Source organism: Jaculus jaculus, chromosome 15 (assembly GCF_020740685.1).
Source record: "Jaculus jaculus isolate mJacJac1 chromosome 15, mJacJac1.mat.Y.cur, whole genome shotgun sequence".
NCBI lineage: Eukaryota > Metazoa > Chordata > Mammalia > Rodentia > Dipodidae > Jaculus > Jaculus jaculus.
Genome location: NC_059116.1, coordinates 49567404 through 49639492, shown reverse-complemented (window position 1 = coordinate 49639492; position 72089 = coordinate 49567404). Strand labels below are relative to the sequence as shown.

Here is a 72089-nt window from a genome sequence, read left to right as displayed (position 1 = left end):
CCACGTGTGGATGCCTATGATAAAATATTTGTGATATATATATATAATTGAATGGGTAATGACCAAAAAAAAAAAAAAAAAAAGCAGCATGGAGATTTACTTATTAAAGTGAGGTTTTTCATTCTTTGAGCTAATTTTTCTCAAATTATGGAATTTTATTCTACCTTTTTTCATAGACCTGAGTTAGAGGTGATAATTGTTTTCCATTAATTTCCCATCTTTCTACTTCTTTTTTTAAAAATTTTTATTTATTTGTTTGATGTGGGCCAGAGAGAGAGAGAGAGAGAAATAGAATGGGTGCACCAGGGCCTTTGGCCACATGTGCCACCTTGTGCATCTGGCTTATGGGTCCTGGGGAATCGAACCTGGGTTCTTAGGCTTTGCAGGCAAGTGCCTTAACCGCTAAGCCATCCCTGCAGCCCTGAATATATCTAAAAGTTTTAGGAAGGTCAGCTTTTTTTTGTTTGTTTGTTTTGTTTTGTTTTGTTTTGTTTTGTTTTCGAGATAGGGTTTTACTGTAGCTCAGGCTGACCTGGAATCTTTTTTAAAAATATTTGAGAGAGAGAAAGAAGAAAAGAGACAGAGGGAGGGAGGAAGGGAATGGACATATCAGGACCTCCAGCCACTGCAAAGGAACTCCAGATGCATGCTCCCCCTTGTGCACCTGGCTTACGTGAGTCCTGGAGAATCAAACTAGGATCTTTTTTTTTTTAATTATTTATTTATTTGAGGACAAGAAAGAGAGAAAGAGGCAGAGAGAGAGAGAGAGAGAGAGAATGGGCATATCAGGGCCTCCAGCCACTGGAAACGAACTCCAGATGCGCTTGCTCTCTTGTGCATCTGGCTAACGTGGGTCCTGGGGAATCAAGCCTTGAACCAGGGTCCTTAGGCTTCACAGGCAAGCACTTAATTGCTAAGCCATCTCTAGCCCCAAAGTAGGATCTTTTGGCTTTGCAGGCAAAATGCCTTAACCACTAAACCATCTCTCCAGCCCTCTAATTTTTTTTTATAGCTATTCCTCTTTATGCTTATAAGAAGGAAGCTAGAGACTAGACTGTAACATAGCTTTTGTGTTTTGGAAAGACTGCTAAAATGAATTTAAATTTTTTTTTTTGAGATAAGTTCAAGAAACTGGCCTTTTTGTTGTTGTTTTAATGCAAGAGGCATGAGGGAGAAAATTGGTGTGCCAGGGCCTCCATCCACTGCAATCAAACTCCAGATACATGCTCCATGTTGTCTGCATTTATGACCTTGAATGCTTACATCACTTTGTGCGTCTGGCTTTCATGGGACCTAGAGAGTCAAACGTGGTCCTTTGCAGGCAAGTACCTTAACCACTAAGCCATCTCTCCAGCCTGAATTTAATTCTTAAACTCTTAGAGCTTATGTGGAGTAAGGTCATTTGCAAAGACAAAAAATAACAAAAATTTCTTTTTAAGACAGGGTCTCACTGTGTAACCCAGGCTAGTTGAGAAGTCCCTTCCAGGCTGGCTTCCAGCTCCCAGTCTTCTTGCCTCAACCTTCCAAATACCGGATTAACAGATGTGTGCTACCATGCCCAGCCAGTTTTTCAGTGAACATTTTTACCAGTAATAAAGAAATGCATGCAACTGAAGTGTTTTTTACTAGGGAAAGAAGAGGTAACCCAAGTATTCGGCGGGTTTAGTAGAATGTAATTGTGAGAATTAGATGAAATTTAAAAAAGAAAAGCAGAGAAAATGTTCTTCCCTCCTCTTTCTCTGTATGTGGTGGTGTTTGAGACAGAGTAGTTCCAGACTGACCTGGAATTTAGTCTTCCTGCTTCAACCTCTGAGTGTTGAGTCATGTCACTATGCCTGGCTTATTTTGAGTTGCTGGTGTGAATTATATAGCAAGATTATTTTGGGGACTTTTTCATCAATTTAATTAACTTTTAATTACACAATTATAAATATCAGCTAAATTGAACCTTTGCTTTTGGTTCTGAGAGCAGAAAGCAAATCCTATAATCTGTCCCTGAAAGGCTGGGGAGGGAGAGAAATCTCAGACCAGGCCTGAGTACTTGGAAGGCAGAGGTAGGAGGATTGCCTTGAGTTCAAGGCCCCCCTGAGACTACATAGTGAATTCCAGGTCAGCCTGTGCTAGAGTGAGACCCTACCTTGATAAATAAAACAAAACAACAAACAACAACAACAACAAAAACCTCACAAGTATTTGAAATGTTGTAATGTTATCCCTTAGAATGGATTTTCACTAGTGTTGCTATTATAAGGAAGGCCAAAGGAATGACACAGAATAGCTATTCACAGAAAAATTAGCAGGAGAGCCATGTTATAAACTAAGAAAAGTTAAACGGCATTAGAGCAGAACTAAATAACAGAAAAATTACATTAGGAAAAACAAAAAATGGATATGCTAAAATGCTGACTAGTTAGAAAGAAAATGAGTTACATGCTTTTTTTCTAGTGTGTGGCACCTGTGATGAATCTACAGAGTTCAATTTATGACTATTTAGCATACCCATCTATGGCCATACCACTCTGAACATGTCTGATTTTAGAATACTATTGTAGCTTTCTAGAAGAAGAAATGCAACTTTTAGGTATTTTCATTGAGGTTGTTGGTTCTTACTAATTCATTAACTCATTCATGTAATAAATACCAAATGAGCACCTATTATGTGCCAGGTACTGTGCTTAGTATTGGGGAAATAGCTGAATAGGTAATGGGTTTTGCATTCAAGTGGCCTGTAGTCCACTGTACAGGGTGGCTAAGGTAGGGGCAGGGGAGAATAGAGTTACTATTGTAGTAAACTGGATAGAGTTACTATTGTAGTAAACTGATTTTAGGAAATTTATTTTTCAACAGGAGATGTGAGACATGGATTTAAGATATAAATTCATTTGAAAAAACACTTCAGGGTAAGTTGATAGTTAGGAGCTAATAATTTCAAGGTTATCTTCTCTTTACCTTGGAGTTTTACCTTACTGCTCTTTGAGTTTCAATACTTAGATTGAGTGAATTTTGTGCTGCATGCAAATGTATTAGAAGGGCTTGTACTAAAATCCTAGTTCAGTAATTTGAGAAACACAGCATATAGTCCTAGCACTAATTTATCAGTACATTTATTTCTCATTAGGGATATCTCTAAAGACTAAATAAAGACAAAGCTCAGAAATTGAAAGGATTCTTATATAGAGTTTAATCTGTCTGAGCTTTCCCAATAATCTTGTCATGTGATCTGGAAATAAACCACAGAAGAAAGTTTGTCTCTGAGCTTCTCTTTCCAGTACTCTAACTGACAATTTTAATGTTCATTGCATCCGTACACATGTCAAAGAATCCTGATTGTCTTGTCTAAGAAAATATCTTTAGAAATATCACTTGGTATTTACTAAATTTCTACCATAGAGTGAGTATGTTAAATGTTACTTCATTTAATTTGTTTGCCATGGGACTCTGAGATGGATATGTTTTTCTTTCTTTTTTTTTTAAAAAAATGTATTATTTGCTTGTGTGAGTGTGTGCATGTGTGTGTATATGGATGGGCATAGCAGAGCCTCTTGCTACTGGACATGAACACCAGATGCTTGCACATGTTTTGCATCTGGCTAATGAGTAGCTTGGGAATTGAACCTAGGCCATCAGGCTTTGCAAGTAAGTTCCTTTAAATGCTGTGCTATCTTCCCAGTGCTGTTTTTCTTTTTTTTTTAATTATTTTTCTTTTGTTTTTTTTAATTTTTATTAACATTTTCCATGATTATAAAAAAAAAATCCCATGGTAATTCCCTCCCTACCTTCCCCCCCCCCCCCGACACTTTCCCCTTTGAAATTCCATTCTCCATCATATTACCTCCCCATCTCAATCATTGTACTTACCAGTGCAGTTTTTTTTAAAGGAATAAAGCTTGGGTTTTTACAAATAAGTACACAAACCTTGCCTGGGTCAAAAAACAAATAAGAATTAAAACTGAAATGTGAACTTCAACATTTGGCCTGGTAAGCACTCACTTGTGTTTTAATGTGCCAGTCATGTTAGGGGTTCCTAAGACCACTCCCAGATTTAGTGGTTGGCTAGAAGTACTTACATGTTTCAGTACATAGTCATACTAGATTTATTATAGCAAAGGGATACAAAGCAAGGTTTCAAAGGGAAAAAGGTTCATGGGTATATAATAGAGCATGGCCCTGGTTGAATGCTTACTTAGCAAGTACAAGGCCCTAGGTTCAGTCCCCAGTACCAGAAGAAAACAATATGTATGGGATAAAATCTGGAGGAAACTAGGAGCAAGCTTCCAAGTCCTGTCCCTATTGAATAGTACAGGATATGCTTGATTCCTCTAGCAGTAAGTTGTGACAACACATGTGAAATGTTGTCTACCAAAGAAACTCAATAGATATCAGTACCCAAAGTATTACTGAGGCTGATTTTGTAGGTACAGATTCTCAGAAGGAAAAGCAGATGTTTAGCATAAACCATATTACTTACTCAAACAATTAAGGCACAGTGAGCCACCCTTTCACTTTAGGGAAAACATTCTATCACTGCTAGAACTATCTATTATGTTTCTCAATTTAATTTATTTATCTTCTGGCAAGATATATGAGTTATAGCAAACCATATAGTTTTTTATTTATGAGAGAGAGAGAATTGGCATGCCAGGGCTTTAGCTACTGCAAATGAATTCCAGATGTGTGTACCACCTTGTGCATATGTGCCACTTTGTGCATCTGGCTTACATGGGTTCTGGGGAATTGAACATGGGTCCTTATGCTGTGCAGGCAAGTGAGTACCTTAACTGTGCCATCTCTCCAGCCCACAAACAGTATGTATATATGTATGTATTATATTTATTTGAGAGAAAGAGCCAGGACCTTCAGCTGCTGCAGATGAACTCCAGATGCATGCACCCCCTTATGCGCATGTGCAACATTGTGTGCTTGCATCACTGTTCATCTGGCTTACATGGGATCTGGAGATTGAAGCATGGGTTCTTAGGCTTCACAGGCAAGCACATTAACCACTAAGTCATCTCTCCAGCCTCTGCAAACCATATTATTTATGGCACATGTTTTGAGTGGTCCCATTTGCCACTGATTCCACTGGGTAGTTCACACAACTGCCACCTAAAATCGACCTCATGACTAAGATTTGCAAAAGATAAGAGTATAAACATCAGGAAAAAGACATGGCTAGTTGTGATACTCCATTCCTATAAGTACTCAGGAGGTGGAGACAGGAGATGGTGAGTTTAAGACCAGGCTGGGGATGACCCATTGGCAGAGAGCTTATTTGGCATCTTCAAGCCCCCTAGTTTGATCCTTAGCACTTGGGAGTGAGGTAGAGCATTTAGCACACCTATAATCATAGCACTCAGGAAGCTGAGCCAGGAGGATTGCTGGTTCATGGTCAGCCTGTGGGCTACATACATTAAAAAGAAAGACAATAAAAAGTACATATAGGTATATATTTCAGACATCAGGTACAGGCTTTTAAGTCCTCCCTCTGTGAGAATCACAGGGACATGCTTTTCTCCCCAAGTAAGAATGATAAAGACAAGCACAACATTTCTCTAGCCAGAGACACACATAGTGTAGATATGAATACTATTAGTATCTATAAGTAACTGTTGGAATGTTATCACACTCATTAACTGTGGCTTTGATAGTATAACACTATAGTTAAGCTGTTAATAACAAATTGTGTGTCCCACAAAATCTAAAATCTTGCCCATCTGGCCCTGAGCCAAAATAATTTGCCAACCTTTGCTTAAATCAGTACTCTTATCTGTGTATCAGGAAACATGTTCAGGTGTGGTTATCACATACTGCTTACAATAATGGAAAGCTCTTAAATGTCCATTGAGGGTACAGTGGAAAGACTAGTTTGCTAAGCTGAGAGAATACTATCAGTGAAAGTGAATTGGCTACAATGTTAAGGAAAAAAGCAATCTCAGAAATTTCCATTTATAAACAGTTCAGAAACGGCAAATGTGAGCATGTTAAAGATATCAGTGTTGTTAAATTGTTAGAACAAGGAAGGATTGTGAGCTTTCAAATAGGATTGTCTTTGAGGGAACTTTAAAGGTCATTTTTTTTTTCTTAAATGGGCACTGGGTATATATGTATTGTGCTGTGATCAAATACTTCTATGACTGGTTTTTTACACAGTTGATAATTTGATGTACATTTGAGATTTGGTACCTTAAAATACCAAAATAATACTGTGTGCTTCATAATGTAGCTAGTAGAGGGGAAGTAAGCATATCAATAGGCCAGAACAGTCTTGAATTTACTTTAAAAAAAAAAATCTCCTTATCCCATGCATTCTGATTGTATCAAGAACCCATTTCTCAAACTCTTTAAACAGAAAAGAGGATTCTTGGGTGGTGACAGAAGCTGAGGAAGAGGGCTGGAGAGATAGCTTAGTTGTTAAGCGCTTGCCTGTGAAGCCTAAAGACCTCAGTTCGAGGCTCGATTCCCCAAAACTCAACGTTAGCCAGATGCACAAGGGGGCACACGCGTCTGGGGTTTGTTTCCATTGGCTGGAGGCCCTGGCGCACCCATTCTCTCTCTATCTGCCTATTGTTCTCTGTCTGTCGCTCTCAAATAAATTAATAAAAATATTTTTTTTTTCAAAGAGCTGAGGAAGAGTTGGGGCCTTGCTTACCATCAGGACCCTCTGCCTATGATTCTCTGTGCCTGCTTTGGCCTTATTCTTTGCAGATGGATAGTGTGGCTGATAATCTTCCAGATCTGTCACTTAAGAGGCCAGGGAGTCATTTTCTTTTTCTTTTTTTTTTTTTTTTAATTTTATTTGTTTATTTATTTGAGAGCGACAGACACAGAGAAAGACAGATAGAGGGAGAGAGAGAGAATGGGCGCGCCAGGGCTTCCAGCCTCTGCAAACGAACTCCAGACGCGTGCGCCCCCTTGTGCATCTGGCTAACGTGGGACCTGGGGAACCGAGCCTCGAACCGGGGTCCTTAGGCTTCACAGGCAAGCGCTTAACCGCTAAGCCATCTCTCCAGCCCCAGGGAGTCATTTTCTGTAGTCAGGTTAAGTCTTTTGATTATCCTGTGGCCAAAAGGCTAGGTCTCTTACTAGAAGAAACCTTTAGAAACAAATGGGGAGGGGGACAAGGCTAGAATCAGGAGTTAGGAAGCTATCCTGGTTTGTAGCTGTTGTATTTTAATTTAATTTTTTGCTGTGTATGTTTGTGTGACCATGAGTGTACCTATAGCATGAGATATGTGTAGAGGCCAGAGGACAACCCCAGGTGTCAGTCCTTGCCTTCTACCTATTCACCACTGCATTTGCCAGGTTCGCTGTTCTGTGAACTTGCCTCCCACCTTTCCATAGGTGCACTGAGATTACAGACTCTTCGTGTTTCCATGTCCAGATTTATGTGGGTTCTGGAGATCCAAACTCAAATATTCTCACTTGCCTGGCAAGGGCTGTATCCACTTAGCCATCACTCTAGCCTACATGTTTTTTCTCTAAGCACAAAACAATATGTGTTCCATTTTTGTGTAACTATGTAGCTATTGTGGCTATTTTGAAGTAAGCGTTAAGACTCACTGCTGGGCGATTGTAGTGGAAGCAGTGGCTACAAATGTCCATTGAGCATATTCTTTAATTGTTTTGTTTTCTGTCCGTGTGTGTATGGGCACACTGGAGTCTTGCTGCTGCAAAGGAATCCAGCTGGGGAATTTACCCCAGGCCAGCAGGCTTTGTAATCAAGTGCCTTTAGCTGCTGAGCTATCTTCCCTCATCCCCAGATCCTTTGTTTTTAAAAAATATATAGCATGACATGACAGTTCCTCATGCTACCACTGTATAATCACACTTATCTCGTTCTACCCCCCCCCAACAAAAACCATGCTTAAGATAGTAAAGCATTTGAGTCAAAATAGATACCATAAACTTGCTTTGAAGTATACCACATTTATTCAGAATGACTGAAAGGATACTTAATCTACTGATAATAGGTTTTTTGTTTTTTTTTTCCCCAAGGTAGGGTCTAGCTCTAGTCCAGGCTGACCTGGAATTCACTATGTACTCTCAGGTTGTTCTCGAATTCAGCAGTCCTCCTACCTTGACCTCCTGAGTGCTGGGATTAAAGGCATGTACCACTGTGCCCAGCTGATAATAGAATTTAAGTGGGATGTGAATTTATAGATAGCTTCATATCTTTACTTTTACTTTTATGTGTTTGTGAAGTTTGTTACAGTGTACATGTATTACTTTATAAGTAGAAAACTATCAAATTTATATTAAGATATTGCTGGAAGTTAGATCAGTCTATTACATCAGAAACTGATATACCACCAGGAGCGATAACTCACTCTTCTAATTCCAGCACTCAGAAGGCTGAGGTAGAAGGATGGCTGTGAGTTGGAGGTCAGTTTGAGCTAGAGTGAGACTCTGCCTCTTAAACAAAACAATAACAGAACCTGGCATACCATTCAAGATATCAAAACAATGCAGTGCATCCCCTAAATAGCAATACTTGGGTCAGTAAACTTTGTTAAGAGTCTATATCATGAATACCCCAAATTATAAGCTTGTTCTTCTGATTTCTAAACTTGGAATAGTAACCTGAGAAGACAAAGTTAGTGATAACAAATAGTTTTCTGAATTACAGGGTAATACACACAGAGAGAGATTGCATGCATACACCTAATCAGAAATCTAAAATATTCTGAAATCTGAAACTTCTGAATGCAGATGAGATGCTCAAAAGATTCAGATTTGGGATACTGGGGAGATGGGTCAGCAAGTATGAGAGCTTCTCGCCCAAACACAGGCCCCTGAGTATGATCTTCAGCACCCATGTAAAAAGCCAAGTATGGCCACACATCCCTATAACCCCAGTGCTGAGGGTGGTGGGGACAAGACTAGGGCTTGCTGGTCAGCCAGTCTGACATAAAATGGCAGTTCCAGGTTCAGTGAGAGACTCTGTCTCAAGAAAACATGTGGATGAGTGACAGAGAGGAAACCTGATGTTCTCCTCTAGCCTCCACATATGTATCTACACACACATGCACATAAATTGCACATACACACACCATACAAAGCACACATATATATGCTGAAAAAAAAGTTTTAGATTTTGGAGAATGTGGTGGCTTGGATCAGATGTCCCCCATAAACTCAGGGTTTCTGAATGTTTGATCTCCAGCTGATGGCACTTTTAGAGCTAGAGCCTTGCTGGAGGAGGTGTTTTGTTGGGTAGGCTTTAGGGGTGTTAATGTCAGGTTCCCCTTGCTAGAATTCAGCTTATACTCCCCCTGCTGTGTCATGGATGTGATGTCCAGCCTCTGCTGTACCATCTTTTCCCTGTCATCATGAAAGTTTTTTTAAAAAATTATTTATTTTATTTATTTGAGGGGGGGACATGTAGAGAAAATGAGCATGCCAGCACCTTCAGCCACTGCAAACGAACTCCAGTTGCATGTGCAACCTTGTGCATGACTTAACCTGGGTCTTGGGGAATCGAACCTGGGTCCTTTGACTTCGCAGGCAAACTCCTTAACTGTCCTGAAGCTTTGAGACTGTAAGCCATAATAAAACAAAACTTTCCTCCCTTCAAGTGAAATGTTTCAGTGCTTTGTCCTAGCAATGAGAAGAACTTCAGCAGAGCATTTTGGATTTTGGGTTTGGATACTCAGCCAGTTAAGGTTGAAAAACTCCAAAATCTAAAACAGTTCTGATCCTAAGCATTTTGGATGAAGGATGCTTAGCTTGTCCCACAGTATATTTATTCATTGGTGGCAGATACTTATAGATTTTGATAATTATGATTAAGCTACTAAAGGGATGTGTACATGGGTCTTTTGCAGACATATCTTCTCCTTAGATATCTGAGTGAAAAGGCAGATTTGTTAGTTATGTATGAAGTCAATCTAAATAAAATAGTCCATAAACTCACATTTCCAACCTGTTGCATTGGGGCTGGGCTTGTGATTGAGCTGGCAGAGTACTTGCCTGGCATGCAAGAAGCACTACATAGACTGGGCTTGGTGGTGCACACCTGCATTCCCAGAACTGTTAGTTAGAGGCAGGTGGATCAGAAGTTTAAGGTAACCCTTGTCTACATAGGAGTTCAAGGCAAGCCTGGGCTACATGAGGCCCTGTCAAAAGATAAATACTTGAATGAGTAAATGAGCAAACAAGCAAGCAAGTAAATCTACTTCATTACTAGTCAGATGCTTTATCAGGTAGCCTTTCAGGTGAAATAGCTTAAAATACAAAATTATATAGCTAGATCCTTTGGAGAGAACTTCTATGGCAGTTTGTAATTCTTTCATGTTACCATAATAACTGCTGGCTACATGTGATGCAGCATCAAGTGTCATGTTGAGTAGGCATGATAGTGAGGTAGGAATATGGCAGTAGTAGGATCCTTGTTCTTAACCTTGTACTTGGAGAACGTTGGCCCCAGAGACATGAGCAGATGTAGTAATTCTTTATACTTACAAGTATCACCTAGTATCTTTTCAGGTTGCCATTTAACGATCTTATAGAGAACTATATAAATTTTATAGATGAACTCACCTCTCCTGAATTCTTTAGGTAATTCCAGCTTTGCTGGCTAACCTTATAAAATAACCTTAAGCATTGCCTTTCAGCTTGACTCTTCAGAGCATGTGCTTATGTGGCTTTCAGCTTGGGACCCATGTGCAAAGTATGTTTCCTCTGTTTAATTAATTGGAATACATTTGTCTGTTTCTGTACTGGTCAGCAGTGACAGGCCTTTGAGCTTTCATGTAGGTATTTGGTGACCTAATTCTTTCCTTCTCTGAGGCCTCAGACTGCTTCAGAGCTCCACAAGATAAATACCTTATGTACCAGAAGTAATTCTAGTCAAAGTATCTCAGTTGATTAGTCATTTTCTCATCATTCATACATATATATATATATATATATATATATATATATATATATATATATACACACACACACACACACACACACACACACACACACACACGTATATATAATTTAGAAAATCCCAGCCAAGACTGTCCTTGGATCTTGTAATACCTTTTCATTTCTGTAATACTTTCCATGAGTGTTTTCTGAGTGGTGACTTTGCAGCTTTTTAGATGGGATTTAGTGGGGAAGAAGGACAAGAGTTAGCCTGATAAAGACTGCAAGGAGACTCTAACATGGGAAGTCAAAATAGACTGGGATCCTTGATTGCTTAAATTCTTGTTTCTATTAATAGTTTAGCTTTGCCTTAACGTTTAATATAGCAATTGAATAGAAAGGGAGTTATGACAATATGTTTGATGAGGTTGAAGTAGCATTCACTTGTTTTAATTTACATGTCTAAGTATAAGCAATTAAACATGCGTCTGTTCCTTAATTGGCCATTCAGGTTTCCCTTCTGTAAAGCGCCTGTTTACATCCTTTACCCATTTTACTCTTAGATATTGCTTTATAAGAACTATTTGAATGATGATGGAATCAATCCGTATTATTAAATTAACCTTACAATTCATTTTATAGGTTCTGAATTTTAAGACAGCCTTTTCCCATTTTTTTCTCTCTGTAGGATATGAACATGATTTCTGATGAAAGTGGATTGGAATACTTTTCATGATATTTGTATATTTATATATGTATATATATATATTTTAAAATTTTACATTTGACTTAAAGTGCCATGAGAAAATTTGCATATTGCAAGGTGGTTCTAGCCACCTCCTTGATTTGGGTACTCTTGGATATGTTCCTGCTGCTTTACTTCAGTGAATGCAACAAATGTGATGAGAAAAAGGAGAGAGGACTTCCTGCTGGGGATGGTGAGTGACATTTTATTTACAACTGTTTTTGTAAGTATACTAGTTTTAATAATTTGAATGAAATTACAGCTTCTTAAAAATAGTCCCTAGTTTTCCTGTATGTGTGGTGGTCATATTTCCGACTATTTTGTAGTTGGTTCTTCTTTAACAGTGTGTCTTAAAGTATAATTATTGAATTGTTCAATTCTGTTTCTATATTCAGTATTAAATGCAATTTTCTTTTTTTAAAATTTATAGCTTCTATAATTATAGACAATAAACCATGGCAATATCCTCCCCACTTTTCCTTTGCAACTCCACTTTCCATCATATCCTCTCCCTCTCTCAATCAGTCTCTCTTATTTTGATGTCATAATCTTTTCCTCCTATTATGATGGTCCTGTGTAGGTAGTGTCAGGCACTGCAAGGTCATGGATATTCCAGGCCATTTTGTGTCCGGAAAGTGTATTGTAAGCAGTCCTGCCCTTCCTTTGGCTCTTACATCCTTTCTACCACCTCTTCTACAATGGACCCTGAGCTTTGGAAGCTGTGATAGTGATATTTCAGTGTTGAGCACTCTTCTGTCACTTCATCTCAGCCCCATGGTGCCTTCTGAGTCATCCCAAGGTCACCACCATTTGAAAAGAGAAGCTTCTTTAGCCAAAGGTTGAGAGTAGCCTTAATACATATGTATGAACATTAGAAATGCTCTCCAGGCCATTTGGTGAGCATAGTTTATACATTTAGCCAGATATGAGCAGATGTTATACCCCTAGGGCTCATTCATGACTTCCCCCATCATAGGTGTTAAATATCAGGCATGTATTTACTCCCATGGAGCAGGCCTCCAGTCCAATGAGAGAGTGGTTGGTTTATTCCAGAATAGATATGCCACTGTTGTACCCATTGGCTTATTTGGCCTGGCTGGCCAAATTTAAGGCTTACAGTGTCCACTGTTTATCTCCAGTGGTGATTTCTCTCTCCTCCATGGAACTGCACATAGCATAGCTTTTTCTAACTGTCAGCTGGTTTACACAGAGGAGATTGTTCTCAGTTCAGCTCCAGCAGGATTTCTCAGTGACCTTGCAGCACACTTATGTGGAGTCTTTAACAATATTAAATGTAATTTTCTACAAATTTTTCTTACCAAATAATGTAGAGCATCTCATAGTTGGAACTATCACTTGTACAGATTAGTCTAATACCGTAATGTAGAGTGAAGCATTAAAAATGTTACTACTAGCAGGGATCAAATCTCCTTCTTTGCTATGGCATTCTTAGGGAAAGAGTTCCTTTTATAGATAATATTTCATCTGGAGAGGTATTTTTAAATTTGTTTTGTCTTTTATTTTGCAAAGGTAATAGTCTTCTATCTCTCCATGACCTACTTTCCCTGAGGTCTGGAATAATTAAGGTCTCAATCAGCTTTTTTTTGGGGGGGGGGGCATGGGGGTCGGCTGGTTTCAGAAAATTTCTACCCCAGCTGTAGCTCTTAAAATCTTCCTGTTCCCTCTTCTGCAATGTTTCCTGAGCCTTGGCAGGTCTATTAGTCTGATTTAGTGCCTAATTCACTATAGCCTCTGGGTTTTCTACTTTGATATGTTTTGGTTGACCACAGTGTCTATTGTTGTTTCCCTGGAGCTGGATGTCAAACCAGCAGTGGGAGCAATCCTTGTCTCACTCCTTTCTCTGTAACTTTCTCCTGGGCCCTGGTAGATGTGGTATAGGGCACATCTCCTGGAAGACAGTTGGGTATATTTACTTGTCATACTCATGGATCTTGGATCTCCCCATTAGTCTCTGCTGTCTGTAAAACAGAATCTCTGACCAAGAGTAAAAGCAGCTTTGTAAAATATTTATTTTATTTTATTTGAGAGAGGGAGAGAGGAAGAAAGAGAGAATGGACACTCCAAGGCCCCCAGCCACTGAAAACGAACTCCAGATTCATGCCCTCCTTATACATGTGGCTAATGTGTATCCTGGAAAACTGAACCAGGATCCTTTGGCTTTGCATGGCAAATGCCTAAACCGCTAAGCCATCTCCAGCTCAGCAGTTTTGATTTAGGAGGATATGCATAGTGATTTCAGAGACTTCTTGATGTGTCTTCCCATTCTGCTTATCCCAAGAGCACTAGGAACTTCTCTCTGGGCTCTATGAGTTTCATGGCCATGGTGTTCTGACTTGGTTCACATTACCAGGTATGAGTTCTGTCCCACTGAACAGGTCTCATATCTAATCAGATAGACGGTTCATTTATTTAATTTTTATTTATTTATTTATTTGGGTGTGTATGTGCCAGGGTCTTTTGCTGCTACAAATACCCATCTGATTTTAGGTGGGTGGCTAAGGAATTGAACCTGGACCAACAGACTTTGTAAGCAAGTGACTTTAACCATTGAACCATTTCCCCAGCCTCAGATCCAGAAAGTTCTTTTTGTTAATGCTATAAAAAGGTCCAGTTAGCACATTTAGGGATGGCTTAAGGTGAAGTTGTAGAGTAAAGACTGCAGTGCAATCATTGCAGTGTGATGAGAAACAAAACATGAAGGAACTAGAACTAGAGAGATGATACTGTTATTTTGTCAGGAAACATGGACAATCGAGTCTTAAAATCTTTGCATTCAAACCAACAGGTGCTTTCTTATTTAGGATCATTTTTACTCACAATGAAAATGACTACACTGCCACTCAGTAATAAAAGTCTTCTGAACTCTAAACTCTCTGTGATTAAGCAGTGAATATATAGCTACATAGCACTTTTACTGTTTTTAGGTATTTTATATAAAGTTACTCCTCCAGCATAAGTTTTCTTTATATAGCCACATTTATTTTATTTTTACATTTTTTATAATGAGAAAGGTAATTGGTTACTCCAGATATATAACCTTAAAGTTATTTATTTGAATTGATAACTGTTGACTTGACTATGATTTTTTATGAATGTGTTTATGTTACTGCTTATTTATTCTTAAGAAAATTGCTTAAAATTCGGTTTACTTGCACTGGATGTTAGGAATACCGATGGAATACATAACTTAAATTTTCCCTTCATAAGTGTTATTCAGCCTACTTAGTAATTTGCAAAATATTTGTCTTGCATTTCTGCTGCTTATAACATTACTGGACAACAAAACACTGTCCATGTCTACCTTTAAATCACAGGACAAGTATTTACCATTCATTGGTAAGAAACATGGCTATTATTTTCCTAAACAGATTCAATTATCTTTCCTCTCACCCTACTTCAATTCATTGTCATTTACAGTACAAGTCTGTGGTGCTCTATCTTAAATGCAAAAGCTTAAAAGTGAGAAGAGAATCTGTACTATATAAAGATTTACTTGGAGACTGATTTTTTAAAATCTATCTATTAGAGACAGAAGAACGGACAGAGAGAGCGAGAGAATGAGAATGAATGAATGGACATGCCAGGGCCTCTAGCCACTGAAAACTCCTATGTGGGACCTAGAGTATCAAACCTGGGTCTTTAGGCTGCACAGGCAAGCACCTTAACCCCTAAGCCATCTCTCCAGCCCTGGGGACTGATTTTTTAAAAATTATTTTTATTATGAACTTTGTAGTATGAACATATTGCATATTAGTCATATTCTCATTGGGTTATACTCATCTCTGCTCTTTTCCAGCCCTCATGCTGCTGAGGGTCCTCCTCGGTGGGGGGAGGGGGTGTTGTTGGTATTCATTGTGGGGTTGTGAATATATCAGTCAGTCTCAGTGGAGAGGGTTACAGTGCCTTAGGATACACCTTCCCATCCTGTGGCTTTGACAGTCTTCCCACCCCTCTTCTCCATTGTTTCCTGAGCCTTGGCATGTTTGTTAAGTCCTTTATTGTGGAGCTCGTTTCATCTTTTGATTTTTCTGCTTTGATAGGTTTTGAGTCTCCTCTGTGTCTACCACCATCTCCTTGGAGGAGGTTAGTCTAGTAGTGAGAGCAGTACTTGTGTTTAAATTGCCTCTTCCTCTGTACTGCCTCTTACACTCTGGCAGATGTGACAGAGATGACTTGTGGAGAGTGATTTTAAAGTTTTGTGCTGGGCAGTGTAGTAGGAGTTGGGGGTGTACAACTAAACATGAACAAAACCAGAATTTCTCCTGTCAAAAAACTTGTCTAAACTGGGTATAGTGGCACATTCCTTTAATGCCAGCATTTGGGAGACTGAGGCATGAGTGTCATGACCTTGAGGGCAGCTTAGGCTTTATAGAAAGCTCCAGGCCAGGCTGAGCTACACAAAGAAACCCTATCTCAAAACAAACTTTCAAACCTCAGCCTACTGGAAGAGAAATCAATGTATAAAACATTGGTTGAATGAATATAATGCAGATGTACACTGGAGCAGGAAGAAAAGGATGCCTAGAGAAATATGCTTGCATACATAGAGCATTGGAATGAGCAGGTGCAGTTACTATCTTGTTGCTGGCACAAAATATCTGACCAGAAGCAGCCTGTGGAAGGAAACTATTTCAGATTACAGTTTGGAAAAGTCTTTGATGGCAAAGAAAGCATGGCAGGAGCAGACAGCTAGGACCACATTATCACATGGACATGGAGGAAGTAGAACAGCTCAAATGACCAACTGGAGATGGACTATAACACCTTAAGGCCTACTTCCAGTGACTCACTTTGTTCAGCAAGTATCCATAAATAATACCACCAGTAGGAACCACTTGTTCAAACATATGAGTCTGTGGGGAACACTCTACCTCTAAATCACCACAGCGGGTGTTTGCCAGACTTGACAAGGATAAGATGACCTGCTTAGCCAAGGAAAGAAGCATGTGCAATGCAAGATAAACAAGAATTAACAAATCCCAGAGTGTAAAGCAAAAGCATGGAATAAAGGTTGAAGTGGCAGAGACCACATCATGAATCCTATTGCATGCTGAGGATTTTGGACTTCATCCTGCAAGCAGTGGCATACCCTTGATGGATTTTAAGCAGGGTATTGAATCATCTAATCAGATGTGTTTTTTAAGTTATTTATTTATTATTGACAATATAGACAATAAAGCATGGTAATGCCCCCCCCCACTTTCCCCATTGTAACTCCACTCTTTATTAAACCCCTTGCCCCTCTCAATCAGTCTTTTATTTTAATGTTATCATATTTTCCTCCTGTTATGATGGTCTTGTGTAGGTAGTGTCCAGCACTGTGAGGTCAAGGATATCTAGGCCATTTTGTGTCTGGAAGAGTGTATTGTAAGTAGTCCTACCCTTCTTTTGGCACTTATATTCTCTCTGCCACCTCTTTGCAATGGACCCTGAGCCTTGGAAGGTGTGATAGAGATATTTCAATGCCAAGCATTTCTCTGTCACTTCTTCTTAGCACTTTGGTGCCTTCTGAGTCATCCCAAGGTCACCACCATCTGAAAAGAAAAGCTTCTCTAACCAAAAGTAGAGAGTAGCATTAATATATGGGTATGAAGCCAGGCGTGGTGGTGCACGCCTTGAATCCCAGCACTTGGGAGGCAGAGGTAAGAGGATCACTGTGAGTTTGAGGCCACCCTGAGATTCCATAGTGAATTCCAGGTCAGCCTGGGCTACAGTGAGACCCTACCTCGAAAAACAAACATATGGGTATGAGCATTAAGAGAAGTGCTTACTGGACAATTTGGTGAGCATAATATATACATTTAGCCAGACACCAGCAGATGTTACACCCTTAGGGCCCATGACTTCCCCCATCATAAGTTTTCAGTAACAGGCATGTATTGAGCAGGCCCCCAGTCCAATTAGAGAGTGTTTGGTTTCCACCATAACAGACATGCCACTATTGTGCCTGTTGGCTCAATTGTCCTACCTGGCCAAATTTAAGGCTTCCAATATCCACTGTTGAGTATTCCCACTGCTGACCTCTCTGTCCTATAGAGCTGCATGCAGCATAGCTTTTTTCATCTTTCTGCCAGCTGGTCTACAAAGAGGAAGTTTTCAGCGCATCTCCAGCAGGATTTCTCAGTGTCCTTGCAGCCCAAGCATGTGGAGTCTTCAGCAATATGGTCTTACCATCTATTCCTGGTGGGAAACTAAGAGCATCAGCAGTGCCTGTAATGTTTTGGGGCATCAGGGACCTCTCTAGCCAACAACTCACTGGGAGGCATCCCATCCTTGGCACTGAATATTTTCTAATAACAATCAGTGGCTTCTGGGTGCTCCATTGTCCAAAAATACAGGTTTCTATATGACTTATTCATACCCTCTTAGGTTTTGATTAACCTTCTCCTCATTCTTCTTTACTCATTCTCTTCCCCTGACCTCACTTAGGCCTTTCCACTCCCAATAATCTGTCTTTCTACTTACATATATATCATTATATCCCCTTAAGTCCCCCCCCCCTTATATCCCTTTTCTAGCTTACTGGCCTCTGCTACTGAGTTTTATTCTACCTTATAGACAAGACCACATATTTGTAGCTCGGATCCACGTATGAGAGAGAATATGCTGTGCTTGGCTTTCTGGGCCTGTGTTACTTCGCTATATATAGTCCTTTCCAGGTCCATCCATTTCCTTGAAAATTTCATAATTTCTTTTTTATTTACTGCTGAATGGAACTCCATTGTATAAATATACCACATCACTCATTATTCATCCATCAGTAGAGGGACATCTAGGCTGTTCTGTTTCCTAGCTATTATTCATAAAAACATGAAGTATCTCTAAGGTAGTGCGACAAGTCCTTAGGATATATGTCTAGCAGTGGCTGAGTTTTTTCTGTTTTTATTTGTTTGTTTGCTTGTTTGTTTTTTGAGGTAGGGTCTCAGTCTAGCTCAGGTAACATGGAATTCACTATGTAGTCTCAGGGTAGCCTCTAACTCATAGTGAGCCTCCTACCTCTGCTTCCTGAGTGCTGGGATCATGCACTACCACACCCAGCTGAGATCTGGTTTATAAATGTGACTAGAAGAGAATGTAGTAGAGACTAGTTGGAAGTCATCTTTTGTTTGAGAAGGTACCTAGATCCTATCCTAACTGGAGATTGAGAAGAAGAGAATATATGTGGGAAGTATTTAATCATAGAATTGTTACAGTACTTGGAGGCTGAGGCAGGAGTATCACAGTGAATTCTTTGAGAGCCAGTGAATATTGATACTAAAAGGAAATTAAAAAAAGAATTTGACAGCTTCCATACTTACAGACAATAAGCCATGGTAATTCCCTCCCCTCCCCCACTTACCCCTTCAAAAATCCACACTCCATCTTATCCCCTCCCCTCTCTCTGTTAGTCTTTTATTTTGATGTCATCATCTTTTCCTCATATGAGGATCTGTAAAGGTAGTTGTAGGCACTCTGAGATCAAGGATATCAAGGCCAATTTCTGTATGGATTATTGCATTGTAAGCAGTACTACTCTGCCTTTGGCTCTTATTTTCTTTCCGCCACCTCTTCAGCAATGCCTTGGAAGGTGTAATAGAGATGTTACAGTGCTAACATACCTTTGTCACTTCTGAGCACTGTGGTGCCTTTTTGGGTCATTCCAGTGGTCACCGCCCCATTTGAAAAGTGAAGCTTCCCTAAGTTTTAAGTTGATATCGGTAAGGTTGAGTCTACAGGAAGAGCTACTTTGATGAGGCTCTGGGTCTTTGAATTCCAAAGATAAAGCTTGTGCAAACATAATGTAACTAAGATAGAGTGTCTCTGTTACCCTCTTTTCTTTCTTTGTTTGTTTTAGCTTTTCGAGGTAGAGTCTCACTCTAGCCCAGGCTGACCTAGATTTCACTATATAGTCTCAGGGTGGCCTTGCACTTATGGTGATCCTCCTACCTCTGCCTCCCAAGTGCTGGGATTAAAGGCGTGCACCACCACACCCAGCCAACCCTCTTTTCTTTCTCTTCCTTCTCTCTCTTCCCCTGGTCTAGCCCAGGCTGGACTTGTACATCTTCCTGAGCCTCCCAAGTACTGGGATTACACCATGCCTGTCAGGCAAGGGAACTCTTTCTGATGTTTGGCAATAAAGTTTCTAATTGTCAGGGTTAACAGGGATGGGAACATAGCTCCACACTGTCACCCACAGCAGCCCCAGGGCTTCCCTTAATCTTCCTGAGATTTTGAATCACGTAAAGCCAGGTCTTTGGGATCCTTGGCTTTGGTGCACAGAAAAATTTCAGGGGAAGCCACATGAAGCAGAGTTTGGATTCATTAAAAAGGCATTTTTGTTTTATTTTACTTCTGCATGTGTATTGTGTGTGATGTGCATGTATATATGTGTGTTCGCATATATGTGAGTACAACTGTGTGTGGGTGTATGGATGTCTTCCTCAGTCATTCTTCACCTTATTTTTTCCATTTTTCCCCTTCAAAAAAATAAATATATTTACATAGGTTATAGTTTATATCCCTTTACCCTCAGTCCCCATTTCCCTGAGATCCCTCCTCGGTAGGGTCATTGGTATTCACTGTGGGGTAATTTGGACCTGTGTCAGTCTCTCAGGTGGGGGTCTATGCTTCAGGATATTTCTACCCCCCCCCCCCCCCCCCTGTGGCTCATACAGTCTTCCTGCACCCTCTTCCAAAACAATTCCTGAGCTTTGGCAGAATGTTAGCTGTTTGTTTTTAATGTTGAGTTCTCTTAGCCTCTGCATTTCTGTTGTGATGTGTTTCAGTTCACCCCATTGTTTGTTGGTATTTCCCTGGAGGCAGTTGTCAGGTTATGATTGGGAACAATACTTGTGTTGCTTCCACTGCAGTTTCTTCTGGGCCCTGATAAATGTGGTAGAGGTGGCATATTTTGTGTTGAGAAGTGGGCTATCTTTTCTTATCATATTGATGGCTCTCCACAGTATTCTGTTATCTGTAAAATAGATTCTCCAGCCAAGATTGAGAGCAGCTTTGATTAAGGGAGTTCTGAATAGAAGTTTGACAGATACTTTGATGAGGATACCCACTAACTTGTCTAGAGAACAATGAGGGCTTCTCAATCAGTCTCTCTTTTATTTTGATGTCATCATGTTTTCCTAATATTATGATGGTCTTGTGTAGGTAGTGTTGGGCACTGTGAGGTCATGGATATCCAGGCCATTTTGTGTCTGGGGGGAGCACATCATAAGGAGTCCTACCCTTCCTTTGTCTCCTACATTCTTTCCACAATAGACCCTGAGCCTTAGAAAGTGTGATAGAGATACTGCAGTACTGAGCATTCCTGTCACTTCTTTCCAGCACCATGATGCCTTCTGAGTCATCCCAAGGTCACTGCCATCTGAAAAGAGAAGATTCTCTACCAAAAGTGAGAGTAGCATTAATGTAAGGGTATTCATATTAAAAGAAGTGCTTATTGGGCAGTGTGATAAACACAATATATACATTTAGCCAGACAGCAGCAGATGTTACACTCCTAGGGCTCATGACTACCCCTGTTTTTAGTTTTCAGGATCAGGGATATATTCCCTCCCATAGAGCGGGCCTCCAGTCCAATTAGAGGGCAGTTGGTGTCCACCATGACAGACATGCCACTATTGCACCCAGAATGGAGTCTAGCCCTGGCATGTAACTCTTATGCTAGGGCCAACTCACAACAGTGCAAGGCCCTGGCTGGCCAAATATAAGGCTTGCAGTGTCCACTGCTGAGTCTCTTCATTGGTGATTTCTCTTTCTCCCATTTAACTGCATACAGCATGGCTTCTTCCAGCTTTCTATCAGCTGGTGTACATGGAGGAGGTTTTCAGCTCAGTTCCAGCAGGATTTCTCAGTGGCCTTACAGCCCAAGTATGTGGAGTCTTAAGCAATAGGGTCTTACCATCTATTCCTGGTGGGAAACCAAGGGCCTTGACAATGGCCTATACTGTTTTGGGGGGCATTAGGGACCTCCCTGGCCAACAACTCACTGGAAGGTATCCCATCCCTGGCACTGGAAATTTGTAGCTGAGTTTTCTGTTGTCCAAAAAAGTAGGTTCCCATATGATTTATTTATATCCTCTTAGATTTTGATTAGACCTCCTCCACTTTTCCTTTATTCAAACTCTTACCCTGACCTCACTTTGGGCCTTTTCACTCCATCATCCATTTTTTTTATTGCCTTTCTTCTAATTCGTTGAGCCATCCTTTCATTTATAATTTGAATTCTCTTTGTCAGTTTTCTTCTGTTTCCTTCAGCCATTCTTGGTGTTCCTGTTTGATTACTCTTTGTCCTGCTTCTTTCCATTACTATCCGTTTGTTTGTAGTCTCATTAACTTTATTTAAAATGCTTGTTGAAATTTCATTTTGGGCTTCTGTGTCTTGGGTTTCCTCTAAGCTTTCATTGGAGGCTTCCATTGTGGGACTAGATAATCTTGGTGGGGATCCCTTTGCTGGGTGTCATGTATTATCTGCTTTGAATTGGGGTCTGTATATCTTGAGAAGATGCCGAAATAGCAGCTTTTGTATTGCCTGTTTTGGATGGCCTGTACAAAATTGATCTAGGTGGGTATGGGATTGAAGACTGTCCGCTAGGTTAGGGTAGATGCACTTGAGCCTGAGCAGGATCTGCTTTGTGTGTTCTACCTTCTAGCCAATCTGTGTAAGGCCTTGGGGGATTGTCTTTCTGGTGTGAAAGCTGACTGCTTCTTTTTCCCAATCTTATCCGCTGTCTGGCTTTTTGGAGTGAGATCATCTCCAAGCTTCTGGGTGCTACAGCTGGTAAATGGTTGCCCTCTGCTTCAATTCTTCACATAATTGTTTGGTGGGTGGAGCTTGCAAGGTGGTTGTAAGAAGTAGAATCCACGTTAGTGGGCTGCTCATTGCTGACCTTCAGCTGGTTTATTCCATCCCAGGCTCCATCCTGGAATGGCATCCAGCCCTGGCATGCACCTTTCCCGCTCACCCCCTACCCATGATGGCCCACAACCCTCCTTGCAACTGACCTCTTCCCTCCCAGGCAGCAGCTCTAGAATGGAGTTTGTCCCTAGTGCATAACTGTTAATGCTAGTCCTAACCCAAAATGGTGCATGTTCTTGCTGGCAGCAGCTGACCTTCAGCTAGTCTGGCCCGTCCCAGCCATAGCCCCAGAATGGAGTCTAGCCCTGGCATGTAACTCTTATGCTAGGGCCAACTCACAACAGTGCAAGGCCCTGCTGGCAGCTGACCTTCAGCTGGTCTGTCCCCTCCCAGGCAGCATCCCTGGAATAGAGTCTAACCTGACACTTAACTCTCATGCTTGGCCTGACTCGCAGTGGCATAAGGCCATGCATGCAGCTGACTTTCAGCTGGTCTGTAACCAAGCTTTCTGGTTGAATTTGAGGCCTGTTCCATGGAAGGGATTCATGCCTGGTACTGAAAGCTGAAACAAAAGCCTATGGGTATGAAAGGTCATAAACCTTAAAAGGGAATTTTACCACTATTCTTTGGCTTCATAGATACTTTGTACTCAACAGATTTTCTAAATTAATATGGTTATGCCCATTGATTAATGCTGTTCTCACTTTTGGTTAGTGAAACTTCTTTTTGCAGATGGTGGTAACAACTGGGGAGACCCACGATTAACACAGTGTTTTCTAAGTCAACCTCATTTTCTTAGATCCATCTAAAATGCATGTAGTAAAGAATACAGTTGGGAAATGTGGATCATCTAAGTCTCTCTTATATAGTATGTTTATCATGTTGTAATATTACTTTATTCATTAACATTATTGTTCATGGGGCTGGAGCGATGGCTCAGTGGTTAAGACTCTTGCCTGCAAAGCCCAAGGATCCAGGTTTGATTCTCCAGTATCCACGTAAAGCCAGATGTACAAGGTGGCACATATGTTTGGAGTTCATTTGTAGTGTCTAGAGATCCTGATGTGCCCATTCTCTTTTCTCTCTCTCCCTCTCCCTCCTTCTGTCTTAAATAAATCAATAAAATGCTAAAAAAGAATTATTGTTCATGGTGCTGCACATTACATAAACCTTATTATAATATCTACTGTTATAAACTCTAAAATTTTCATCAGAACTTAACATATCCATTCAGCATATACTTATAAGGCTCCTATAAATCACTCTATTAAACTCTATGGAACATGCATGTATGAAGGAATCAAGCCCTGAGCCAAAAAGATATTACAATGCAGTAGGGCAGAATTGCATAAAGATTTAGTAAGCAAGCATAATGAGAATGATTGATTAGAGACATACATGTCCCAGAAAAAAATGATCTGATAGTAGAGACTATCACTGCAAAGTGCACCTTTTACTTCAAAGGGCAAAAGAGTTTATTCTGAACCAAGTATTAGTGACCATGACTTGGCAATATAGAAGGCAGTCAGTATACCACCAACATGGCTTGGAAACGTGGATTTGGGTTTCCTAGAGTGACATGTTTCATCATGGAAGCAGTTATATAGTATCTTTTATGAATCGGAACAAAAGAAAATTATAAGGCAATGCATTTATTAGATACATTAGTAGTGACTGTGGATAATCAGGTGATAGCAAGGTGGAAAAAACTGAGTTAGGATTCAGATGCTATCTGATGATGCTCTTAATTTGGGGATTGATTGAAGTTAGTCATCTGCTAAGAATACACTCCAAAGATTTTACCTGGTAGTCAAAAGGATATGTCAGACACAGAAGAGGGCAAAGAACAGCTATTAAGGGAACTAAAGATAGCCCACCATAGTGTGGCTCTGGATCTGCAACATTCCAACTGACTACAATCATGAAGTTCTAATTAGCTATTCAGCCTTGTAGAAGCTTCAACATAGGTATAGCTTTTTTTCTGGGAACTTTAGTTTATAAAAGTAGTAAATGACTTACAGAAAGGAGAGAGGCCATTTGGTCGAGCCTGGAAGTCAACTGGGAGTTTCATATGGTAAAGATAGCAAGAGGAAGGAAGCAACTTTGTGAATAAAGCCAGGGAAACAAGAAAGTTGAGGTACATATAAAAGAAAGTGGTGGCCATTGGAAATGCTCTAGAGTACTGAAGAAGCACCTATACAGGTTTGGAAAGTTAAACGAAATTCCTTGATAGGACTCGAAGAAGTATTGATAGTGACAGAGGAGGCTATGCTTTAGGAAGGTTGGGCAGTAATGTCTGGGAAGGCATTGCAAAGCAATGCAGCAATTCAGATGTGTAGAACAAGTCAAGTTATCAGTGTGAAAGTAGAGGACAGCACAGCCCTTGGAAGTCCTACTCAGCTGGGGATGGGCCCAGAGTGGCTCTAGTTGTTGAGAGCATATTTTTAACTCAAATGTTATTGTACAGAAACATGAGTCAATTGCTATGTTAATGCTAAATTAATGTTAAGTTTCTTCCTTTTTAGTTCTAGAGCCAATGCAAAAGCCTCATGAGGGTCCTGGAGAAATGGGGAAACCAGTGGTCATTCCTAAAGAGGATCAAGAAAAGATGAAAGAGATGTTTAAAATCAATCAATTCAATTTGATGGCAAGTGAGATGATTGCACTCAATAGATCTTTGCCAGATGTGAGGTTAGAAGGGTAAGTATCTTGTGTGGGCCTGAACATATTTGAATGAAAAGTATGTTCTGCATACCCAGTATATTGTACTGTAGTACTTTCTATTTTTATTGTTGTGTCACTGTTAATCCAAAGCTGCATTTTAAACAGTAAGTACTAATAAAGTAATGCCTCTGGATATTATGAATATGGTGGCCATGTGTTCAAGAATTGGAAAATAATTATCTTAATTGATTTGTAGGAGATTATAAACATTAGTACCAAAATATTCATGTGTTCAACATTTTACAAAAAGATTCAAGTTGTTTGTAATTTGAGGTAGTAAATGCACATCTTAGTGAAGTTTTATAAGTTTACAGCTGTGTAACCATCATCCAAACCAAGACTGACCCCTGAAGTTTCCTGTTTTCCTTTCCAGTCATTGCTCCTACCTCCAATAGCATCTATCGTTTTGACCCCTTGAAACATTGATGGCTTTTCTTAACAATTTTTAAAAACATTTTCTTTAGTTGTGTGTGTGTGTGTGTGTGTGTGTGTGTGTGTGTGTAAGAGAGAGAGAGAGAGAGAATGGGAGCTTGTAGCATATAGCATGTGTGTAGCAGTCAGAGGACAACTTTGAGGCTATCTCTGCTCCACCTATTTTGAGACAAAAATCTCTGCACTGCAGATAGAAACCAGACTAGCTGTCTCACAAGTTTCAGATTCTCCTAGTTCTAATTCCCATTGCACATGGTGATCACAGATACTTATACCGCTCCCTACACTGGAGACTTTTGAATCGCCCAGTGCTCAGTGCCATCTGAAAAGAGGAGCCTCTCTAATCAAAAGTGTTAGTAGCATTAGTATATAGGCGTAAATATAAGTGTTTAGAGGGTAGTTTGGTGGGCATATGTTGCAGTCAGGTTCGCATTGCTGGTAGAAATCACCCAACCAAGAGCAGCAGCTTGTGGGGAAAAAGAGGGTTTATTTTGGCTTACAGACTCGAGGGGAAGCTACACAATGGTGGGGGAAAACGATGGCATGAGCAGAGGGTGGACATCACCCCCTGGCCAACATAAGGTGGACGATAGCAACAGGAGAGTGTGCCAAACATTGGCATGGGGAAACTGGCTATAATACCAGCCCCCAACAATACACTGCCTCCTGGAGGTGTTAATTCCCAAATCTCTATCAGCTGGGGATCTAGCATTCAGAATACCTAAGTTTATGGGGGACACCTGAATCAAACCACCACAGCATAATATATCTATTTAGCCAGACAACAGTAGTCATTAACTCCCCTAAGGCTTATGCCATCCCCAGCCATAAGGCTTAAGGGTCCACTGCTGTTCACCACCATTGGTGACTTCTCTCCCCCAAAGGGCTGCATACAGCATAGCTCTTTCCAGCTTTCTGACAGCTCGTCAACAGGGAGGAGATTTCTATCTCAGCTTCAGCTTGCTCTCAGTGACTTGCAGCCCAAGCATATGAATTCTTCAACAATAGGGTCTCACCATCTCATTCTAGTTGGCAACAAAGAGCCTCAGCAATGGCCTGTAATGTTGTAGAGGTATGAGGAGCCTCCTTGGCCAACGACTCATTGTAAGGTATCTCCCTGGCACTGAAATTTTTCCAGTAGCAATCTATGACTTCTGGCTGTACCATTATCTTCCCCATACAATATTTCTGTCTTTTTTTATAAAAATATGGTTCTTAGCCAGGCGTGGTGCCACACGCCTTTAATCCTAGCACTCAGGAGGCAGTGGTAGGAGGATCGCCGTGAGTTTGAGGCGACCCTGAAACTGCACAGTGAATTCCAGGTCAGCCTGAGCTAGAGTGAGACCCTACTTTGAAAAATCAAACATACATATATATATATGGTACTTGAAAGTACTTTTGTTGATGGCTAGCTTATAAATCACTTAGGTTTTTTGACAGTAAAACAAGTTCATGATATTTAGAACACTTTAAAGAGTTTTGTAAAAGTGTTTGCACACCACATTTCTGACTTGATGAGAGCTCCTCAGACTTGACAGAATACACTTTGTATAAGTTGCTAATAGGGAATCTTTCTGACCCACCATTAAGTTTTAATGGGATTCACCACTACCATGAAGTATCCTTTTTATACCTTCTTGCTCCATCTTTGTCTTTCAAAACCTTTTATTAAGGAAAATATTAAATGGATACAAAAATAAAGTATCATAATGAGTGCTTATTTAATTACCACCCATCTTTATACTCTTCAAAAAAATTTTTTTTATCAGAGAAAAAGACAGAATTGGCATTCCAGGGCCTCCAGCCACTGTAATAGAACTCCACTCACGTGTGCCATCTTGTGCACTTGCATCACATGTGCATCTGAATTACTTGGAGAGTCAGATATGAGTCCAAGGTTTTGCAAGGAAGCTAAGCCATCTCCCCAGCCCTATACTCTTTTTTATAAAGTCATTTCCTTTTACAGACTAGTCCTACCAAAATAAATCTACTTCCAGCTACTTATACCTTGGTGTACTTTCTTCCCATATTGTACTAGGATTGATCTGTTTGAGCAGTAGAACACAATGCACACAGTAGAGTGTCACCTTCAACATTAGGTTCTTAAACACACTGCAGCATCTGTTTTGGTCTTTCACTCTTGCTTGTGTCATTCACTCTGAGTTAAGCCAGCTTACTTGGTAGGAGTAGCCCTTTACAGAAAACTGCATGGCTTTTAAGCAGATTCTCCAGTGCCAGGCAATGCCATACCATTTATACATATTTCAGTTTGTCCCTTAAAGATGGGGACTAACAGAAAAAGAGGGAAAAAATGGTGCTATTTTCATATCTAAACAAAATATTACCAGTGATTAGGAAGTAGAATGAAATACTCAATATTCAAACTTCCCTGCTTATATCACACTATTTCTTTACTTAGAAAACACATACAATATAGGTGTCTGGATAGAAATGGAGTTTTTACATTGCAATTGGCACTTAATGTCTATAATTCTTATTTAACTGGAAAATCCGTGCCCAGCCTTTCCTCTGGAGTTTATTTGAAAGGTCTTGTTTGAGTGTCCATTGCCTTTCTTCATCCTGAATTTTGCTGGCTCTATCTCTTTGGTGTTCCTGTTTCCTTTCTTTCCTGTAGATTAGTAGTTGTAAATTAAGGTATTGTGGGCTAGTATCTTTAAAGGCAAGTGTGTGTGTGTGTGTGTGTGTGTGTGTGTGTGTGTGTGTGTGTGTGTCTGTCTGTCTGTCTGTCTGTATTTGTGGTTTAAAGATGTGAATTCTGGCCCATGCCATTGCCTCATCATTGGACATGCCCATTATACATCTCATTTTCTGATTTTACTTTTTTGTAATTCCTGTTAGCCAGACATCAAATGCATTGAGGAAGAAAATATTTTATCTTAACAAGGAAATACTACATGTCAAAACTTGTAGGATGCATCTGATTCCATAGTCACTGGAATGGTGTGTTTCTAACTGCATATAATTTTTCTTAAAAAGAAGATAGAAAATCAGTGAGGTTACTATTTTAGGAAACTAGGAAAAGAACAGCAAATTGAGCAAATGGAAATGTAGAAACTTAAAAGACTGAAAGCTGGGAAGATATTAAGTAGATATACAGTGTAGAAATAGCAAAGATAGCAGTTATTTCTTTGAATAAATGAATGTAGTTGAAAGTCAAGAAAATTAAGAGAGTCACAGTTTGTTTAAATGAGTGGAAAATATTGTCGCTATGCAACTAGATCTTAAAAGAGAGCAAATTACAGAGAGTAGAAATTAATAAAATAGAATACAACCATAGAGGTTCAATGAATCTGAGTTGTGTTGTGTTTTTTTTTTTTTTCTTCGAGGTAGGGCCTCACTCTAGCTCAGGCTGACCTGAAAATCACTCTGTAGTCTCAGGGTGGACTTGAACTCATGGCAATCCTCCTACCTCTGCCTCTTGAGTGCTGGGATTAAAGGCGTGCTCCACCACACCTGGCTCGGCATACGCTTTTAATCCCAGCATGTGGGGAGGCTGAACTAGGAAGATGGCCAGCATTGGCTACAGAGTGTGTTTTAGGTCAGCTAGCCTAGAGTGAGAACCTGTCTCAAAAGCAAATAAAAAAGGATTTAACAAAAAAACAAATGTCAGGAATGAAAGAGAAAATCACTGCTTATCCTACAGACATTTAAAACGATTGTAAGTGGGCAGAGCATGGTGGTGCATGCCTTTTAATCCCAGCACTTGGGAGACAGAGGTAGGAAGATTGCTGTGAGTTTGAGTCCACCCTGAAACTACATAGTGAATTCCAAGTCATCCGGGACTAGAGCAAGACCCTACCTTGGAAAAAAAATAGATAGATAGATAGATAGATAGATAGATAGATAGATAGATAGATAGATATATAGATATATAGATATATAGATATATAGATATATAGATATATAGATATAGATATAGATATATAGATAGATAGATTGTAAGTGGATTTTGAGAGGTTATGTAAACTAGTTAGACTAAACTAGAATGTTTGATATTTTCACAGTGTCCCAAATATCTTGAAATTCCCATTCATACCTTCCTATTAGCTTGCCTTTCTCTTTGTTGGACTGTATCAGATCTGCCACCTGGTCTTCTACTTTATATATTCTGTTCTCTCCTTCATGCTTTCTACTGGTGAAACTTTCTACAGACTATTTTGACTGACCTTTTCATTTCTAGTATTTCTGATATTTGATTTTTCTTCAGTCTTTCTATTTCCTTACTCATTTCTTGTATTGACCTTATTTCATTAAATTGGTTTCCTATGTCATTTCTGATTCCTTCGATTTCTTTAAATATAGTTATAATCAGTCTTTTTAAATCTTTGTCAAAATCAGTCTCACTAGAGGTCATTTCTGATGAATTTATAATTTTTAGTGGAATTATATTATCTCAAGTTTTTGTGTTTCAATCTGTGTGTGTGTGTGGGTGTGTAATTGATTTGAGAGAGAAAGGGGCAGAGAGAGAGAGAGAGAGAGAGAAAGAAAGAATGGGTGCACCAGGGCCTCCAACCACTGTAAACAAACTCCAGTTGCATGTGCCCCCTTGTGCATCTGGCTTATGTGGTCCTGGAGAATCAAACTGGCATCCTTTGACTTTGCAGGCAAAGGCTTTAACCTCTAAGCCATCTCTCCAGCCCCTGTTTTTTGTATTATAATGCAGAGATTTTTGCATCTTTGGTTAATTTGATGCTTGGGTTTTCTAATTATCTGCGGTATTAAATTTTTTTTGTTCATTTTTATTTATTTATTTAAGAGTGACAGAGAGAGAAAGAGGCAGATAGAGAGAGAGAGAATGGGCATGCCAGGGCCTCCAGCCACTGCAAACCCTTGTGCATCTGGCTAACGTGGATCCTGGGGAACCGAGCCTCGAACCGGGGTCCTTAGGCTTCACAGGCAAGCACTTAACCACTAAGCCATCTCTTCAGTCCAATCTGCGGTATTCTTGATGTGTAACTCTGATGTTATATATCTTCCGAGTAGAAGCTTAAGGTGCCAGGTGTGGCTCTTAAATGACTCTCAGAATAACAGCAAAAGTGACTTAGGTGTTGTGTTTGCCTGAGATTATTCTAGTAGGCTGGGTGGAACAAAAGACAGGCAAGTTGTAAAATTCACCTGAACAATGTACACATTCAATCAAAACCAGGATGGAGTATTTATGTAAGAGTAGGTATTAAAATAAACAGATCTAACAAAGTCAAAGTCCCTAACGTTATGTGTTGGCCCATACCCTTAATCCCTCTTGTCCATTGCTGAGATTTCTGGTCTGTAAAGTGTTCCAGGTCAACCTGTGGCAGAGTGAGACCCTGCCCCCACAAATGACAGAGGAAGAGACAAAGGCACTATAAATCAGGAAGCAACAAATGACAATCCCAAAATGTAGTTTATTTAAGAATGACAAATCTGATCATCCATCAAATTGAACACATAATTTGCCCTGACATAGAAGGTGCAATTAGCACTCCCAGTGCAGGCTTTTTTGGTAGGTTCTGACCTGGCGTAAGCCATGTTAGCTTTTGGGATAGTTTTGGTCTCAGCTATGCTGTGTGCCTGCTTGGATCTCTCTTTTTTGAGCTGTGAGCTCAGGTAAGCTGGCTGGGCCTGTGGGTCACTGCTCTGATAGTTTATGCTGGGTGCTGTGTAAGTTGAGTTCCCTTCCCCAGGTCTCCTGTGGTTGCTGATGCTGGCGGTTGTGGGAGGGGAAGCTGTGTAAGTGCCTGAATTTGTACCAGAGCCGTGTGGCTGGTCCCTGCAATTCTCTTTCTCACAGCCACTCAGCTAGTCCCTGCTGCCTTCCCCTTCAGGTTTCTTGAGTTTGTGAGGAGGCTTCTGTGAGTGGAAAATCCCTTCACCTGGTTTATCCTGCAGCTCAGGCAGAGCCTGGTGACCTTGTGAACCTGAACCACTGCTGGAGCTGCTTCTGTGGTCTCTGGAAGCTCTGGATCTCTCCTGCTTCTCTGCTGTGGTTGATAATTTCCTTATACACCTTCACTTTTTGGTAGAAGATTATATTTTGTTGTTTTTCTGCTTATTTCCCCTGTAGGTTGCTTTGGCGTGGCTCCTCTTTCACCATTTTCCAGCCCGGATATCAAAATGGCTGCTGCTATTGTTGCTTAGCCACCTGGGAGCCTTCCCAGTTTGCAGTCCCCTCTTCTCCTGAAGCAGTGATTCCTTCCTCATTTTCTTGTGGCCTGCTGTTTACAGAGGCCCATTTGTTAACTGCTCAGTCACTGAGCCTTTCAGTGATCCCCAAGGAAGCATCTCCTAGATAAGGAACAAATGGTTCTCAGTTGTTACATCACTAAACAAAGTGCCATCACACACTCCCCATTACAGTCTGAACTCTTCATGAACCTAAAATGGACCTCAAAGTTGCCAACTGCAAGAAAAGTGAATGCATAAGTAGGCTTATTGTTCTGGACTGATGTCACTGACAAGGAAGTCAAAACACTAACATCTACCAGCTTTCATACGCCTTGCTGTCCATACAGGTGCAATAGTGATGGGGAAGTGACTGAGCAGGAAGAGTTAAGGTCTTGATAATCATGCTAGGTAGTGTAAACATTTTGTTGTAACAAAGTACTTGACAAAAACTGTTCACGCATGATCTTACAGAAAGTGACTCAATTTCACATATACAATGTTCAAAGTCAAACAGCTTGTGCTAGAAAAATGCAGATATAATAAACTTTCATAGTTAAAGGGAAAACACTAATTTGTAACTGACATGATACGTAATGAAAAGTGAAGTGGATTATAGATAGAAGATTCAGGTAAGTACTTGTTTAGAAAGGTTGTTGGTTTTGGGGCCAGTATTTGTAAGAAAAACTTGAATTACTATGTGTCAGTTTTCTGCCAAACTCTTATTTGAATTAATTAATTTAGTTTGTTTTTCTGAAGTAGGGTCTCACTGTAGCCCAAGCTGATCTGGAACTTACTCCGTATTCTAGGCTGGCCTCAAACTAATAGTAATCCTCCTACCTTTGCCTCCCAAGTGCTAGGATTAACAGCATATGCCACTATACTTGATTTTTTTTTTAATGTGAGAAAGAGAAAATTGGAGTGACAGAGCCTTCAGCCACCGTAATTGGACTCCACATGCATGTGCCACCTTGTGTACATTTGAGACCTTACACACTTGTGTCACCTTGCGCATCTGGTTTATGTAGGACCTGTAGAGTTGTACATGGGTTCTTAGGCTTCACAGACAAGTGCCTTAATCACTAAGCCATCTCTCCAGCCACCTGACATATTTTAGATACAATTACAAACATCAAATAAGCTCATGGCATAAGTGTCATGCATACATGAACCTCGGGTGAAGACTAAGGTGGCCCTGCAGAACCATGGAAAGATGATCTTCTAAAAAATAAGTGGCATTGGGTAAACCTAATGTAATTAAGGACAAAACTGAAATTGTCACTTATATTAAAGGAACATTTACATCCTTCATGGCCCAGTTCCAGTCCTAGCTGTATCAGAAGTGTGTGTACCTATGCAATAGGAGACAAGGCAAAATGTTGAAAGCAGCGAATCTATTGCTTCCAAACTGAAAGACATGTAAACCTCTGTAAGCAGTAGAATGTGTTTTATTCATACACCAGTAGAATCCTTGATAGCACTGAAAAGGGACAAAAGCATGAATACCATTCCAGGGATGAATCTCACTAACAACAACAAAAAAATAATCACATTTGCAATACATACAGAATATTACTGTTGTGAGAAGTCCAAACAGGCAAAACAAAACTTGAAAGTGTTTGGACAATGATTGACCACCTTTAGAGAAAGAACAGTATAAGGGTGATTTGTGAGGTACTGTGTTTGCTGTGTAATAACTCATCTCACATTGAGAATGTATGTTTGTTTTGTGGCGCGGGGAATTGAGCTCACAAATTTTGTCCATGCTGCATTTGTGCTATACTTTGTAATAAAATCAGTTTGGGACAAGTGGGGTGTGAGGCACTTAATAGCAGTGCTTCTGAGGTAAAGCTGCTGTGATGGGAGGGGGTTGCTAACTGGGAGCAGTCAGGCAATCATAGTTCACACATTGGTGGAATAATCCAGTTGAGGGAAAAATTATAAAGGAATATTACAGAAAAAGTTTTGAACTAAGAAAGTGAGAAGGGCTGTGGTTGGTATTAAGCAAGAACAGAGGTAACACTTGGGCATCACGTGGATGGAACAAGCATGATGCTTATGGTCCAGATCCATAAGGATGGGCCACATGCTGGTGGAACTATGGAAATTCTCACCAGATGGCTTTGTGGTTTTAGTGAAATTGGAAACAGGGTTGTAGTGAGGAGGATGAGAGTGGTTTTGGAGATCTGAGGAAATGTGAAGCAGTTTGAAGGAGTTGATAGGAAAGAAGTAGTGCTTCTGGAGAGTGCTGAGTGTCTGCATAACATTTGTGATACAAGGTTAAATGAGACCAACAAAGTCTGCCTATATTGTAATTCGCCACATAGAGCAACTTGAATGCACGAGCAAAACCAGTGCAAAGTTGACTTGATTAAGTTTCTCATAACATTTGACCTAATGAATCTAGCTTTCTAATCTCTTCTTCACATACCTCCTTTCTGCTTTGCAGTGGGTACAGTTTCAACTGATAAAGTTTTAGCTTCTAGCCCTTGACTTGGAAACTGTACATTCTGTTTTTATTCTTTCAGTATAGCATCTGGGAATGTTGTAATTGTTAAGGTAAGGATTTCCCTTTACTTATCTTCATGTCCTGTGCACTTGATGGGCTTTTGATCTGAGCATTCTTATCTTTCATATACATATACATACATACATACATACATACATACATACGTATGTATGTATGTATGTATATATATATGTATATATATACACACACACACACGTGTGTGTGTGTGTGTGTGTACTAGAACCTCTCATTCTGTTATCAGGATGAATTTATCATTCATATTTTTTAATTTAATTTATTTATTTGGGAAAGAGAGTCAGAATGTGACTATGGGTTTGTCAAGACTTCCCACCACTATGGACAAACTCCACATGTGTGCACCACTTTGCATCTGGCTTTACGTGAGTACTGGAGAATCAAACAGGCTGACAAGCTTTGCTTGCAAGTGCCTTTAACTGCTGAGCCCTCTCTCCAGTCCACCATTCATATCTTGATAGTGATCAAGTCCAGATCTGCTTTGTTGCTTACTGGTTTTGTGGTTACTAGACTCTTGTATATCCCAGAATCCAGATCTGTAGAACAAGAAAGATAGCAAGGGTAACTGTGAGGTAATTGTTAAGTGCTTTTTGTCTTAGGGTCATTTTTTTGAGTGTGAAATGTTATCTAATTGTGATTTAAATTTGCATTTTTCTAACTACTACTGAAATTGAGGATCTTTTCATGCATCATGCATTTATTGGCCATTTTTATATCTATGATGAAATGTCTCCAGATTTTTGGCTTATTTTGCATTAGGTTGTCTTGCAGTCAGATTCACATTGCTGTCAGAAAACACCTGACCAAGAGTACCTTGTAGAAAAAAAGGATTATTTTGGTTAACAGACTTTAGGGGACACTCCATGTTGGCAGGAGAAAATGATGGCATGAGCAGTGGGTGGACATCACCTCCATGCCAACATCAGATGAACAACAGCAACAGGAGAGTGTGCCAAACACTGGCAAGAGGAAGCTGGCTGTAACACTCATAAGCCCACCAACAACAATATACTGCCTCCCAGAGGCCTTAATTCCCAAATTGCCATCAGCTGAGGACCTAGAATTCGGAACACATAAGTCTATGGGGGACATCTGAATCAAACCACCACAGGTTGTCTTCCTTTTATTGTAAGAATTTCTTTTTTCTTTATCATGATCCAAATTGTTTACCAGATGTGAGAGTGACTCATTTTCTCCCACTTTCATGTCTTTAATAGTACCTTTAGCAGCATAGAGTGTTTCAATTTTGAAGTCATATTTATCAGATGTTTATTTTATGAACTTTGCTTTCAGTGTCCTTCTGTACCTAATAATGAAAGACCAGAGGAGCAAGGAAAAAACATCTGTTCTCTCCAATTTTATCCAACACTGAATGGCAGCCCATACCTTAGAAGTATATGGTAGCCAAAAGAAAAAGAACCCCAGAGAAGTATCCTGTTTCTGGTGTAAGGAATAACAAAGAGTTGCAATTTTTCTGTTTTTACTTTTTTCCCTTCTTTACCATCACAAGCTCTATTACCCAGGCAGTATTACCAAGGCAACACGGCAGTGGGAGCAGTGGCAGGCACCTAGAACTGAGGGAGAGAGCTCTCCCATCTGACCAGAGGCCTCCCTAAGCTCCCCAGAGTGTGGTACATTCACAGTATTTTCCTTTCTCTGCCTCTGGCTGCTTGGCTCAGAACACAAGGCAGAGATACTCAGAACTATGCCACAAAGCCTGAAAACTAAAGCCTCAGTGACCTGATAACTGATCAAAGTTGCCAGTTCTCCTGATTGGTGGATAGATGTGGTGTGATCCCATTCAGATTCCAACAAAGGATTTAAAATTGTATTTGAACAGGCAAATTCCTTTTTCTATAGTCTATTCTATTTCTAAAAGAAATCATTTTGAAAAAGAATAAAGTTGGGAAAAACATACTCAACAAATGAGTGAAAGAGATTAGGGGAAGTTCAGCAATGGATGTACAGAGGCATGGCTGTTTATTATTATTATTATTTTGAGACAGAGTCTCACAGTGTTGCCCAAGCTGGCCTAGAGCATGATTCTCCCCCCTTAGTCTCCAGGTGCAGGAATTACAGGTATGAGCCTGGTGTGCTGTTTGTGTTTGATCAGATGCAAATGGCACTCAGTTTAGAAATAATTGTCTTTTCAACAAATACTGTTGGAATCAGTAGACATTTGTAAATCAGTAGCAAAATAAATCTCATGTGATAGAAAAATTAAATAAAAACTAGGTATGGTAGGATCACTGTGAGTTCAAGGCCACCCTGAGGATACAGAGTGAATATCCAGGTCAGCCTGTGCTAGAGTGAGACCTTACCTCAAAAAACCAAAAATAAATAAATAAAATAAAAATAAATTAAATTGGATCATAAAGTCAAGCTGACACCTAAGTTTCTAGCTTTTAAGAGAGACTATTCAAGACCCAGAGTTAAGCAAAAAAAGTTTGTATATGATACCAAAAGCAAAGTACCAAAAGTGATCCTTCTACCCCAGCCTCCCAAGTACTGGGGTTAAAGGCATATACAACCATGTCTAGCAGAATTTAAGTTAAAAAAGAAAAATGAAATCCCATTCTATTCCTATTTAAATAGCTACAATAGAAACAAAGTTAGCAGTCTGAAGTGTTGTCATGCCGGGCTTCTTCCCAGTCAGGTAGTGCCGAGGGAAGGACCGGGCCTGCTGGTTCCTCCCTAGGGGTTGAGGGGATAATGAATGTCGGACCACTCAGAAACCTCTCCTGGCCACCAGAGAAAAACCACACTGAGTCGGGACTCTTCACTGCAGGGACTTTCAGAAACAACTCGATTTATTACTCTGAGCAGTTGCCTATATCATGTTGGGGACGAAGGCGGGGATTTTAGGATAGGGGAAGCCTACCTCAGCCTCCTGTGTACTGGGGTTAAAGGCATATACAACCATGCCTAGCAGAATTTAAGTTAAAAAAAAAAAGTGAAATCCCATTCTATTCCTATTCAAATAGCTACAATAGAAACAAAGTTAGCAGTCTGAAGTGTTGTCATAGGTACAGAAAATTGGAACTTAGATCTATTTCTGGTGAACATAAAAAAGGCTATATAGTCTTTCTGCCAAAGAGCTTACTATTTTTTAAAATTTACTTATTTTATTTGAGAGGGAAAGAGGCAGAGAGAGGATGGGTGTGCCTCCAGCCACTACAAATGAACTCCAGACACAAGTGCCACCTTCTGCATCTGGCTTACATGGGTCCTGGGGAATTGAACTGAGGTCCTTTGGTTTTGCAGGCAAACACCTTAACTGATAAGCCATCTCTCCAGCCCCCGAGCTTAGCATTTTTAAGATAAGATTTTATTTACCATATAACCCATTACTAAGTATTTGCCCTAGAGAAATAAAAATCTTTTCACACAAAAATCTGTATTTGAATGTTTACAGCAACTTTATTTATGATGACCAAAACCTGGAAACAGCAGATGAGTAGATTAAAGAAACTGATAGTGCCCCACAACGAAATGCTAGTTCAGCAATAGAAAGTAGTCACCTATTCACACATGCAGCTTGAATGTATCTCAAAGACCTCATACTAAATGAACTAAGCCAGTCTTAGTATATGCTATGTGTTTCTATTCATCTGATATTTATGAAAAGACTGTTCTACCAATGGAGGACGCATGTTGGTTGCTAGGGATGAAGTGTAGGGGCAGGATCTTAAGTGATAGCATGAAGGAGTTCTTTGAGAGATCTGGAACTGATCATGGTAGTAGTTATATACATGTCTGTATATATAGAAACTTCCTGCACTTATCACCTTACCCCAAAGGCATTTAATGAAAACAACCTCTGGCTAATATTGATGTGCATTGGAGCATCTGGAGCTCTCCACGCACTGCAGCCAAGTATGTGGATTGTTAGAATCAGGTCATAGAATCAGTTAAAGCTAAGTTCCTATGTACTTGTGTTTCTCAACAATATAGAAATGCATACATGGGGCTGGAGAGTTGGCTTAACTGTTAAGGCATTTGCCTACAAAGCCTAAGGACCCATTCTATTCCTAAATACCCATGTAAAGCCAGATACACAAACTGGCACTTGCATCTGAAATTTGTTTGCAGCGGCTAGAGGCTTTGACGCTCCCATTCTCTCTGCCTCTTTATCCCTCTCTTTGCTTGCAAATAATTAAAAAATAGCTGGGTATGGTGGTGCATGCCTTTACTCCCAGCACGCAAGAGGCAGAGGTTGAAGGATCGCTGTGAGTTTGAGGCCACTCTAAGAATACATAGTGAATTCCACTTCAGCCTGGAGTGAAATCCTATCAAGAAAAACCAAAAAAGAAGGAAGGAAGGAAGGGGAGGGGGGAGGGAAAAATGCGTACATGTAGTCTCCAAAACATAAAGGCATGAATTATGATGACAGACAGTGCTATACATAGTAGCCAGACTGCCCAGATCAGTACTAATGTCCTTCAGTAGAAGAATGGAAACAGAAATTACTGTATATGTTAATAAGACTGAATTCTATGCAGCCATAAGAATAAGCTCTCGGGACAGTACAGTGTTGCACAGGCATAATGTTGAGTGAAGCAATTCACTCAAAAGAACGTACTTTTTCTGTATCGATAATTCTCAAATTATCATCCCGGGATTTCAAGACATCCCACATCTCTTCAGGGAGTCTGCAAGGTCAGAACTGTTCTCATACTACTAGAATCTTCTTTTCCCTTTTTACTCTTTTTTTTTTTTTTAAGTTTTTATTTATTTGAGAGCGACAGACAGAGAGAAAGAGGCAGACAGAGAGAGAATGGGTGCGCCAGGGCTTCCAGCCACTGCAAACGAACTCCAAACGCGTGCGCCCTCTTGTGCATCTGGCTAACGTGGGTCCTGGGGAATCAAGCCTCGAACCAGGGTCCTTAGGCTTCACAGGCAAGCGCTTAACTGCTAAGCCATCTCTCCAGTCCCATTTCCCTTTTTACTCTTAATTCTATAGCTAGTATTGCTCAAGGGGTATATGAATTAATAACTAGGCAGAATAAATCATCGAATAGTTAGAATATAAAAAGTCTGATGTAAGAAGGATTGACTGTAATGGGACTAACTGTGAAGGGGCCTGGGAAGGGGGAAAATAGAAAAAAGAGTTGTGGAAGAGAGCTCCCTCCATATGGAAGGGAGTGCACTCCCTATGGCTAGGATTAACACCTCATTAGAGAAATTTCAATTGCAGTTTAATGGATGGCAGAAGTTTGTTGGTTTTCCTGGGTCAGACCTGGCCATGCCAGAGTAGGTATTGGTAGGCATGTAACACGCAGGAAGTATCTTAGGTGTGTATTTGCACAAGAAATTAGAGCCAGCATTGACAAATAAGCACCACCCTTTCAGAGTACAGGCAGCCAAACCTGGCAAGCCAATTGCTAGAATGCCTGACTTCCTGAGAATCTGCCTGTTGGAGTTCTCTTGAAACTTAGTGACCCCTTGAAGAAAGTTTGGTTGCACATCACTGGGTGGTACTGGGTATGAACACACGCCCGCATGCACACACCAGGAAGGCAAGTTTTTTTTCTGCAGTGTCCTTCCACTACCTTCTATTGTTTCTATTTCTGTTTTTATAGAACAGGCAATCAAAGGTCTTTTTAAAGCTGAGAGGCAATAAGTAGACAATGAGCATACTACTTACAGTGATGAGCCAGTTATATCTGATAGCTAATATAGTAAGTGTGTTTGTGGATTGTTCTTTTTTTTTAAATTTTTTTTTGTTTATTTTATTTATTTATTTGAGAGCAACAGACAGAGAGAAAGAGGCAGAGAGGGAGAGAGAGAATGAGCGCGCCAGGGCTTCCAGCCACTGCATACTAACTCCAGACACGTGCGCCCCCTGGTGCATCTGGCTAACGTGGATCCTGGGGAATTAAGCCTCGAACCAGGGTCCTTAGGCTTCACAGGCAGGCACTTCACCGCTAAGCCATTTCTCCAGCCCGATTGTTCTGTTTTTAAAATTAACTTTAGGGCTATAGAGAAAGCTTAGTGGGTAAGGCACTTGTCTGCAAAGCCATTCCCCAGCACCCTTGTAAAACCAGATTCACAAAGGTGGCACATGCATCTGGAGTTTGTTTGTAGTGACTAGAGGCCCTGGCTTCCCTCCCTCCCTCCCTCCTTGTCTTCTTCCTTCCTTCCTTTTTTTTCTTCTCTCTCATAAATAAAGTTTAAATTTATAACATGGTAATATCAATAGGTATAACTCACATTAGACACAGCATTTTGGAGTCCTCAATTTTTTTAAATACTTGAAGGGATTATATAAGGCTGATTGATTCCTTCCAAGTACAGCATCTGCAGTTACCATCCACTAAGACTAAGCCATGCTCCTGAGAGTTTCACCTATCTCTCAGCATGGCCATGCCAAAGACCAAGCTTCTAATGAACCAGAGAGGATGCTCTCAAGCCGTTTCCAGTCCATAACATCCAGCGGTTTCTCCTTTGGGGCTTACCTAGCAGGTCTTTTTGTTTGTCTCAAGTGCAGTCTGGCTCTGCATAAATGGCTGTGTGTATAAGTGAATACCTGAGCTGAAACTAGTTATGGTTTTCTCCACAATTTGAGTTCATTACAGTCTCTGAATGGTTAACCATTTAATTTAGGATATATCCTTTTTTTTTTTTTTTTTTTTTTTGAGAATCCTAACTTTTCTTCTTTTGGATTATTCCATCTAATGTTATTACTGTCTTCTTTTCCATGCAGTTTTAAAGTGTGATTCCTTAACATATTATCTACAGATAAGCCTAGGTTATTACATCTTTCAGAACCATGTCAGATTTTCTGTCTTCCTGCCTCCTTGCTATGGGCATGGTAACAGTATTGTCTTGTCTGTACACAGAGAAATTTATCTAATCATAGGTGGCTCACTGGAGAGCATTCAGTAAGTAGCATTGGAATGGAAGCTTTAGAACAGTGCTTATAAAGGAAAGGGTTCCTCCTTTCTTCTTTTTTCCTTTCTCCACTCCATTGACAGATGACAGCAATTGAGTCTGGGGAGTGTGAGGTTCCAGAAGCTTGCAAGAACAAGGGAGAATGAAAAGACACATTTGTTGCCTAATAAAATACTAGGAGTATAGAATTTAGTGCATTCATCTTGTGTGACTATGTTGCAAATGTGGCTGGTCTTTCAGATGATTGTACATTTAGACATAGTCCTTACTATAAGTTATTAGTTGATAACTAATTATGGAGGTGGCAGCAAGAATTTGGTCATTAGAGGCCAGTCTGTGGGGTCTTCAGATAAGCCCTGCTGTTTTCTTTGCTGTCCTGTAGCACGTGGCTGCAAAATTGTGTTCCTCAAAATGACTAGCAAGATTAGAAAACATAGAATATAATAGGAACTCAGCAAATGCGATTTGCCTTTCTTTGTGGAAGTTATATTTTGGTTTTTATTTTATTTATTTGCAAGCAGAGAGAGAGAGAAAAGAGATGGAGAGGATGAGAATGGGTGCTCCATGGCCTCCAACAGCTGCACACAGACTCCAGATGCATGCATCATTTTGTGCATCTGGCTTTACATGGTATAGGGGAACTGAGCCCTGTTCATTAGGCTTTACAGGCAAATACTTTAGTCGCTGAACTATTTCCCTTTACCTGATTTAGATTATTTGTTCCTGACTTTTTATCCAATTGGATTCTTGTAATAGAGCTTTACTTCATTCCCATTAAAATGAATCAATGCAAAATCTTTCATCAGAAAGTGCTAGGAATACAGGTGATTTCTTAAAATAATTTTATGTAAATGTGGTATTTATTAAACATGCAACATTAGCCAAAACTTAAATAAAAAATAACTGAGTTAACACAAACATTTTTCTTCTATCACACCTTCCAGGTCCATTTACTATGCTGTCTTACCAGTCAGTTTTTCAAAGGCATTTGCTTTGTCTCCAGGTGTAAAACAAAGGTGTATCCAGATAATCTTCCTACAACAAGTGTGGTGATCGTTTTCCACAATGAGGCGTGGAGCACACTTCTGCGAACTGTCCATAGTGTCATTAATCGTTCACCAAGACACATGATAGAAGAAATTGTTCTTGTAGATGATGCCAGTGAAAGAGGTAAATATTTCATATTAATGACAGTCCTATGCTGCCTTTTGTCACTAGTGGTTTACAGACTTGTTATAATTTTTTAACCTAATTCTTTTATTTAAATGTCCAATTTATCTTAAAATTATTTATGGCATTTGAACTCATCCAAAACATGAAAAGTACATCATTATGAAACTTGTGTAACATCTTAATCTTATTTTAAATAGAAATAATACTTTATTTATAACATGAAAAAATCCATGTTAAAAAAAATATATATATATACACACACACATGTATATACATATATATGTGTGTGTGTGTGTGTGTGTATGTATGTATGTTACTTAATTTGTTTTCCATTATTGACAACTCCATAATTGTGACAGTAACCCATGGTAATTGCCTCCCTCCCCCCACTTTCTTTTGAAACTTCAATTGCCATCATATTCTTCTCCCCCTCTCAGTCTGTCTCATATTTTGATGTCATGGTCTTTTCCTCATATTATGATGGTTTTGTGTAGGTAGTGTCAGGCACTGTGAGGTCATGGATATCCAGGCCATTTCCACATAATATTTTTAAGAGTACTTCTGTGGGAAGCTACAATTCAGTTAGTGGAGTCAGCTGAATTCTCCTTAGAGCCAAGAATGGAGAGATTTAGTTCTGTGTATAGCGGAACAGTAAAAAGGAGTCCAAGCTGGCAGAGCCACCATTCTCCAGATTATCCTGAGGCTTCCCTGTTTTATTCATCTCCAGGTTTCAGGAATGATTATGGTTAGGTCATAAAAGAGATTAAGCAGGGTAAAAATCTGACATGTTATTTTCACCTCAAAAATATCTATTATTGTTGCCCCAGTATATCCTGAGAATCATAAATTTAGAGTCTTTTTAAAGAATTTATTTATTTACGTGTTTATGAGAAGGGCATATGGGCACTCCAGGGCCTCTTGCTGAATTCCAGACTCATGCACAATTTTGTGTATCTGGTATTTCCTGGGGATTGGGGAATTAAACATGGGGCATCAAGCAAGTGCCTTTTTACTACTGAGCTACCTTCAAGCCCTAAGTTTAGAATCTTCTAATTTGTTTCATGAAACACTTTTTTAAGAAAAGATATATTAATTAAAGATGACTTGCACTGTTGTCATTTATTCTGGATCCATGGAGATTTCATATGCAGACTGTAGAAAACACTGTCACTTAGCCCATCCATAAAAAAAAAAAAAAAGTTGAAAGCCGGCGTGGTGGCGCACACCTTTAATCCCAGCACTCAGGAGGCAGAGGTAGGAGGATCCCTGTGAGTTCGAGGCCACCCTGAGACTCCATAGTGAATTCCAGGTCAGCCTGGGCTAGAGTGAGACCCTACCTCGAAAAATAAAACAAAACAAAAAAAAGTTGTTAGTTTCAGAAACCCAGCATTTCCCAGTTCTTTTGATTCTTTTTTTCTAGCACATTTATTTAGGAATTATTGATATAATGTATTTCTATGCTTTTGTAAGAAAGATTTGGAGGAAACTACAGAAAACAGTTTTTTGCTGATTTCCTCTTTTTCCTTGATTAGCTGTGAACATTGTGACCAGTCTTTTGTTAGAACTATCTTTTTCTTTTTTCTTTTTTTAATTCTCGTATCTGCTGAGATGGTTTAGTCAAATATTATATATACCCTCTTCTTCCTGTGCCCACATTGTATGCATTAAACAGTGATTAAGTTTCATCACATCATTAATTATTGGGAATAATTTATGTGTTATCAACAATTTAAATCTCATCTTTTTGCTAAGTTGCCCAAATATAAATGAAGAATAATAGTTCTTAAGTGCCTTTATCTTACTTTTGTGTCTACTCAAAGAAATAGTTCATTTAAATAATACGTGATTCAGTGTCAAAATGAATTAATATTGGCAATTACGGAATTACTGCTGATAATAGTTATAGACCTCATGTGGGTGGTTTTTCTAGGAATCAATTTTTCTCTTAGAAAACAAGTCCAAGATGATTTATGAAATAGTATATGCAGTAATCCATTGCTTAGTGATAGCAATGGCTTTGAGAAATGAATCTCAGATAAGTCTCTAGGAAGTAGTCTTCTCTACCATCTCCTATCCAAGTTACCCTCTAATTACTATCAGAGTTCAGCTCAAATGTGACTTGTAGAGGGATTCCTTGATATCTCTAGATAGTCTCTCATGTTCTTCTTAACTCATCTTGAATACTGTAGTACTACACATCTCTCACCAGTTTCTTTTCAATTATTGCCTTATCTACTTAATGATGCTTTTTTTGAGATAAATTAGAATCAGATTTAGCATCTACATTACTTGTTCTTCCTGCTACTATCCTTTGTTTTAAAAACAGTACTGGATATGCTCATTTTGGCACCACCTATACTAAAATTGGAACTATACAGAGAAGTTGAGAATGATCCCTTGCACAAGGAAACCACAAAAATTCATAAAGTGTTCCATATTAAAATACACACACATATACATAAACATATACATACATACATGCTGGAGATTAAACCTAGGACCTCCTATATGCTAAGCAAATGCTTTTTTTTTTTTTGAGATAGGTTCTTAATGTAGTTGCCCAGGCTGGGCTTGAACTCACTATGTAGCGCAGGCAGGCATTACCTTAGCCTTTTAAGAGCTGAAATTACAGGCCTGAGTCACTAGGCCTGGCCCTACTAGTCTTTTTAGAATTCTAGCTAGTATTTCTCAGATGTTGCTGTGAAGAGCATAATTTTCTGGTGGTTGTTTTGTTTGTTTGTTTTGTACTGGGCTTTGAACTCAGGACCTTAAGAATACTAGGCAAGTACACTTAACACTAAGCTATATCCCCCTACCCACCCAAGTAGATTTATTTTAAATGAGTTTGGTACATGATACAGTTTTTAGTGAACTAAAATATAAATTTGCAGGTAAAGCAATGTTTACCTGTGCAATAAATAAATGCTTACAAGGTAAAATAGGTGTTTGCTAGAAGGTGGTTATTGCATCTTCTGAATTAAAAATAGCATACATATCATTAGTAGCTAGCAATACCACATTGCTCATACTGTGTGTTGGAATGGTGCCTAGTTATCCATTTTTAGGATACCAGTTGGAAAGATACTTTTATAATGAGAGAGAGGGAGAGAATTGGCACACCAGGGCCTCCAGCCACTGCAATCGAACTCCAGATGCATGCGCCACTATGTGTGCATGTGCGACCTTGCATTTATATCACTTTGTGCATCTGGCTTACATGGGACCTGGGGAGTTGCACATGGGTCCTTAGGCTTTGTAGGTAAGTGCCTTAATTGCTAAACTGTCTCTAGCCCAATATGTTATTTTTTTTAATCTTATTTATTTATCTATTTGAGAGGAGGGGGGAGATAAAGAGAGGCAAGGAGCATGCCAGGGTCTCTAGCTACTGCAGATGAACTCCAGATGCATGCACCACTATGTGCATCTGGCTTTGAAGCCTGGGTTTGAACCCTAGGTTCAACTCTTAACAAACTGTGTCACCTTGATCAAATTCATGTAACATTTTAAGCCTTAGCTACTCATTTTTTAAATTGTTTAAAAATATTTATTTGCAAGTAGAGAGAGATAAAAAGAAGATAGACAAAGCCGGGTGTAGTGGCATATGCCTTTTCTTTTTGGTTTTTCAAGGTAGAATCTCACTCTGGTCCAGGCTGACCTGAAATTAACTATGTAGTCTCAGGGTGACCTCAAACTCTCAATGATCCTCCTACCTCTGCCTCCCAAGTGCTGGGATTAAAGGCGTGCACCACCGTACCCGGCTGCATATGCCTTTAATCCCAGCACTTGGAAGGCAGAGGCAGGAGGATCACCATGAGTGCAAGGCCAGTTTGGGACTCCATATTAAATTCCAGGTCATCCTGGACTAGAGTGAGACTCTACCTCAAAAAACAAAAAGAAGAAGAAGAGAAACACAGAGAAAGAAAATGGGTATGCTAGAGCCTTCAGCTGCTGCAAACGCCAGATGCATGTGCCACTGTGCATCTGGCTTTATGTGGGTACTAGGGAATCAATCCTGGGTCATTAGGCTTTGCAGGCAAGTGCCTTAACCATTGAGCTATTCCAGCCCAGCTATTCCTTTAAGTATGTTTAATATTAATAACACAACCTTACAGAGTGATTGTGAGGATTAAATGAGAAAATATTTAACAAATGTAACATTGTGCTAACTTGTCACAAAATGCTAGCTGCCACTTCAAAAACTGTTATTATCTAGAATTGGCCTGCTTCTACATTTTTTAATTTAGAATCAAGTTAGATATTTCATACCTTAACGGCTTGCTTCATCAAATCATAAGTATTCCTTTTAGACTAAATGTTAGGAAATGTTAGCCAAAATGGAAATTAGTACTCTGATGTAGACCTTTCTTTTTGTAAGTCTTCATCTCCCTTTATTTTTGCCTCATTCTTACCTTACCAAGAAAAATTATGCTTTCATTGACGTTCCTACCCAGTATATAGGAAGCATGTTAGATCCCTATTTTGAGTATGTAAAGAGCCTTATTTATGCACTTTGATTTCTATGAATTGTCAAAATGCTATAGAAATAAAGTCATAGGAATTCCATAGTACATTGCAAATACTCCTTCTTTTGTTTGTTTTTGTTTTTTGAGGTAGGGTCTCATTCTAGTCCAGGCTGACCTGGAATTCACTTGGTAGTCTCAGGATGGCCTCGAACTATCAGTGGTCTTCCTACCTCTGCCTCCCAAGTGCTGGTAGTAAAGGCCTGCAACACCACACCCAGTAGTATACTTCCTTCTTGATACAAATTATCCTCATACTTGTTTTGTGGGAACTAGTTTTATAGACCATTAGGTCATACTACTGTTAAGACCATCAATAGTTTGTGATTCCTACTTGTTAATCGAGGATCTTTCTTTGGCCTGAAGGATCCTACATTTCTTTTCTGAGATTGGCCTCACTTCCTGCTTCCTGATATTTTAAAAGTCAAAGACACACTTTGTTCCAAATCTCACACTATTCAGAACTATAATAGCTGTGACATAATCTGTTTCTTCACTCTGTTGAAACTAGATTTGATGCCCTTGAACTACTTTGTTGTTTGTATGCTGTTAATTTTTGTTTTTGTTATTGTCTTTGAGATAGGCTCACTATCTAGCCTGGAACTCCCCATGTAGCCCATGCTGGCTTCATACTCTCAATTCTCCTGCCTCGGCCTCCCAACTGCTAGGATTACAGTTGAGCATCATCATACCTGACTGAACTGCTTTGTTTACTGGTGATTCCTAAGCATTTAGGAAGAGAGGTGTGAATCCTGCTAGAGAAACATGGAGATATGCCTATCCTGGGTGATGTCTGAGCCAAAGATGGACTCAGGGTTGCTCATGCAACAAAGTTGAAGCTGCTCTAGTCCACAGTGTACTGACTGAACAGGCTTCCTTTAGCAAGTGTGCTGGCAAGGCAGGGAGCCTCCCTGAAGTAATGGGTAAATAGGTATTGAAGATATATTGCAAATCAGAATTGCTCTTTGTGGGCTGGAGAGATGGCTTAGTGGTTAAGAGACTTGCCTAAGGACCCAGGTTTGATTCCCCAGGACCCATGTAAGCCAGATGCACAGTTCCATTTATAGGGCTAGAGGCCCTGGTGCACCCATATTCATTCATATTCTCTTTCTTTCTCTCTCTCTCCCTTCCTCCTACCCTCCCTCCCTCTTTCTCTCTCAAATACATTAATTAAAAAATTGCTTTGTGTTTGGATAGTGCCAGTTTATGCTGTTGTCCATGTCATTACTTTGTTTTGTTAATTTTTTAGACTTCTTAAAAAGACCTCTAGAGAGTTATGTGAAGAAACTCAAAGTACCAGTTCATGTCATTCGAATGGAACAGCGTTCTGGATTAATCAGAGCTAGACTAAAAGGAGCTGCTGTGTCCAAAGGCCAAGTGATCACCTTCTTAGATGCTCACTGTGAGTGCACAGCAGGGTGGCTGGAGCCTCTCTTAGCCAGGATCAAGCATGACAGGTAATGTTCTGGGAAGGGTGAGTTCGTTCTCGGTATCTTTGTGCTAAATTGTTTTATAAGATGCAGAATCCTATGTTTTTCAGTAAATAAAAAACTAAAATGCTCTTCCTGAAGAGTACACCAAACTAAATATTTAGAAGACCCCATTCTTAGATACAGACAGTTAACAAGTTTGCAAACTGTCTTATTAGTGAGGAGGGGGCTAAGGAAGCTCATGTCACTATAATATATATTAGATGCTTGTTGACCAAACAGGCAGAGCAGGTAGGCAGTGAGTTCAGTGAAGGCAGGAGTATAATTAGAAAATATAGTGCAGAAAGAAAAGACACTAGTTATAACAGAAATGGAAGCTATAGGCTGTACTTAGGAATACATTTATCCAAAGATGCCCGAAGTATGACACTTTGGAAGTGCACTGAGATATCCAAGTAGAAAGAAGGCTACTGTTCATGGATAGAAAAGTCCGTATCATGAAATAACACGAATTGATGTTTTCAGTTGAAATCTCAATAGATGGGGGTTTTAAAACAATATATGTGGGCATGTGTACATGTGTGGAGACCAGAAGACAGCCTCAAAGTGTCATCTTCCGAAATACCATCCATCTTCTTTGAGGCAAATTCTCATTGGCCTGGAGCTCACCAGTTGGGCTATAATGAGCCTTAAGGATCCTCCTGTTCCACTTCCCCAGTGCTAGGATGATAAGTACTCCCCACCATGCCCAGCATTTTATATATGTGTAGGTAGGGGTCAACCTCATGTTCTTAGGCTTGTATGGCAACCCCTTTACTAACTGAGTTATCTTCGCAGCTCTGATTTCATTGGGAGATACTTGTATTACCATAGGCCCTTTGATTCCCACTCATTTGCTGGAGCCCTTGAGAACTGTGACTTAGAGTTTTCTTAAGATGTTTCTAAAGAGTAGCAACTGTAAGGGAAGTTTCCCTACCAGACACCAAGATTTATTTTAAAGCTAATTACACCATTGACAGACTCTTGTAGCAATAGACAAATGAGAGACTAGCATCTAGAAATCAGCACTTGATTTAAATTCATTTATGACAGAGCAAACACTGATTAACCAAGAAGAAATAAATACATTAGCCAGGCATGGTGGTACACGCCTTTAATCCCAGCACTCAGGAGGCAGAGGTAGGAGGATTGCCGTGAGTTCACAGCCACCCTGAGAATGCAGAGTGAATTCCAGGTCAGTCTCAGCTAGAGTGAGACCCTACCTTGAAAAACCAAAAAAAAGAAAGAAAGAAAGAAAGAAAGAAAGAAAGAAAGAAAGAAAGAAAGAAAGAAAGAAAGAAAGAAAGAAAGAAAGAAAGAAAGAAAGAAAGAAAGAAAGAAAGAAAGAAGGAAAGAAAGAAATGAATAACAGTAAATTGTGCTGTAACAATTGGTTAAAGTTTTTTAAAATAAATTTATTTGTGTGTGCACATGTGGGAGGAGGGAGATAGGGCTTCTTGCTGCTGCAAATGAATGGCAGACATTTGGGCCACTTAAGCATCTGTTTAACGAGAGTGGCCTGGGTATTGGATCCATGCCGACAGGCTTTGTAAGCAAAGAGATGAATTCTTAGTGGTGTATATCATACCTAAAGTCAGTTCCTTGAGGAGGAACTGAATGAAAAGCATATTTTTTTCTTTGTGGAAGAACATATATATGATCTTAAGGGAGAGAAATTTTCTTTAAAAGACACTAATAGAATGGATAGGATAACACATACTGTAAAACATGTCTATCATCAGATATATATAAGGCATCTTCCCTTCAAAAGGGCTGTTGTCACTTGTGTTTTAACTTTTTTAAATCAAAGTCCAAACTCAAAAAAAAAAAAAAAATTAAGTACTTAACCAACCTGGCTTATGTGGAAAAAATCAATCCTGAAGGGAAAAATATTACTTCTAATAACTAGAAAATATAAATTTATAAAAGTCCTAAGATATCATCTAATATTATTGAATAAATAAAAATGTTGGAAAACAATATCCAAAGTTGGTGGCATTGTAGGGAATCTGCAGGGAGAATTATATACTTGCACATATGACACTTAGAACAGTAAGGGATAGGGTTTTCAATTCAATAATCATAGTGCTGGAAGTTTACTTTGAAAGCAGAAGCCAATGTCCATATATATTCACTTAATTTCTCACTGGCACAAAAAAATACCTGTAAAGAACACATAATCAAAAGTTGCTTTTTAAGGAAATTATTATCTTAAAATGATTAAATATATGTAGTCATAACAAGTTTTTTAATATGTAGAAATGTTTTATAGTTTTTCTATATAGCAGATAGTCTAAAAGTATAAATAAAGGGCTAGAGAGATGGCTTAGTGGCTAAGTGTGCTTACTGCACAAGTGTTAGGGCCTGAAAGAGCCTGAAGGTATCCAAATTCAACTCTCTAAAACCCTTGTAAACACTCCCTCAAATGGGAATCGTTTGGGCTCACAAAAACCAGCAAGCTCATGTGTCAGGAAGAGATTCCAGCTAAGACAAGAATGGGCAAAAGAGCAATGGAATGGGATACCCAATTTTCTGCTAACCACCGCAGGTGAGTGCATGGGGTACCAAGGGCACATGTACAAGCATACATTTCACACACACACCACATTGCATACACATAAGGAAAATGAGAAAAGCATAAATTAAAAGGAGACCGAAAGTTTGCTATAGATTATAGCAGGAATATTTCCCCCATTTTGTCTTTAACATTATGGAGTATAATTTTCATTTTATAAAAACCATATATTTGTTACATAGTTTGAGTTGAGTAGGAACATTTTGAAAGCTTTTAAAATTTGCTGTTGTTAGGAGAACAGTGGTATGTCCCATCATTGATGTGATCAGTGACGACACTTTTGAGTATATGGCGGGCTCTGATATGACCTATGGTGGATTCAACTGGAAGCTCAATTTCCGTTGGTACCCTGTTCCCCAAAGAGAAATGGACAGAAGGAAAGGTGACCGGACTCTTCCTGTCAGGTAATTTGTCAAACGTTTTCCCTAAAGTATTATTAGCAGAGTAATCTTGCTTTGAGAACATAGTAAAAGGATTATAAGTCTATTTTGGAAAGCACAAAGTTAATGCATACTTTATAGGTGATTAAACAATATTTTAATTAATAAAGTTGGCATTTTGATTTATTCTGTAAATCTGGTACACATGAGAAATAATATCTTACAGGCTTTTCATTCCTGTATGAGCATTTTGCACATGTGTAAGTCAAATCTGTACATAAACTGCTCATAAATTAATTGTGTCAGCATGTTAAGATGCTACCTAAAACCAGGCCTTTGCACTATAAGATTTTTAAATGTCATATACAATATGGATAATAGTTAGTAACTGCTGGTTTTACACAGAAAATAAGTAGAACTAATACAAACTATGAAAAGGATTTCCATTAATGCATTTTTTTGTTTTTCTTTTGTTCTATACTTGATCACACATGGATGTTATTTATGAAGGGATAAAGTCTTCATGCTGGTGAAGACATGAAATTAAGATCATTGAGCTTCCCAAGCCATCCTAGATCTATCCCAGTTGCTGCTTCAGTAGTAATTAAGAGTTCCTCCAATTCCTTCAGAACCAGACTTTGCTTTCTCCAGTTCTGGACTTGCCTGGTCTTTTTTCCCATGAATTCAATTCCTAATGCTGGTACAGTTGAAGAAGGTGTTTCCCCCCCCACACACATACACACTAGCTGTTCTTTTACCAAGCCAGTCTGTTGGCTTACCAGTAATGAGGGACTTGCCTTTGTTTCCTTGTTGAAGTCAACACTTAAATCAGGATGATGGACTTAGAAAATATGATCAGAAGCTTTAGGTCAAGTAAACCCCTGCTCTAATTAGAAGCACTAGATTTTCCCTTGGATTCCTAAGGTTTTACCTTCTCTCATTCTTTCTCTTCTAAGAATGGTCCAAACCTTTTTAAAAAAAAAAAATACAGTTTTCACTGGAAAGGCAAATTCTGCCACCCTAAATAGGACATGGAATTATTATATTTCAGTGTTACATATGTAGTATCCAATTTATTTGAAAGTAGAAATTTCTTGGTATCCTTGGATCTAAAACTTATTTTCTTGTGGTTGGTGTTGATTTTCCTTCATATTCACCCTGTGGAAATCAGTGGTTAGCTATAATATTCATTTATTTGTATACATTTCTGTGCTTCTACCTGTTCCCTCCTCTGCCCCACTCTTTGCATGTCTAGGGTACTTTGATGACTCAGGCTCCTCCTTTGAAAATATACCATACTCCTCCTTTCCTCAAGTTAAGAGGTGTATGTAGTATTGCTACCTTTTACCCCTAACCCTAGTGGTGTTGATTAACAGTTCTCTGCCTTTATAGTTGCTAGGAATTTGGGAGTAACTACCTGCTCAGCTAGAGCAAAGGATGAGAAATAGCTTCAATTTAAGGAGTTGGAGATAGAAAGTCAGGACAAAGAACCAAGAAAAATGCTAAGGAGAGGATGCATCCTCAGGACTTTGACATTGTCTGGACAAAAGCTCTGAGCATGCGTCCACATTTCGTAGGAGCAGGATGCAGGTCAGATCTGATACAGAAAGCCCTCTGGAGCCTGTGAAAGTTTCTGAAGAGTGTAAAATGTAGCATTCTTCAGTTATGAATAGTTACAAAAGTATAATACTTTTAAAAACAAAAACTGATAGAAATTTTAAATCATTAAAAATTAATGGTTTAGTATCATGATTGAATTTCAGAACACCTACAATGGCAGGAGGCCTGTTTTCAATAGACAGAGATTACTTTCAAGAAATAGGAACGTATGATGCTGGAATGGATATTTGGGGTGGAGAAAACCTAGAAATTTCCTTCAGGGTAAGTTCTCTAGAAAATTTTTTTTTTTACTTAACCTCAGGTATAAATATGCATTGACTCTTCATGTTATCACTATATAAAATCTAAAGTTGACTTTAATATGACTCCAGAGCCTTTGGCTTAGAAAAAGTTGGGCGATGCTATTAGAAGTTCATTAAAACTATTTCAGCAGATAATAAACTTATACTTACTAGACCAGCTATAAAATTTACACAGAATTCTTTAGTTCTTGATTAGTTATTTTTCAAGGAAGTGATTCAAACTCTAACTAAACAAAAATAATACATAGTTTATATATACTAGTTTGGTACTTAACTGTCAAAAATGTAATTTTATATGTATGTAATGTGCTTTTGGTCTAATGTGAATTTTTTTCTTATATAAACATGGGTTTTTAAAATAAGGTTTACAGTTTTGAACAAAAAAAAAGCAAAACAATTCTGAAATACTCAGTTAATTTAATCTAGTAGACCTTACATTAAAACTTTTACTTTCATATTCATTCAGCTTGTTTAGGTGACATTGTATGTTCTTAAATAATCTGACAAATATCCTGTCATAGGAGAAACCAAACTAAAATTAAACCAGAAAGCTCAGTTCTTCCCAAAGAATCTCTCGGCTCTCTTGTAATAGGAAAGAACTAACCATAGGTCATCCAATGCTTTATCATTCTGGGCAAATTTGAAGGTAGGAATACTGAATACTTAACAATCAAAACTTTACAAAATGTGATTTTCAATTGCAAATAATTAGGAGATTTTATTTAGGCCAGAAAAACATTTTGAAAGAAAGGTTGTATTGATCTTTCCTGCTATACTTTTTGTTTAAACAATGAAATAAAACCTGCAACTGCTGTCTGGAGAATTCATGATGGGTCCAGTTTTCAAGCTCAGGTTCTGTTTAAGAGACAAACAGGACACAGGTTTGCAGAACGGGAAGGGGACAGAAAAGAATATGGCTGGATATTCCATGGTCAGTTCTTTGAAGGGGTGTGTTTAAGCCATGAACACATTAATTAAATTCATTATACACACAGAGAACTAAATTGTGAACACCTCATGAACTAGCATGTTCTATTAACAAGGGTTGGTTACAGTTCAGCAGTGAGAACTTATGCTGCTCTTATACGAGTTGTGGCCTGCAAGTTAGAAACATGCTGCTGTGCATCTCATTTCTTTTCTTTTAGATAGTTTATAATCTGCTGTGTTTGAATCTTCTAATTTTGATTAGAGAAACATTTGCTCCTGAGGAATATTGGCTGTGTAATCAGAGTAGGATCTTGGTGCTTTCAAGTTAAAAGCATCATTGTCCAGTATTGGTCTCTGTTGCTGTTTTCAAATTTGGTAGTAGAAGAGTTGTTTGGGGAAATTTTACCAGCAACTACAGATGTTTTTGTGTTTTTTTTTTAGTTTTGTATTCAGCTTGGTACCATTATTAGGCTCATCCATGGCCTACCACCTCCCCACTGGCCCCTCCTTGTTGAGGTATATGGGTCATGCATTATGGAGTTAGCCCACAGTTATTGGTATGATAAATGTCTCTGCATATCAAGACCCAACATGTGGCTCTGACAATCTTTCCACCCCCTCTTCAGCAAAATTTTCCTGAGCCATGTTGGGTTCATTTTTGGTCTGCTTCAGTGATGAGGTGTTGGGGACCTCTGAGGCTCTGGCTCTCTGATTTGGTAGGAGTTGATTTTTCTCAACAACATGTTTTATTAAAGATTAAATAAAAGCCAAATCTATATTAAATTGAAAAAAAATACATGGGAAGACTAAGATGAGCCTTTCTTGGTTACTAAGCAATGTCTTGCTGCTGATTCAGATTTGGCAGTGTGGAGGCACTTTGGAAATTGTGACATGCTCGCATGTTGGCCATGTGTTTCGGAAAGCTACACCTTACACGTTTCCAGGAGGAACTGGACAGATTATCAATAAGAATAATAGAAGACTTGCAGAAGTATGGATGGATGAATTCAAGAATTTCTTCTATATAATTTCTCCAGGTTAGTTTATTTTACAGTAGAAATAGAAGGTTGTGGACTGAGGAGAGGATAAAATGCTTGCTGCACAATTGTAAGGACCAAACCGGAGTTCAGATCCCCAACATACATATAAATGCCAGGCCTTGGGAGGAGGGGTCAGAGAAGCCCAGGGCAAGCTAGCTAGCTAGACTAGCCAAATTGGTAGCCCCTGCGCCTCAGTAAATAAAGAAGAGAGTGGGGCTAGAGAGATGGCTTAGCAGTTAAGGTGCTTGCCTGCAAAGCAAAAGGACCCAGGTTCAACTCCCTAGGACCCATGTAAGCCAGATGCACAAGAGGGCACATGCATCTGAAGTTCTCTGGCATGCCCATTCTCACACTCTACCTGCCTATTTCTGTTTCTCTCTCTATCTCTAATAAATAAATAAAAATTTAAAATTTTTTTAAGAAGGAGAGAGTGATTAAGGAACACACATGACAGCAGCCTCTGGCCTCCACATACATGCATACACACCTACACACATACAGTATGCAAAACTTAAATAAGATTGTACCTTTCTTGTCCCCAGTCCTAATACATTTCAAGGAGAGATAAGGTCATTTTGAAGAGTAGCAACATCACAGTATAGAAAGCATTTGTTACAGAATGCCTGGTACATAACAATAATGCTAAATTATCTTGATCATGTTTGTTCCTGCCCACATATGTTTCTCTCTCATTCCCTTCTTTCCTCACCCCCATATTAATTTTCTTTCTACCTTATGGCAACATTTGACATTTGTTCCTTTGATATATTGTTAATATTCATCTATTTTCCTAGCTTATGGGACTTTTTGATTTTTCATTCAGCAGGTTTTTCCTTTTTTGTTTGTTTTGAGGTAGTTTCACTCTAGTCCAGGCTCACCTAAAATTTATTATGTCATCTCAGGATAGCCTTGAACTATGGCAATGCTCCTACCTCTGCCTCCTGAGAGCTGTGATTAAAGGTGTGTGCCACCACACCTGGCATTTCAACAGTTTTTTAATTTTTTTTTGTTATTTTTATTTATTTATTTGAGAGCGACAGACAAAGAGGCAGAGAGAGAGAGAGAGAATGGGCACGCCAGGGCCTCCAGGCATTGCAAACGAACTCCAGACACATGCGCCCCCTTGTGCATCTGGCTAACGTGGGTCCTGGGGAGTCGAGCCTCGAACCGGGGTCCTTAGGCTTCACAGGCAGGCTCTTAACCGCTAAGCCATCTCTCCAGCCCCATTTCAACAGTTTTTTAAAGCACTGTTTTAGAAACAGGTTATGAGCATGCTGCAGAAGTGGGCTCTTTAAGCCATCATAGAAGCCATCTACTGTCACAAAGCTAGTACCGAGCCTTATGACATGCCTTAAGGAACTTATGTCCAAGAGCTTTTCTCTGCTAATTAGGGATTTCTTATATTCACTGTCTCAGCAGCTATAAGTCTATTTGACATTATTATTCTGTCCTTATTTTCCAGTTACTACAGAGTGCCAGTTAGGTGTGTGCACAATCCAGTGAGCTGTGTGAGAGAAAGCTGACTGGACACAATTGCACTGTGTAATATTTACACAACATCTTGAATTTTTTGCCTTGAAATATATTAAAGTTTTCTAGTTCTACATAGCTTATATTTGATACTAGTATGTGTCATTCTCATATAAATTCAAATTTCCTTTGAAAAATTAAGACACATGTTAATGTCTTTTCCTTTGGGAGGTAGACTCATGGTACTTACATCATAATACATCATCCCACTGATAACACCTTACCCAGTCATCTGCCTTGTTAGAACCAATATATAAATAGATGTGTTACCTAATGGAACTCCAATAATTCAGTCAGTTCTTTTATTTCAACAGGTGTTACAAAAGTAGATTATGGAGATATATCATCGAGAGTTGGCCTGAGACACAAGCTACAATGCAAACCTTTCTCTTGGTACCTAGAGAATATTTACCCTGATTCTCAAATTCCACGTCACTATTTCTCACTGGGAGAGGTAAAAACAAATTCGTATGTGTGGTTACTATATCATTCTTTCTTTTTTAAAACAAAATTATTTATTTATTTGAGAGAGGTACAGAGAGAATGGGCAAGCCAGGCCCTCTAGCCACTACAAACGAACCCCAGATGCATGTGCCACCTTGTGCATTTGGCTTACGTGGGTCCAGGGGAATCAAACTGTGGTCCTTTGACTTTGTAGGCAAGTGCCTTAACCACTGAGCCATTCCTCCAGTTCTAACCTTCTTTCTTGTTTGTTTATTTTAAAGCTAAAGTTTCAGTCTCTAAAATACTTAAAAGTACTTTTAGTATTTAAAGTTACATAACCTCAAGTATGCCAGAGTTCTTCTTAGATGATAGAGTCTGCCTGAGAATTTGAAATCTTACTAAATTTTTATCTATCACATTATATTTTATTGAAATAAGAATAAAACCTTTTGAACTCTTGTCTGAGAGCTTGGACTCATGTTATAATAAGCAATGTTTTAAGTTGGCTTATTTATTTTAATGTATAATTTATTGACAACGTCTGTCCTTATAGACAATAAACCATGGTAATTTCCTCCCCTCCCCCACTTTCCCTGTCACAACTCCATTCTGCATCATATCCCCTTCCTCCCTCCATTAGTCTCTTATTTTGATGTCATTGTCCTTTTCTCCTATTATGAGGGTCTTGTGAGAAGGTATTGCTAGGCACTGCGAGGTCATGGATATCGAGGCCAATTTCTGTCTGGACAGTTGCAATGTAAGGAATCATGTCCTCCCTTTGGCTCTCACATTCTTTCCATCACCTCTTCCGCAATGGACTCTGACTCTTGGAGGGTGTGATAGAAATGTTTGAGTGCTTAACACTCCTTCATCACTTCTTCTTAGCAGTGTGTTGCTGTTTGGGGTCATCTCAGTGGTCACCGCCATCAGAAAAGAGAAGCTTCTCTAACCAAAAGTGAGAGTAGCATTAACATATGAACATGAGTATTAAATGTAGTGCTTACTGGGCAGTTTGGTGAACATAATATATTCATTTAACCAAACCACAGCAGGCTTATACCCCTAAGGCACATGACCTCCCCTGCCATAGGCTTTTGATTAGGTTTTTAGTACCAGGAATGTATTCCCTCCCATAGAGCAGGCCTCCAGTCCAATTAGAGAGCAGTTGGTTTCCCCCACAGTAGACATGCCACTATTGCACCTATTTAGTCATTTGGCCTCACTGGCCAAACTTGAGGCTTCCAGTGTCCATTGTTTCCACTGCTAATGACTTCTGTCTCCCATAGGGCTGCATGCAGTGCAACTTTGCCATCCACTTAAGTCCATATATTTCTGTAGCTCATATCCTAGTGTTAGTCCAAATCAAAGATTGAGAAACTTCAAAGTGAAGGTAATATAAGGGACAAGTGTATTAGTCAGGGTACTCTAGAGGACTAGAACCGATAAAATAAATTATATTAAAAGGAATATATTGGATTAGCTTACAGCAGTCCAAAAATAGCAGTCTGCAGACTTGAGAATCAGGAAACTCTGTAGCTGCTCAGTAAATGTGGCTGGATGCTTCAGCAGTTTCAGCCCAGCACTGAAGGCCTGAAGGCTTTCCAGAGAGCTACTGGTCTTCAGTCAATGTTGGAAGGCTGGGGAAACTTTGTTCCAATGCTGACAAAATATAGCCAAATGGGATACATGCACTTACAGGAAAGGCACTTAGCAGCAAGAAGCACTGGCAGCCAGGCAGGAGGAAGGGGGTTTATTTCAGGCTTAGAGAGTCCAGAGAAAACAACATCATTTGGCTGGAGAGACAGCTTAGCAGTTAAGTGCTTGCCTGTGAAGTCTAAGGACCCTGGTTCAAGGCTCGATTCCGCAGGACCCACGTAAGCCAGATGCATAAGGGGGCACATGCATCTGGAGTTCCTTTGCAGAGGTTGGAGGCCATGGCGCACCCATCCTCCTCCCTCCCTCGCTCTCTCCCTCCCTCTCTCTCTCTCTTTCTCTCACTCTCTCTCTGTTGCTCTCAAATAATTTTTTTTTGTAAATTAAAGAGAAAGAAATCTCTCTGTATGTTAGCTCAAAGTAGTCATGTCTAACACAGCCTTGTAATGAGTTATCCATTGCCTGCTGTGGCCACCGCTTTTCAGTAGTCTCGGGAAGACTGTGTGCAACAGTATTACATATAATAAAGGGACTTTGTTTTTACTGAGCAGTGCTGTAATATAACTTCTGACTATTGATATGGTTTTAAAAGTTTGAAAGCCATTGTTTAGAATGGTAGTTAAAAATTCTCTTCTGGCCTGAGGACCCCGGTTCGAGGCTCCGTTCCCCAGGTCCCACGTTAGCCAGATGCAGAAGGGGGCGCACGCATCTGGAGTTCGTTTGCAGAAGCTGGAAGCCCTGGCACGCTCATTCTCTCTCTCTCCCTCTATCTGTCTTTCTCTCTGTGTCTGTCGCTCTCAAATAAATAAATAAATAAATAAATTTTTTTAAATAAAAAAAATTCTCTTCTGATTAGTGCTGTATTTATGTCGGTAGAATTTGCCAATGGATGTTTTCTGTTGGTCTGTCTTCATTGTCCACCTTTCTCAACTGTCCCACACCTTCCTCCCCACAGAATATAGTTCTTCTGCCTCATAATGATGTAGCCATTCCTTCCCTTCAAAATCCTTGTCAAACTTCTTTGCTAGGAGTTTGGCTTTTCTTGTGGGGCATTCCTAGCAAATGAAAGACCCTGTGTACCTAGGCCTTTGTAAGTAGATTTACCCACCCTTGTTCTGACTCTGCAGCCCTTGGCTTACAGAAGGGCTCTACAGAAGGCAAGGAAGCTTTAGGAGCACAGGCCTATGATTGTTTTTGCCAAGGATCAGCATAGTGGTGCGTGCAGGCTAAAACCAGCCCGTCACCCACTTTTATAAATATCTCCCTTTGGAGCATGTCTATGTGCTTCCTTACAGCTTTGGTCCACTTTGTCACCACAGCACTAGAACTGATCTCACTGCCCACAAAGTCATGTATGCATATTCTGGCCTGTTTAGGAAATATTTGCTACTTGCCCTGGAATGTGCATTTAGGAGCAATGACTGAGACTTTCTTATCCCCAGCTGTTGTTCCAGCGAGTCTGATCACTTGGAGCCTATAGTGAAGTGGTTTCTCATGTTGATTAAATTAAACTTGCTTCCTTTCTCCTGTTTACCTTGGGTCTAGATAATAAGCTTTTCCGTCTCCTCCCAAAAAGTGCTATTTCTGTTTACCCAGAAATGTGTGTGTACAATGTGTCTTGCCTTTCAAACTTTCATTATTCTTTCATTATAGCAATGTTAGCAAGTTGGACCATATGCAGTTCATTGCAAAATTTACGAACTTTTGCTGGGAATGGTGGCACATACCTTTAATCCCAGCACTCGGGAGGCTGAAGTAGGAGGATTACTGTGAGTTTGAGTCCAGCTGAGACTACATAGTTAATTCTAGGTCAGCCTGGGCTAGGAAAAACCATGTGTGTGTGTGTGTGTGTGTGTGTGTAAAAGAAACAGGTGAATGATAAACAACAGGTGGTATGTTCATACCATATTAGGCTTAAAAAGAATGAACAACATGGATGAACTTTGAAGATGTTATAATTAAATGACATAAGCCAGCAACAAAAGGTCACATACTTATATTTATATGAGGTACTTGGAATAGTCAAGTGTATAGAAAGTAGCAGCCACCAAAGGCTATGCAGATTATTGGTTGTGTGATGAAGGGGCTGTTGGTGGTAAGGGCTTGAGGAAAGAAGATTTGTTTGGTGCATATTAAAGTACAGGTTTACAGGATGTAAACATCTTGGAGATACCTTTCATAACAGTGGGAATGTGCTTATCACTGCTGAGCTGTCTGCTTAAAATGGTTATAGAAGTGAACTTTTTAAGACGTGTGTATGTGTGTGTGTATGGATGTTTGTATGCCAGGGTCTCATGCTTCAGACACATGCACCACTTTTTGTGTCTGGCTTCATGTGGATGTTAGGGAATTGAAACCTAGGCCAGCAGGCTTTGCAAGTAAGAGCCTTTACACTGAACCATCCCCTCAACCCATCACAGTGAATTTTACATTACATGTGAGAGAAGCCTATGATAGGCATCATGTAGAAGGTGAGATCCAGGGCTCAGTGTGGGACATTGACAGAGGATGAGTGGGTACAGTTCATCACTGTAGACATAATGGAAAGTGAAGAGCAGAGGAGAAGACTGGTGTATGCAGCAGTGTGCTGATCCCTGGCAGAGAAGTCACATGCCTGTGCTCTTAATGACTGCATCTTTGGGTGAATAGCTTGCTAGTTGAGGGAGGGAGGGCCTGTTATTAGTAGAGGCTTGAGGAGAAATAGAAAAGGACAAGCAGAAATGAAGGCTGTGTGGAAGAACACAGATTACATAAGGAAGCTGATGGTGAGTCTGTAAAGCCACTCAAGCCACTTGGTTTCTTTCTTCCTGTGTGGTAGCTCCATCTAGTGAGCTAAGGTCGGGCAGCTGCCTTACACAGATTTCAAGCAGTTATACTCCTTAAGAATAGGGTATGAGAAAGTGGTTCTTTTTCTTTGAACTGACCTAATTTTGGACAATGCTTAGGCATTTTAGCTGGCCCAGAATATAGGCATGTTACTAAATGACACTTGTCTAACCCTCAGTGGATGACTGCCAGGTCAAGCTGGCCTCTTAACTGCCTCCTGCCGGCTGGCTTCCTGGGTGAGTCAGAGATTTTACCATCTGTGGCCTTCTTGCTAGTGCCTCATTTACAGCCTTTGGAGCCTTTAATCCCAGGACATACTGATTCAAAGTCTAGTTTCTGGAGCAAGGTCATTAGAGTGTCTGTCTTCAAAGAAGTGTGACTTCTAGAGCTTCTGTAGGACTTGAAACCAAATAAGAGTGTCTCATCATGATGTCCAGTAGTTGTTAATCCAGGAACTAAAGATTCTAAGCAACCACAAGGAGCTTCAGACCCTTCCTGGGTTAGCTAGCTAGAGGCTGACTAGATCTGACCATTTTCACATGTACTTAGTATGTACTCTATATTAAGCACCAGTCTGAATGCATTATCAAATATGAAATCTTCCTCTTCTATTGACTGAGTTCCTTTTCAGTAACTGACAGATATCTAATAGGAGCATGGAGTTTATACTACTCCATAACTACTCTTTCCCTTAATATACTTTCCAACCACTTTTGGTTAAAAATGTCCTTTTTACTCTCCTGAGAAGTCATCAGAGGAACTGTGAAAAGTAATACCCTGTGTCCCCAAGAAGTTGTTAAATTGCTTTAATTCTTAGTCAGAGTATAATGTATTAAACTAAATACAAATCCTAGTGGAATGATGTAGAAGAATGAAATGAATGGTATTATTTCTCCCTTTAAATATAGAAATGCAATTTGTAAGACCTTTCTAGACCAGAGGATTTTATATCTAAAACTGCTGTTCCTTAGTGGTGATTTCCCTCCAAGCGTCCTATAACTGTCGTCTGGAGACTTTGAGGTCATTTCAGAGTTGTACAGGGAACACCTAAATTGATTTTTTTTTTTTTTAGTGTAGCTATGTGCCTATCATTCTAGTTAAGCTAACTTAATATTTTCATTGTCCCATAGATACGAAATGTGGAAACAAATCAGTGTCTAGATAACATGGCTAGAAAAGAGAATGAGAAAGTTGGAATTTTTAATTGTCATGGTATGGGAGGTAATCAGGTAAGTATCCTAGTAAAAATATTTTTTAATATTTATTTTTATTTACTTAAAGAGACAGAGAGAACATAGGCGCACCAGGGCCTCCTGCCACTGGAAATGAACTCCAGACACATGCACCACTATGTGTCTGACTTTGTATGGCTACTAGAGAATCAAACCCAGGTTGTCCAGCTTTGTAAACAAGCGCCTTTAACAACTGAGCCATCTCTCAAGCCTGTTTGTAACCTTTTAAAATGGGTCATGTTTTATTTTACTTTTCCCTTTTTTCCAGTGGCATCATTCAGGAAAAGTATTTTGTTGTTAAAGAAGAAACAATACAGAACATTAAGCAAAGTTAGCCTGCAATTTAATGATGTTCTTAAAACACACATTTGTAAAAGTTCTTTTGGGGAGAACTGAATTTACATTCAATGCTGAACACTTTTTTTTTTTTTTTTTTTTTTTACTCTTTTTAACACACCTGTCAACACTTGATACTACACTATATGGGGACTGAAGGCAATGATGACTTCCCCTGTGTAAGCTTAATAGTAACTTTTGTGAGTAGTTTCATTATTTTAATAATGCATAAAAGCCACATATCTTGAAGTACTTTTTTTCATGTCATATTAGTTCACAGTAATACAAGGAAAAATTTAATTTGTTTTCAGTGATGTGCCTATCTGTGTAATTAAGCTCTTCAAACCCCGATACTTATATTGCCCCACAGATAGAGAACATAAATGTCAGGTGTCTGAACTGCTGACTTTCTTTATGAGTAAAGCTGACTTATGTACATGTTTGTTTTTCAGGTTTTTTCTTACACTGCCAACAAAGAAATCAGAACAGATGACCTTTGTTTGGACGTTTCCAAACTTAATGGCCCAGTTACCATGCTCAAATGCCACCACCTAAAGGGCAACCAGCTTTGGGAGTACGACCCAGTGGTAAGTTTTCCAGGTGCCTATAGGAATAAGTAATTACAGCATCATTGGGCATATTTCTTTGTTGTTAATTTTTTTTAATTTTAATTTTAATTTATTTAATAGAGAAAGAAAGGCAGAAAGGGGGGTGGAATGGCCATGCCAGGGCCTCCAGCCACTGTAGACAATCTCTAGGCACATGTGCTACCTTGTGCATCTGGCTTACATAGGTCCTGGGGAATTGAATATGGGTCCTTTGACTTTGCAGGCAAGTGCCTTAACCACTATGCCATCTCTTCAGCCCTCTTGTTAATTTTTATATTGACAGTTTTCATACATAATGTATGTATACATAATGTATTTTGATCATAATCTTCTCCCACTACCTTTAGTTCTCCCTTCTGGTAAGCCTCTCTTCTTTCCAACTAGTCCTTCTTTTTTCCTCTTCCCTCATTCTCCATGAAGTTTGTCATGGTCTGGTGACATTTTCACTTCTCCAGCTAACATGGTTAATGTTAACTAATGTGATCCAGCCATTGGATATGGCCTGGATATTTTTCTCCCACTTGTTCCTTGATATGACTGCCCCTACATGGAGGGATGTGTAGCATCTGAGTCCAAACAGCAGGTGCCACTGGCACAGCCATTGTGTGACAACCAGTTTTTAAATGAAATAGCTTCCCACTTTTAAGTTCATTGGAAAAGTCAGTTTATTAACCAAGCAATATTAAACCTGATTTTAGTTGTTTCATTAAGTAGAGGGGTTTTTTCCCCTCTTAGGTAAGACGAGGTAGGTGGTTTCTGGTGGGGATTCCACAGCAAATGTGATGTCTAGAATAGCTGTAATCTCACATCCCAACTCAAGTCAGAAAGCAAAGTGAAGGGGTACTTTTTAAAATTATTTACTTATTTTTGAGAGAAAAAGGTATATATAGAGAGAATGGGCACACCAGGGCCGCCAGGTACTGCATATGAATTCCAGATGCATGCCCCACCTTGTGCATCTGGTTTACGTGGGTACTGGAGAATCGAACCTGGGACCTTACACTTTACAGGCAAGATCTTAACTGCTAAGCCATCTTTTCAGCCCAAGGGGTGTTTCATCATCAGAAATGTTCTTTTTCAGGAAAATAAAAGCTTTTCCTGGAACCCTCTTAGCAAGCTCTGCATCTTTCTTTCTCCCTCTTCCTCCCACCCTCCCTCCCTCCTTCCTTCCTTCTTCCTCACTGAGAGAGAATTGGCATTCCTCCAGGGCTTCCAGCCACTGCAGTTGAATTCCAGATGAGTGTGTGCCACCTTGTGTGTGTATGTGGCTTTGCGTATGCATCACCTTGTGCATCTGGCTTATGTGGGGCTGGGGAGTGGAATGTGGATCCTTATGCTTTGCAGGCAAGCACCATAACCACTAAGCCATCTCTCCAGCCCAAGCATATTTCTAATGAACCACAAATTTATCTCATAGTCCCCCCATTGCAAGGAAGGCTGGGAAAGCAACATTTAGTTTTCTGGTTTTTATAATATGAGATGACCAAGTCAGTAAGATTGGGAATAGTGTTGGCTAGTCCTGTAGTTCACCACCACAGGTATTTAAAGAGTGTGTTGTTTGATTAGCATTGTATGGAGCTGGAAGGTTTGAGTGTGTCGAAAGAACCTGTTATGCATTAGCACTTCTGGGTCATTTTGTGGAGCTTGGTTCCCTGAGATAAAATGCTAATGTAGCTGAAAGGTATTTCACAGAAGCATGTTCAAGGTAAACTTGCAGGTTCAGATATTTGCTAGGGAGCACCATTGAACCCAAACCTGGAAAAGTGAAAGGGACAAAGCAAGCTGACATGTGGTCCAAAAGCCTGAGCAGACCACCGAGGGTGTTCTGGAGGGGTACAACCTTTCCCTGCCTCCATCCACTCAAAACATGGAAAGCCTGAAAGGTAATAAAATATTATGACAATAATCTACAGCAAAAGTCCCAACTCATAAAATCTTAGATTTCAAAGGAACCCTAGAAATAAAATCAAGGATACATTTTTATGGGTAGGAATTGAAGCCCTGAATGGAAGTAATTACCCCCTGCTTCAGAACAAGTAAATGCTATAAGCTGATCTTATACTTGGACTTCTTGATTCTTGATCCCAGGCTCTTTGTTCAGTGCCCTGCTATCTTTGATTAGATCTGTATATTCATGTATGTTTAAGTATGACTATGTTGTGTCCTGCATAATGTTTATGATGAGAGTAAGCTTGTTTGCTTTGACTACTTGTAACTCTCCCTTTAACAATGTAGATTGAGACCCCTATACATCTAGAGGTTGGAGGAAGGAGCTTGGGCAAATACCACTACATTTTAGGTACATTTTTCAATAAGTGATTAAAGCTTTTATCCTCCCTCTCAAGAATTTTAGTTAGAGATGTGTCACTTGCCTGTCCCATGCCTTAACTAGGCTTTCTTACTGTGGAAACTGGCCAGTGTCAGCTGGATCTTTGCTACGTCCTATGCTGACAGAGTAGTGTCATGAGCCTCAGAATTCAGCCTGCTGTCAGCTGCAGAACCTTGTCCTCAACAGACTAGTTCTCCTGAGATGCTGCTCACCTCCTAAATTATAGTAATTCTAGCATGATGTTGAACAATTGAGTGTCCAGTACTAGTTTGTTAAGAGTTTATTTTAAAGAATCTTGATAGCCAGATGTAAAGTGTTATGCACCTGTAAATCTAGCACTTGAGAAACTATGGCAGGTGGGTCACAAGTGTGAGGTCAGCCTTGACTGTTAAATAAAGATAAAAACAAAGAATTTCGGTCAATGAAATACAAGTTTTTAGAAATTGGGATCAGAAAGACCAGCTGTCCAATCGCATGTGTTGTGCTTAGTTTCCTTCTGCTTTTAGTAATAGTGTTGGTGAGTCTGAGGAAGGGGGTCACCAACAGATTCCATTTTGGAATGTTTGGAAAGTCCTTATTTGCATTGTTTTTGTCTCAAGTGAGACTGAAGGCTATGATCACAATGTGCATGCTGAGCTCCTGGCTCTCTGGCTACTGGACTGTGTTCTCACTACAAGGCCTGCCTTCAGCCAGCAGATGACATGACATCCTCATGAGACAAGCCAGCATCATCACTGCCATGCCTGTGCTTTTCCAGAATTGGTTCTTATTCATTTGTAAGAATTCAAGTAGACAACAGTGAACCTAAAGCCCGCTTGGATAGAAGAAACCTACAGCATACAGTCATTTGCTAGTTCTCACAAGTTCACACAAATGTAAATGAGGCACCATGCAAATGAGATGCTGCAGGTGAAGAATCATATTAAATAGAGCCATGAATGAGATTACTGTGTGGTTGATCAGTATCATTGGCATTCCACATTTCTTTGAGGAACTGAGAGCTAGCACTTAGCAGGTGTTTCTCACAACTATGTGAAGACCTCAGTGTGTTAGAATATCTTCACACTCAGTGTGCATGATGATAACTAAAATATGCTAACTGTTTTGCCCAGCCTTTCTGAAATTATTCTCAAAATCAAATGTAAAATATAATGAGTAGATTGATAGGAATACTTGTATCTACCAGTCATTTACTAAGAGCATCTTAGAAATGAGGAACTGTGAACTTTATTATATACCTCACAGAATCTTCTCAAATACATATTATGACCTTGCTCTTAAAAATGAAAAAGCCTACCTTACCGAGTCTGTGAGCCCAGTCTAATACTTGTGCACACTACCACCCCTGGCCTGACCACAAGCTTCACTTCTCCTGACTCTACAACTTTGATTATGCCTCTTAACCACCCCAGCATTCTTACAGTGTGAGTCTATAGAAGGACCTGAGTTTCTAAAAGCTTGAGGCTTGGAATCGCAATTAATTCAAGAAAGCTTATCACAGATGAAAACTTTGAAATAGCTGTTTGGAAGTAGGTTGGAGAATCCTGAATTAGAAACCACTAGGCTGGTCTGGGCCTTTTTTTTTCCCTTTAAGGAAAAAATGAGAAAAGTTTCTCTGGGGCTTAAAATGTAGGTCGTCTTATGACATATGTAGTAGATCCCACCACACCCCATTATTTTTCCTTCCCATGCAGGTGTTACTGCTGTCTCTAACTGTACACCTTTTCTCTATTATTGTCTCCATTATTGTAAGTACTTTTGTCTCCCCACTACAAAAAAAAAAAATCCTATAAAGAAATTTAATAATCATCAGAGGGGCTAGAGAGATGGCTTAGTGGTTAAGGTGTTTCCTGCAAAGCCTAATGTCTCAGGTTCAATTCGCCAGTGCCCATGTAAAGCCAGATGCACCAAGTGGCATATGTACCTAGAGTTCGTTTGCAGCATCTAGAGGCCCTGGCCCACCAATACTCACTGTCTCTCATTCTACTGCTCTGCCTCTCTCAGCTTGCAAATAAATTAATATCAGAAATGAAGGCTGGGGACTGATGTGTTTACTTTTTCCCCACTTTCATATTAAGATTTTTTTTCTGTCACTTTCAGAAATTAACCCTGCAGCATGTGAACAGTAACCAGTGCCTGGACAAAGCCACGGAAGAGGACAGCCAAGTGCCCAGCATTAGAGACTGCAGTGGAAGTCGGTCCCAGCAGTGGCTTCTTCGAAATGTCACCCTTCCAGAAATATTCTGAGACCAAATTTCACAATAAAAGAAACAAAAATAAAGATTGACTGGGCTACCTCAGCATACATTTCTGCCACATTCTTCAGTAGCAAAAAAGAAGTGCTTTCTCCTCTGCAGGACGTCAGGTTTATCAGCCATTAAAACTCAGTCGCCTCTAGCTTTTACTCTGAATCAGATGTGACTGCTGAGGTGTGGACTATGTGCACTGATGTTTACAAGACTGGAAGAGTCTTCGTTGGGAAGATGGCAGAGCACTCTCAGATCCTGAGCAATCACAACGTGCTTTCTGGAAGCTGTACCTTTTATGACTTGCTCGCACATCAGTAATTTCTGCTGAAAGTGCTGTCATGATGAAGAGATTTCCTGGTTAGAACTGGTAGCCAGTCTATTAAATATTGATATAGAAGTAAATGGAAAAGAACTGGAACCAGTTCAGAATCATGAAAACAACATTTTTACAATTTAAAAAATTATATTAAACAGGGTTTAAAGGAAATTAAAACAGACCTATGAAAAAGTACAATTTGTTATAGTATGAAATTTCTATCTAGATTTTTATACCTCAGTGGAGAAAAATAATTGATTCCAATGACATTCATTTTGTTTTCATCTGTGATAGTCATGGATGCTTTTCATTCCTTGGGGTGCTGAAAATGAGCTGTGGGGGGAAACAACATAGTTTTAATTTCTTTTTATAAAATTTTTTATTTGGTTTGTGGGCTATTGGAATTGTAATTTTTAATTGCCTTCTATAAAAATCAGATTTAACATGTCTGGTCTCAACCAAGTAAATTAAATATCTCAGTTACTGTTGGGTCAACTGACACACAGATCTCATGCGTTGCGTGCACATACACACATGCACACACACACCATCACCACCACCATCACCACCACAATTTCTTACTATATTTCCATTTCTTGATTCAGCTGATTATGCGTAATATCCAAGGTTCATACTACTGTACTACAGATTTGTTTTCACAGCAATAAATGTTCAGTTCTTTATGATTCCACTTCAAGATGAAAGGTTGCAGAGTGCTTATTAGTTGGGTATTTGGAGATAATTATTTGATGGTTTCTTAGCAAACCTTTACTTCACACATGTACTTCATTGTCAAGTGCATAATTAGATTAGATTCTTGAATTGTAGTGTTGATTTGCTGCTTTTAAAAAAATAAAAATTTGACTGAAAATATTTAATTGGCATTTCTTAATGAGTTAGCCAAAGAAGTGCAGCTCTGATTCCGTGTTACCAGTCCTGCATTTCTTTCCTAAATTGCATTTAACTAAATTGACTTTTTTTCTCTGAATTTTTTTTTTTTGGGGGTTGTTGTTTTGTTTTGTTTTTTGTTTTTTTGAGGTAGGATCTCACTCTGGCCCAGGCTGACCTGGAATTCACTATGTAGTCTCAGGGTGGCCTCGAACTCATGGCAGTACTCCTACCTCTGCCTCCCAAATGCTGGGATTAAAGGTGTGTGCCACTATACCTGACTTTTTCTCTGATTTTTGATTACAGAAAATCACCTGAGTATGAATGAAAAGCTGATATTAATTAAAGTTTCCTTCTTAATCTCATTCAAAATTTCATTGTGATACTTTTTTCCATACCTAAACCAATCTTGGCAAAAATGCACATATTTTCCTCCCTATTGGTCAGATTGTATTTAATAGCTTTTTTTTTTTTTCTTTGATTATCAGAGACTTTCACTGCAGGGAAGTCTTGTGACTAAGACTGTTCCTGAAAATCACATAACCAGTGATCCTTGCCAAGTTGAGTATATGCAGTTTCTCAAGCCCTATTCCAGCCAGTCAGGGGAAGCACATGTGGATACCCAAGAGTGAGGCAACAATCTAAGTGCAGACACTGTCCCAGGAGACTGACATGGTCCAGGTGCTTGAGGGGGTTTTCCTCCTTGAGCTATGTTAGTAATTCTCAGTAGGCTTAATGCTTGAACAAATAAAATGTCTAACAATAAATTATTTTCATGCACAGAATTTCAGATTTTTGTATTCCAGCATAGCTTGGTCTTGTTCCTTACTGTAAGAAAGTTTTAATGGCATTGTGATTTAAGGTTTGCTTGTTTTTATTGGGGAATGTGATGACTTAAACTTTTAGAACCTGATAGATAATCCCATTGCCTTTATTTTTCTAATTAAAATATTCCTGAATACTTTGAAAATACAAAATATTCCTGAATAGTTATGCCTCACAGTGGTTTTCTTTGAAATTAAAATGGCCTCCTCTTCATGGCTGTTTATAGATTAGGCATATGTGTGTCAGATGAAAACATGAAAATGAGAACAAAGAGTGAAGAATGCCTCACTGTGAAAATTATAGGTGGGTTTTGTTTTGTTTTTCTGAGGTAGGGTCTCACTCTAGGCTGGCCTCAAACTCAAAGCAATGCTTCTACCTCTACTTCCCAAGTGCTGGGATTAAAGGTATGTACCACTATACCCTGCTAAAGGTGTTGCTTTATGAGACAGACCCTCTGTAGCCCAAACTGGCTTTGAACTCAGCAATCCTTCCTCAGCCTCCCAAGTGCTAAGATCAAAGATCTGAGCCACCATTCCCAGCCTAGATGATTTGAGTCTCACAAATCTCATCCCACTGCAATTAGTATCTTAAATGTTTATCCATCCTTGTTGGCATCCTTGACAAATACTCTTCTTCATCCATTCTATAAGTGGAAGAAGTCACATAGACTGTGTCCTCATTTCTCATTACCCATTAGCTGGAAAACAGAGGTCCTTCTTTGCAAGGATTGGTGCTCTCCTTATCTTCCAAGAAGTATGCCAATATAAGTTTAATTCTGCAGTTAACATATTGAAAGAAGATGAAAGAAATTAGTGTCTGAATTGGTAAGTACAAGAGGTTTCTACAAAGTTATTTCTTTAGTCGTTTGGGAAGTTTGGCTGATTTCCAGTCACATGGCACTTCTTCCAGTCTTTGATTTCTTGAAGATTGCCAAGAATTTGCTTTATTTATGGGAACTGTTTACAGTCTATGAGGCATGTATACAAAACTCAATTGCGTTTGTACATTAGCAATAAACACAATTTTAAATATGTCACTAAGAAGTCAAATAGAAAATTATGCAAGACCTTATGCCTTGAAAACTACAAAACTGCTGAGAAAAAATACAGAACAATACGATAAATATATCTCACTGACTGAAAGATTCCATAATGTTAACATGCCAGTTTCCCACAAATTCATCTGTAGATTCATGAAGTAAAATATTCCCACAAAGATTCTGTAGAAAGTGATTATAGATGGAAATCAATAGCTAAGACATGGAGATAAAAATTACTTTGCTTCCCAAATTGCTCTGAAGCTGCTGTAACTGAGTATGGTAGTAGATAGTACTAGGGAGATGGCATAGCAGTGAAGAGCACTTGCCTCTTAAGCATGAGGGCTTCTTAGGCCAGAGACTGCCAATTTCAACTCCCCAGGAGACATGTAAACAACTGTGTGTAGCCACACACATCTGTAACCCCAGGAGCTCTGGGTTACAGGAGAGACCCTCTTGTCAAGAAAATACTCAGATAGGTGCCAAGAGGACACATGAGCTTATCTGGCCACACACACATATGCATAAGGTGCACACTTCTACATATACATGTGTACACCACACATCTCACACATACAAAAA

At 39.4% G+C, this 72089-nt stretch overlaps 1 protein-coding gene and 1 non-coding gene across 2 annotated transcripts; both read left to right on the top strand.

Moving 5' to 3' along the window:
- Positions 1-11542: 11542 nt before the first annotated feature.
- Positions 11543-70559, top strand: Galnt1 (polypeptide N-acetylgalactosaminyltransferase 1). Its single transcript, XM_004666776.2, has 11 exons — positions 11543-11792; positions 24998-25172; positions 42233-42399; positions 48172-48379; positions 51200-51370; positions 53110-53227; positions 55052-55232; positions 57080-57219; positions 62819-62917; positions 63709-63843; positions 68294-70559. The coding sequence occupies exons 1-11, from the start codon at positions 11654-11656 to the stop codon at positions 68438-68440; spliced, it is 1680 nt and encodes a 559-aa protein (XP_004666833.1). The 5' UTR covers positions 11543-11653; the 3' UTR covers positions 68441-70559.
- LOC123455188 lies at positions 44737-44844 on the top strand. The gene has a single exon (XR_006633740.1). It is a non-coding gene; the product is annotated as a U6 spliceosomal RNA (small nuclear RNA).
- Positions 70560-72089: the final 1530 nt, after the last annotated feature.

Coding starts and splice junctions, on each gene's coding strand:
- Galnt1 (XM_004666776.2), top strand. CDS start 11,654: ATGAGAAAATTTGCATATTGCAAGGTGGTTCTAGCCACCTCCTTGATT. Junction 42,400..48,171: donor AGATGATGCCAGTGAAAGAG/GTAAATATTTCA, acceptor TTAATTTTTTAG/ACTTCTTAAAAAGACCTCTA. Junction 62,918..63,708: donor ATGGTATGGGAGGTAATCAG/GTAAGTATCCTA, acceptor TTTGTTTTTCAG/GTTTTTTCTTACACTGCCAA.